The sequence below is a fragment of the Castanea sativa genome, chromosome 2 (assembly GCF_040712315.1).
Source record: "Castanea sativa cultivar Marrone di Chiusa Pesio chromosome 2, ASM4071231v1".
Taxonomy (NCBI): domain Eukaryota; kingdom Viridiplantae; phylum Streptophyta; class Magnoliopsida; order Fagales; family Fagaceae; genus Castanea; species Castanea sativa.
In genome coordinates, this window is record NC_134014.1 from 14922916 (window position 1) to 14991958 (window position 69043).

A 69043-nucleotide genomic window follows, 5' to 3' on the forward strand; every position below is an offset into this window, starting at 1 on the left:
TCTGCTGCTGGGTCGGCGCAGGCTGTTTCATCTTCTTTTGCTTTTCACCTCTAGCCCCCTCAGCCTCTGCTTTCCTTTTTCTTCTTGGGATCCTCGGCTGGAGGCTTCGGGTCAGTTGGAGGAGGAGGAGGTGGTGGTAAAGCCGGGGGAGCCTGGGACCCCCTTGCTCCCTTCTTTGCCACTCGGGCGCCTCTATCGGTCATCAGGTCCTTTAGCTTGTCCATCTCTTCTTCAACAGAACTGTCGTCTAGATGCGCTATCACTAGACCCGCGATCCCAGAGGCCTCGGCTTCTTCTTCTTCCTCGTCGGAAAGGATGACAAACGGGTTTCCGCGAGGTCGTGGGGAGTCCTCGAGCCGAAACTGGTCTATCTCCTCGTCCAAAGTGTTTGAAGAAGACACTTGCTCCTCTGGGACAACAGTTGCCTGGGAGTGTGTAGCTAGAGGGACTGCAGCAATCGGTTGTAAATACAGTATGGTGTTAGGGCTGTCAGGGAGGTCATGATCGTCCAGGAAGTGAGGTCTGGCTACGTTGATCTTCCTACGCCACCGGTCACCTGCAATAATGGCGTTCTCTATTGCCTGGAAGTCCGAGGATACGGGATCGTACCCTAGAATCAAGTGAGCAGCCCTGAGTTGTAGGTCCTCGCTGACAAACACCTCGGAGCGCAGTACTCGGTTTAGATCTGCAACGTTGCAGTGGCTCAAGTGTGGGCGCACATGTTGCTTATCTGCAAAGAATGACATCAAAGCAAACGAACATGGTCAGATTCACACAACATATAATAAACTTAAATAAACATGAATACATGTGAATACGCATTTTTGTGAGTGTTAGAGGAAGTTGTGCAGTGGGGAGGTTAATCCTAAGGTGTCGCACCTGGATCTCCCCACTCAACTGGGCAGTGGAGGCCGTCGTGCCAGTTCCTAGAGACGATCAGGTAGTCATCCTTCATGCCTTTGTTGGATTTGGGCAGACAGAAGATTAGCCTAACGACGCTAGAGCGGGATTTAATGTAGTAACCTACATTGGTGAGTTTATGGCACTCATACAGAAAGACGACATCGTGCCAGGTGAGGTTTAGACCCATTTGCTCGTTTAGAGCATCGACGCTACCCAAAACTCTAAAAAAGTTTGAGGTGCACTGATCGGGACACAACCGGTGGTTGCGGAGGTACTCCCTAGTTACAGGCTTCATTGGGAGGGTCATCTCACCCTCTACAAAGGCTACCATTGGGATGATAACCTCTCCCTCCTTTCTAGAGCCGGCCACGGCTTCCGCCGGGCAATATTTTAAACCTACATCGCTGGGAATGTGATACTTGGCTCTGAAGCCTTCCATTCCAGCAGCGGTATCAACTAGACACTTGAACTTTCCCATCAAATATGAACGAATGGTTAAATTCTAAAAGGGGGAATGATTATAAGGAGAGCCGAGGACAGGGTCCCAGGAGAAAGGGTTAAGAGAAAAAAGGAATAAGAACTTACAGACTTGAAGTTGTGCGAGTTTCCACGGATTTGTGTAGACAAAAGGTGATTGCTGATGTTTTGATGGGATTAGTCTCTGGAGAAATAAATGAAGGCGCAGGTTCCCGAAGCGTCACGACGTGCGGGAAGCGGCCTCGAAATTGTATTTGTCCCGTCCAAATTTTCATGGAATAACAAGGACCGTTGGATGCTCATCTCACCGTTGAACGTGGGGGACAAGGTATAACTTACAGTAATAAATACGCGCGTTTTTGAAAATAAAACCGCCAAGTGTCAACCTCCGGAACGCGAAACGGTTTTCACACGTGTGGTTATTTACAGAAAGTATGGAGGAAGTGTTCGTTGGATCAAAACCCTATTTTTCTCCTCGGATGATGAAAAATAGAGTTTTGAGGGGCTATTGTGGGGAGTAAAAGAACCCAAGTGGGCATATGGGCCTTTGGGCTGTAACATGGAGGGCCGACCTGCTCCAGGATTAAACTCTATGAGTTGGCCCATACGCTGAGGGTCCGAGGATACAGCCGAGGGAGAGTTTCACCTCGGACAGATCCAAGAGAACTCAAGATTTTATTATAAAGGTCAAGGCACAACTCTGGAAAGACTAGTGGTTAAAAGGGGACATCCTGAGTCTTCTAGATGCACCAGTATTAAAGAAAATATCAAGAGTAAAGGTTGCCACCTCCGCATTAAAGGCTCTGCACCTACCTCCCTGACCGCATTAATGGGGAGGTGACCCCTGAACAGTGAGGTGGAAACTTCTAGTCACTGTTCAAAAAGTATCAGGGAAGGAAGTATAAAAGGGGGGTAAAGGCCAAAGAAAGGGGGGAGGAAAAACGAAGAAAGAAATTAAGAAATTGTAATCCTGAAAGAAGAAAGAGAAATAATAAGGAAATAGTCCTTGGCTCGAGTCCGAGGAGATTCATTTGTCATTATCGTTCGTTATTTACTTGTGTTTGTTTATAAAAGCCTGTTATCAAGCTCTCAGTACTTCTAACCTAGGTTTCAAGCCCACACTCTACAAATTTTATTGTTTAAGGCTCATTGGGCCTGAGCCCGTGATTGTCTTTGGGTCCAGGTGCAATTGTGCACTTACAAATATATATTAATTTTTACAAATTAATAAATAAATCATATTAATATTTGAGGTCACATGCACCTTAAATATGATTTATATTTTTTTATATAAATCATATCTTTATTACATTTTTATGACAAATTTAATAAAGATATGATTTATATCTAAGACTCTATAATTCGGGTTAGAAATTATATATCTTATATAATTTCTAAACAATCAAACTAACATTATAAAAAAAAATCAATTGATAATCCATAACAATTCTCTAAATTGGATTAAATTTAAGAAAATCAACTTAACCAAATACACAAAATATATTCAATTTAATGGGAAAAAAGAGAGTAGAGTAAACAAATACGTACTTGTAAGGTTGTAAGTAGAAGAGGAGAATAATAAATATTGAAGGCAAAAGAAGAGAAGAATAGCGCAAAAGAACCGTATGATGAGTATTAATTATGAATTATTTGATATATATATATACACACACACACGCACACTATACGTATAAAAAAAAAGGATTATATGGATTTGATGAAGAATTTGGATTATAACACACTACACTAAAAAATAAGGATTAGATGGATTAGATGAAGAATTTGGATTGTAATTAAATTAAGATTTTTATCAACTTAGAAATTATAGGAGAAAAAAAATTATACATATTTTTTAAATCTAAAAATCTAAGTGATTTATATCAAAAATTTCACATACGATTGCACGTGAAATATTAGATTTATCAACTTATAAATCATATTAATTTACTAAAAATCACGTCCGATAATTATATATTAATATACTTATTAATATAATTAATATACAATAAATAAATAATAATATACTAGTCTCATCACACACGCTTCGCGCGTGCGATGATGCTTTTTTTTAAGAGATGCTACGTCCACAATATTTTCATAACAAATCATAAATGGTTAGTTGTTATTAGTTCAAATTTGAACCTAACACTAAGATTACTTTTTTACCCCAACAATAACAACCAGTAACAACTTGCCACTATAGATTTGTTATAAAAATGTTGCGAAAATGTTGTGGACATATCATTTTTTTTAGTAGTCCTATTTTGTAAAAAAAAATTGTATTTAATTATTTTATATATATAATTTTTATTTTAAAAATCTAATTTATAAGTGAATAAATCAATTTAAAAATTAATACGAGAGTGTTCCTATTTTTTAGGCAATATTTTAGTAGGAGTTAGAGTTGTATTTTTACCGAATTGTTCTTTAATTTTGTCTCTACTTAAACACACATAGGACTGTAGTTACATTTTTTAACTAAAAAATGAGGAATCTAAACAGGAAAAACCCCTTAAATGGTAGTATAGATTAAATATTAGTATAAATACTTATTAATATAAAAATTAACATTAGTAAAAAATAGTTTTTTTTTTTTACACAAGATTGAATTTTTACTCTAGCCTAATTTAAGTGTATATGTGTGTGAAACTCTCTTCTGGAGACTTGAACCCCGACTCTTACCCCCCACATCCAACAAGCATTTATACTTGTAGAGTGACCACCGCATCAAGAGTACGTGGTGGTAAAAAATAGTTCATTATTCATTGTAATTTTTATTAATATATGTTAATTTTTACAAATTAATAAATAAATCATATTAATATTTGAGGTCATATGCACATGAAATATGATTTATATTTTTTGATAAAGCTAATATTAATTGAATAGAATTTTATAAACAAAAATTTTAAACACTACGTTGCAACCTTAGACAAAATAAACTAAAGAAAAGAACAAATTAAACAATACGTTGTTGTATTTTTATCCTCTAAGAAATACAACAAGTGTAATTTAACTTAAATCAAATTAAGATTTTTATCTACTTAGAAATTATAGTTAAAAAAAACTTATATATATTCTCACTTAAAATATAAAAATTTAAGAAAACTTTTGCAATTTGATACCGCCACTTAACACAATCATCACGTCTAAGCCCAATTTTTATTTTATATATATATAAGATATGATTTATACACGAGAAAAATGTTTGAGACCTTGCAGATTAATTTTTAAACAAAGTTAAGTGGGTGGGTGGGTTGGTTAGTCCAAGACCAAGAGCAAGCCGAGTAGTGGGTGGCTTGACATATCCGAGTCAAAGACTCGCACAGCCGACGACAGGCTGGGGTAGGTGGCCCTATTAACCTTTACAGGCAATTCCCAATTAAACGCGTCATCCTCCTTGTTCCTCAATCCTCACTAAAATCCTAAAAAAAATGCCAAACTCACCGACACGCGGCTGAGATCAAATTAGTAATGTAATCTCAGCCGTGGATGTAGACTCCGCGTAACAGTGAATGAATCTAACCCAAAATTCGCTTCTTGTTGACACTCCACATTATCTATAAATTAGCACCTAAAACCGCAACTCTGGACTCGTACCGCTTGGCAAGGAAAACCCCTTTGGTCCACATTTTCACTCAGCCAAGCACAAGCTATTCCATCTCTCTCTCTCTCTCTCTCTCTCTCTCGAGGTAGGCTTAGTTCTTATCTTTCTTGTTAAGATTTGGTTTGCTCTATTTGTAATCTTATAATAGCAATGTGCATTAAGGTTTCAGATCTGGTGGCATTTCTTAATTGCGTTTTGAGCGTGTGTAAACATGGGATTATGATAAGTTGGGTATTGGGTGTTCGAGGAAACCCATGATGAATCAACCATTTCTGATTTTTTTTTTTTTTTGGGTGTTTGTGTTTGCGTAAAGGGTATTTTCTGTTGGACTGAGAAATGGATTCAGGATTTTAATTCATTTATGTTATTTAAATCAGTTTGCACTTGTGGGTACTTTTAAGGTTGCTGTTGCTGGATTCTTGTACTGTATGCATTTTAATAGATCCATTATGCATATGTCTGTTGTACTAAGTTATTTTCAATTACTTCCTAGCAATTGTACTAAACAGATCTGTGGGGGAAAAAACCCATCTGATCAGTTTTATATATAATTACATATACACAATATCACCAACCAACCCCGGGTCTCAAAATTTTGGGGTTGGTTAGGAATGGGTCGGTCACATGTATTCCCTTGTAGAAATGTCCCAATGTTTATATGGATCTATTCATAATAGAGTGAATAAATTTGTTTAGTCTGTATAATTGTGGTATTGGTCGTAATTTTGTTTTATTTTGGTGTACTTTGCAGCTTGAAAGAAATGGAGACCTTCCTATTTACCTCTGAATCAGTGAACGAGGGGCACCCAGACAAGCTCTGTGACCAGATCTCTGATGCAGTGCTTGATGCTTGTCTAGCACAGGACCCTGAGAGTAAGGTGGCCTGTGAGACTTGCACCAAGACCAACATGGTCATGGTATTCGGAGAGATCACAACCAAGGCCAATGTGGACTATGAGAAAATTGTGCGTGACACATGCCGAGACATTGGTTTTGTTTCAGACGATGTGGGTCTTGATGCAGACAATTGCAAGGTCCTTGTTAACATTGAGCAGCAGAGTCCTGATATTGCTCAGGGTGTGCACGGTCATCTCACTAAGCGGCCAGAGGAGATTGGTGCTGGTGATCAAGGCCACATGTTTGGCTATGCTACTGATGAGACCCCAGAATTGATGCCATTGAGCCATGTTCTTGCAACCAAACTTGGCGCTCGCCTCACGGAGGTCCGCAAGAATGGTACATGCCCATGGCTTAGGCCAGATGGGAAAACCCAAGTCACTGTTGAGTATTACAATGAAAAAGGTGCCATGGTTCCAATTCGTGTTCACACCGTGCTCATCTCTACTCAGCATGATGAGACTGTGACAAATGATGAGATTGCAGCTGATCTAAAGGAGCATGTGATCAAGCCTGTGATTCCTGAGAAGTACCTTGATGAGAAGACCATTTTCCACCTTAACCCGTCTGGCCGTTTTGTCATTGGTGGACCTCATGGTGATGCTGGTCTCACCGGCCGTAAGATCATTATTGACACTTATGGTGGATGGGGTGCTCATGGTGGTGGTGCATTTTCTGGGAAGGACCCAACTAAGGTGGACAGGAGTGGAGCTTACATTGTTAGGCAAGCTGCAAAGAGCATTGTGGCTAATGGACTTGCCAGAAGGTGCATTGTGCAAGTTTCTTATGCCATTGGTGTTCCCGAGCCTTTGTCTGTGTTTGTTGACACTTATGGTACTGGAAAGATTCCTGACAAAGAGATCCTCAAGATTGTGAAGGAGAGTTTTGATTTCAGGCCTGGTATGATTTCCATTAATCTTGATCTCAAGAGGGGTGGCAATGGCAGGTTCTTGAAGACTGCTGCTTATGGACATTTTGGTAGGGATGACGCTGACTTCACATGGGAGGTGGTGAAGCCCCTTAAGTGGGACAAGGTCGAAGCTTGATTAAGGTCTCGGCTTCAATTACCAAGATAAAATTAACCCGTTTTACTTGCTTCTGCTTGAAAGCAGGATTTTGCCTGTTGGCTCTTACTATTGTGCACTGTTCTTTTTTTTTTTTTGAGGAAAAAATTATTATTATATTTCATGTCTTCTTTCGGGAAGATAATGTTAGGTTTTTATTTTTATTTTTTTATGAGGATAATGGATATCATAAACAAATTGAAAGATAGTCTCGGAGTTGTATTTTAATGCTGCTAAAAAAGAAATAATAATATATGAAAGAGAATTCTTGGTCTGCTGAAACAATGTGAAATGGTATTGGCTTTTTGACACAACGCATGTGAGATATGCTTCCTTTGTAATTGCAATAACTGATTCAAACATTGGTATATGGCGTTTGTTCTCTTTCCGTGTCGGTCCCTGATGTCAGTGAAAGTAGATGAACGTTGGGATGGAGTTTTGCAGCTGAATTCCATTGTTTCCCTTTTTATTTACAGCACAGTGAGACGAGGGCATTGTGCTCTAGTAACATTTTGTATCCGCCATACTCAAATCTCCTCTTTTTAGTAATTACTCTAGGAAAAATGCTCACACACCCCTGGGAAAAATGCTCACACACTCCCTAGTGATCATTGCACCTTTAAACTTTTATTTTGGCTAATTTATTTCTTGAATTTCACTCATGTACCAAATTAACACCTTAGTATGTTGTTAATTTACTAACAAAAAATTTAAGTGAGACGCAGTGAAGCTTAAAATATCAAAATTCCAATGAATAGAACAAAGAAACGCCTGAGAGAGAGAGAGAGAGAGAGAGAGAGAGAGAGTTGAACCAAAACCACCACGGCATCCCTTCTTCCTCCAGTGCCGTAGTTACTTGTTCTGCATCGCTCAACAGCGTATCTGAATCTGCCGTTTGACATCCACCATTATTTAGTTGTTTCAATTCCAATAGCCAACATAGAAAACTAACCAAAACCCACCAATCCAATTTCAAATCCTAACAACACAAACAATCAAATTCAGCAAAATCCAGTCTTAGTTAGTTTTTTTTTTTTTTTGGGGTAAAAATATACTGTAAACAAATAAATATAAAGTTTGCTAATTAATTTGTCCTAAAAGAAGAAAGAGAAAATTGGTTCCATGTTCATGGCTAGCAGTGGGGTTGAGTAAATTTTACAATGACTTTCCTAAGCCCGAATTAGTGGTTTTGTGCTTCACCTTCTTTGGCTTGATGATGCGGTGTTTTGGTCAAATCGTTTCTCTCTCTTCTTTCCATCAGGTTCAAACTTCAGACAATTGATTTCGGAACTTTTAAGCTTCATGTACATCTCTCATGCGTTTTCCGTTAATAAACTAACAATAGACTAATTGAGATATTAATTTGGCACATGTGTAAAGTTTAAATAGTAAATTAGCCAAATAAAAGTTGAGGAGGGGTGTAAGGGCTACCACCCTAAAGTTCAGGGGTGTGTGAGCATTTTTACCAATTATTTTGACCAATGGTCCGTTTAGATGTAGCTGAAACTGAAAACTGAAAAATATTGTAGCAAAATAATTTTTTAATATGTAAAAAATACTGTTCATGCTTAAAATTACTGTTCATTGGCCTAAAATCACTGTTCATGGCCAATGAACAGTACGCAATGCGCGTCCCATTGAAGAAAAAAAAGAAAAAGAAAAAAGGGAAGGTGCTGAAACACAGACACTGGGCGTTTCAGCCCCTCCTAAACACACTCTAACTTGATGATCCATCTCTCCTTTCATAGTAATGGGATGAAGGGTGAGGTTATGGGTTCAAGACCACTAGGTACGTGTGTTACTTACCATTAAAAAAAAAAGAGAGGGTGAAGTTGCGAGTTTAAGACCTATTGAATGATATTGTAATTTGCCAATAAAAAAAATGTTTAGACAATTGAAGAGTTGTTGATTTATTTTACAAGCTTTTGAAAGAGGATAGAGTAAATCACATCAAAGCTAGGATGATTATTTTTATTATTTATTTATTTATTTATTTATTTATTTTTTTGCATTTAGCATCATTTTGTAACATTTTAATTAGTTTTCAAGTTTGCAAAATTATTTAGCAAACTAGCATCTCTAGTATCTAAAACTCGAGTTCCAAGATAGAACTCGAGTTTCAAAGACTTGAGTTGCAAGTGATGGCAATTTGAAATGGAAAAAAATCCATGTGGAACTCAAGTTTTTAAGACTCGAGTTCCACCATTTTCTTTCTAGGGCATCTTTTCTTCTTCTTCTTTTCCTCCTTTTCTCTAAATCGTGCTCTCTTCTTCTTCTTCTTCTTCTTCTTCTTCCTCTATTCTCCATCTTCTCTCGCCAGATCGTCTTCCTCTTCCTCTACTCTGAATTGTCTTCCTCTCCCTCTGTTCTTCTTTGCTCTGCGTTTTTCAAATCATCTTTATTCTTCCTTTGTCTTCTTTGTATCTAGTTCTTCTTCTGGTTTCTTCAAATCTACTTCTATATATTCAAGTTCCATGTGGATAAATTATTCCAACTAGGGGTGTCCACGGGTCGGTCCGGGTTGGGTTTGTGCCCAACCCGAGACCGACCCGATAGAATCGGGTTGAACAAATACTGACCCGCCGCCGACCGGCGAGGGAGTCGGATCGGTGCGGTTGGTTTTGCACCGGAAGCATGGTTGGTTCGGTCGGAACCTTCCATGGTGAAAAATCCTGCCATAATCGTTGATTTCAGGCGAAAAAATGTTAAATCCGACGGAGATCTCACCGGATCTGGTGAGATCTCGCTAGATCTGATGAGATCTCACTAGATTTGGAAAAAATATCACTCGATCTACTTGATAAGTCACCGAAATATGAAAATCTGTTGCCAAAATCTGAAAATTTGAAGTCGGAATCTGGAAATTTGAGGCCGAAATCTGGAAAATATCGCCGGATTTTGGAGAAAGTCACCGGAATCTGGAAACAACTGCCGGATTTTGGAATTTTTTTTTTCTGGAAATACTTAGTACATTGGTCGGATTGGGTTTTTTTGGGTTTTGGAGAGGAAAACCGAGACTGATCTGCCGTCGTCGGTTTTTGGAACAAAAGACCCGCCGCCGACCGGTGACTTGATCGAGTCGAATGGTTTTCAAGTCGGATCCGGTTGAATCCTTCGGGTGGGTCGGATCTCCGGATTGGATGGACAGCCCTAATTCCAACTCAGCAGTCAAAACTCGAGTCTTTAAGGCTCGATATGTCACTCTCCTAAATTGTTTCTAAAGCTTACTAACTAACAAAATAAAAGTGAACAATCATGCTAATGGGCAAATATCCCCCCAAAGCTTGGTGAAAACTTACACGTGTATAGTGGGCCATGGGTTTTATTTTATTAATAAGACTTATTTAGTTTTTAGATCTTTATGAATTAGTGTTTATTTACTAGTCATATTAGTAGTCCTAGTAGGAATCTTTTTACTACTAGTACAAGTAGGAGTCTTTATATATATATTATTGTGTAGCTCCATACATATGAACGGGTACAATTAAAAATAATTATAATTATACAATTCAAATTATACATTTTTTTATGAGATGTTTAAATTATACATGGTATTAACTTATATTTTTTAAACCATACATTTCTAAAATATGTAATGGTTTCTCATTATATATATGATTTAAAATATAATTGGTTTCATATTCTTCAGTTTTTGTATTTAATAATTCACTTGCCACAAAAATTAAAACTTGGATGGACACATGGAAAAAAATTGGACTCCAATTGAAATTTAATGTAGAATCTAATTGGATTTGGACTTTTTGATTTTTACACTCAATAATTTACTTTGCACAAAATTAAAAATTAAATGAGACACGTGGCACAAAATTAAAAATCTAATTAAAGTTTAATTAGATTTTTTCTAAGCTTTGGATATATATATTGTGGCAATTGTCATGTTATTCTTTTATTTATTTTCTTGTTCTCTTAATTAAGTTATTGTTCACCGGTATTATTCACACAACTCCTAAACAACTCTAATTTCTCACTAATTCTTCTATTTTCCTAACCCTAAACCCACCATAAATATACATAAACAAAATCTTAATTTTTCCTACATCAATATTGTGGGGGCTTGAGGGCCGAGGATCAGGTTTGAGAACTGGGGCGTATGAGGACCCAAGGACTGAGTTTGAAGCTCAAGAGTCCTAGTGTAGGATGACAAGGCCAGGGGCCACAGACTCGAGGAGAAGAGTTGCTCGAAAAGGTGTTGAGAGGAGTCTAGGAGCGTATGGTAGAGAGGGGAAGATTCTGGTTTGGAGTAGCTTATGAGCTCCATATTGCTTTCCTTGCATCTAGCTTCCTGACCGCATTAAATGGTGCGTAACAGCTTTATCAGCCGTATTGATGAGGAAATGACCTGAACAGTGTAGATTACAGTTAGGCAGGTTCTTTCCACTACCTTCTACAAACTGTGAGAAGGGACAAGTGTCAAAGCAGGAAATTGGTTAGGTGGGGAATGGACGGTTAGGATGCAATGAAGGAAGTAGTATATATAGGAAAAGGGAGACTACATCAAGGGTGAGAGAGAAAGAGAGAGAAAAGTAGGAAGAACATTGTGAAAGTAATGTAATGAACATTGCTATTTGATTGTAACTTAGTCTCCTCGGGACTTCTTTAAAGAAGGTGATTGATTCACTTAATCTTAGATTTTGCTTATTTTCTTCCCAATCCGACCCTCAGAACATGCCAATTCTCTGTTGTGTAGGTCCCTCTCTATAAATTCTTTGTTTTAGGCCTGGATTGACTTGATACAGCCACTATTCCGAGTGGGCCGTGGGGTACAGGAAATTCTTGCCCTCACAAATATATATATAATGAAAGGTAACAAATCAACTATTACATTCTTACATCTAGTAAAAATATATTATTAAGTATTTTGTTTATAAGCACATATTTGACTTTGGCTGTCAGATGTGATATAATTGCTTAATTCCAGAAAATCTTCGATAGCTTTTGTGGATGAGGATCTCACCTAACACAAAGTTTAAGGAGACCAATACATTACTCTTATAATTTTTTTGATTAGTTTCTTCCAATATCCCAACAATGATTGTTGTTGAATACTTCTTTGTAAAGCTATCAATTTGATATTTGTATGTTTTTAAAAATTGCTGTCTCAATTGAATTGATTTCTTTGTATTAATAGCATGATGATCATGTCAAAATCATGAAATATGTTAAATATCTTTCATGCAAAATATGACCACATTACAATGAGAATTTTTCATATGCATAGATTATTTTAAATATAAATTAAAAAAAATACTTGTAAATCTAAATAATATTAGGGATGGCAGTTTTGCCCCGCCCCGCTTAACCCGCTCCTCCCTGCTTCACATCGCACAGGTTTTCCCTACCCTGCAAAGGTGGTGGAGCGAGGATGGGGCAAGATTTTAGTCCTGCACTATGGGGCTGGGCTGGGCGGGGCAGGGCGGGATGGGTTTAGACTTTTCAGACCCACCCTGTCCCGCACCGCATTACTAAGGATTATAACTGTAAATTTTTCATATCCTAAAACCTTTCTATTTAAATAAAAATTTCAATATTAGCTTATTTTATTCTACCCAATGTGGTTCTCTACCTTTATTTTATGATATATTGTACTATGAAATTTTTTTTTTTGGTGATTGTCTTGTTAAATGCTTGGATAGATTATTCAATTTTTTCTAAAAATTGAATTGATTTGATGGGATAAATTTAGTTGTAATTTCAAATATATTTTTATTAATGAAATAGGTTTCATTAAAAAAATTGTACTAGTTGTAGGGAAAATAAGCAAAAAGTAGAGTTTTACGGGGTAGGACGGGGATGGGGTGAGAAAGTTTTCCCCGTAATGCGGGGCAGGGTGGGGACAAAGACCCCATCTTTCGGCTCTGCCCGCCCCATTACCATCCCTAAATGATATCGTTACTTTCAAATACCTCAATTCAACTCACAAATTCATAGTCTACAATAATAGGCTCAATCTAGGAAAATTGTAAAATTAGCCGATTAAAAGACAAATTTGAAAGGTTGCTTGTATTGGGGCAAACACTTAAAACGATTGTCATTGTTGGACAAAATTATATAGTATTCCAATTCCAATTAAAAAAAAAAAAAAATCAAGAAGCACTCAAGGTCCAATCTTTTACATGCCTAGTCTAGGACCAACTCAACACATTTTGGAGTCAACATTCACATTAAACTAGTCCAAGTAGCCTGATAATGAAATTTACCTAAATACTTGCAAAAAACCTCATGCATCAAACTTAACAAACTAACCCAAACTACTAGTGGTGAGACACTATTAATCGCCAAAGCATATATATATACACACACGCACGCACGCACTAGCCTCATCACATGCATTCCGCATATGCAATGAGGCTTTATTTATTTATTTTGAATTTAATATAATTTTTCAATTTGAATTTATCTATTGTTAGTAAGATTATACAGGGAAATGATTTTTATAAAACTAAAATTTAGGATTTGAAATTAATTAAACTGTTGAGTTTAGTGTGTTAGTTTTTAGGAAAAAAAAAATGTATCAAATGTGTATGTTAGGTAGAAAGTGTGCTAATTTTTAGGAAAAAAAATTTATCTGGTAGTTTTCTTTTATAATTTTGTTAAATTACAATTTTAACCCTACTTTTTATATTTTAAGAATAAAGATTATCTAATTAGATTAGGGGTATATATACATAAAATTCTGGGTTAGGATTGTTGGTGGTCTGGAGTGGGTCTACGTTTTTTGTTGGGAAATCTCGGTTTGTGTTATTCTTCTCTTTTGGGAAGGAAATTGGGTTTGTGTTGCATGTGTATTTGTTCTAGGTTTCCGTTGGATTATGGCTTGATCTGAGATCGATCTGGGTATGGTGTGTTTGATGGAAGTTCTAAGACAAAACAGTGGTTGTGGACATAATGCCTAAAGGGAAAGTGGAGACTGTGGAGTTGCTGTGTATTATTGCTGAAAGAGGCATATTGGTATTGTTTTGTGAAGGATAATGTGGAGCGGTTGGTGGGAAAGAAATAAAATGAAATAAAATAATTTATTCTTAGAGAGAGAAAAAATATTATTTAAATAAAATTGAGAAACAAATATTGAGATTGATGTAAGTGTTTGTTCGCTAAAATAACAAAAGTGAATTTTTTGGGTTAGTTTAGCTAAAATTGTGTTGAGGTTGATATGAATGCTCTAAGGTGAAATTTTTTTGTGAGAAATTATTTTATTTTAAATATTCATTGAATAATATTAATGCTTTGATATTTTTTTCATTTAAAAATATATTTTTCTTGCTTTTGAGATGCAAGGTTACTATTAATTATGTTTTTTTTGTTCAACTTCCGCTAAGATTTTATTTTCAGTTGGTATTATCTCTAATTTACTTAATTTTTCTTCTGAAAAAAAATACTAAATTTTTCTTGGGACATATTATATCTTATATAAAATTTTATCAATTTTAATTTTGGATAACTTCTTTTTGCATACACAAATGTAGGGTCACAATTTAAGCCCAAACCCAATAGTGAGAAGGGAATAGGCCCAAAAATTTCAATACAATAAAATTTATAGAGAGTGGATTTGTAATCTAGGTTCTAAGGATATTGGATAACAAAAATGATGAGCTCGACTCAAACACTACACACAAGGAAAAGTTTATATGATAGAATTCATCCTTGGACATAAGCCGGGGATGAATTTGGTTATTTCCCTCTATCTCTTCCAAAGATAAGTTACAATTATCGATTTTGATGTATATTTTCTTTTTCTCTCCCCTCCTCCTGAAGGTCTATTCTTCCTTTTATATCATTCCCCTTCTTCTTCTCATCCTCCAAGTAAGGATCCAATTGCTTTTTTAGATACTTGTCTCATCCACCTTCCCTGAAGTTTTTGGAGGCAGATATTAGGTTAAACTCTGATGCTCAGGTATTACTTCTCCATTAATGCGACTAGAGAAGCAATTGCAGAACATTCAATGCGGGGGCGGTAGTAACAGCTTTATCTTAGATATTTCACTGTCCTTCTTCTTATCTTCCACATTTACCATGATTATCCTTACCTATAGGGTCTTCTAGAATATTGCCTGTAGATGTTAACCAGTCCTTCTCCTATCTCAACTTTACATAGCCGAGGATATAATAATCCTCGGACTATCCTTTGGATATACTTGTTCAGGTATCACATTTTTACCTATTAGTATTGCTTTGTGAGTTGACATTTTTACATCTTCAGACCATTCTATGTCCTCGGATTGGGCTTTTAGTCCTAAAAATACTCTTGGGCCAACCCCACACATCTTCCGGGGCCCATTGACCCTGCAACAAATATAAGATGTATTGTTAATTAATATTTTAAAGCAATATATGCATTAGAAAAGTAGTCTAGCCTTTTTACATAACTCAATATGTTAATTGAACTATCTTCATCTATTTTTATAACATATTTTAAAAATTTTAATTGTAAAAATAAATCTAAATAATGAGTATCATAATAAATATCATGTCTGAAATGATCATTGTCTCTTTTGGCACTATTGGACTTCAGATATTGAAAATTGGAATGAATTTTTTTCGAAAAACTATTAATTCTAATTTTAATTTTGATAGAGAAGGAAGAGTAAAATTTTTGAGAGATTGAAAATTTTTACTCCCTTAAACTACTGGAAATATAGTAAAATGTATTAATAAAATGCACAAAATTAAAAAATAATACAATATTTTTAAAAATAATTTTTATTCATTATATTTTTGGGCCTTAGTAATTTTTTTAACATTATAAGACAAATAAGTAAGACATTCTATTGGCCAATAGAAGAATTCTTTTTTTTTTTTGGTTAGGTGAGAGGCCTCACATATTTTTTTTTATACTGAAACTTCTGAAATTTTCATAATTTTTCACGTCAGCATAATATTTAAATAAAATTATCATTTTATTTAAATAAAATCATTTTTGTTTAGTCCAAACTTAACATGGAGTGAAACTTTATCTCTCTAACAAATCCAACTTAAACTCAAACTTAAACTCAACCTCAAACTCATTATTATTATTTTTTTAAAACAAAATTATTATTTTTTAATTAAAACTTAACAAAGAGTGAAACTCTATCTCTCTAATAAGTCCAACTCAAACTCAAATGTTAATAATCTATATAAAAACAAAAATTCTGATAGGACTGAAAAAAAAAAAACAAAGAAAGAGGCTCGTGTTGAAAATAAGACTCCAAAAAAAAAAAAAAAAAAAAAAAAAAAGAGTCACGTTGAGTATGCCGTTAATAACTGAAGCCAAACTGGTCTTTGCATCATCAGACGTACAGGTTCTTTTTTTCAATTTTTTTCCTCCCCTTTACCTGTTGACCTTAGGATAATGCACAGTTTAAGAGGCACTTAGCTCATAAAAGTTCATATAAAGTGGGAAACAGAATGCCAATTTACCAAGCAAAGTCTCATGTAGAGATGTTTTATGTCTAACCTAGATTTGTAATTGAATTTTATTTTTATTTTTAGGTTAGTAGAGTTGCAATTCTTGTAACTTGGAAAAATAAACAAATTTGTGGTGTACTATAAAAGAAAAGAGAGAGAGAGAGAGAGAGAGAGAGAGAGAGAGAGAGAGAGAGAGAGAGAGAGAGAGAGAGAGAGAGTCCATCCTCTCCTTAAAGTCCTAATAATTACCACCTCAAAACCCTAAACTTAACTTCACTTTATATCGAATTTATTTATATTGTTATTATTAATAAAGTTTCAATTCAACATATGTGGATATTTGTTTATGTTGTTTTTAATGAATTTTATCTTTAATGTCGAATTTTTTATTTGCTTTCATATGTGCTTGAGATTTTTTTTCTATCTTATTCTTTGTTATGTTTAGAATTGATTTTCTTTTGAGTATTTGGGTTAATCTTCATATTTATATTGACATTGTTTTCGTAAGTTTGGTTTATGGGTTGAAATTTCTACTAATTATTTTTTTATATTGTTTTTCTTAGGGTGATTTTTTTATATTGTTCATGACAGATGAAACATTTCTATTTTTTTGGAGAAAAATTAAAGCTGCAACCTATGTCTTTTAGCTTAGGAAATGATAATTTTTTATTTGGTATGTTATATATAAATTTGTTGAATTTGGTTTGGTCTTGAAGTAGAATTTAAGGATTCTTTAAATTTTGAAGTTTTAAGTCTTGGGGTTTTGATATTTGCGTCTTAGTAAGTTGATTTTATTTTTTCACCTTAAATGCTTTTTATTTAGTTTCATGTGATTTTTTTGTTTTCTTATTAAAAGTATTGGTTTTTGGTTTATTAATTATTTGTTTGGATTAATTTTGGAGAACCTACTTCAATTTGGGGGCTAAATAGCCTTTTTTTTTTTTTGTTGTTGAGAAATTGCTAGATAGCCTAATGGTTGAGCCACTCTTGTGCACACAAGAGGAGAGGCCCAATTTCATATTCCCGTTCTCAACAGCGAATTAGTACCGATCACTGAACGCTTATCAAATAAATGATGAATAAGCCTTGAAAACAGGGACGGAGCTAGGATTTCGAGTGAGGGGGGCGAGATACACTCAAACCCAAATGCTTAAAAAATTTGTTATAGCCTAAACCTTCATATCATAGCTCTAGATTAACCCAAAGACAACCGTGTTTTTTTTATTATTTATTTTAAATTTTATCCAAGCTACTTATAAAAGAATATATACATACATATGTGTGTGTGTTTATTCAAAGCTTCTTTGGGAACTTCATCAACCACTTAAGCTGTAATTATCCCATGCTAATGCTTTAAGATAAATTTTATAAATCATTTAGAACACAGATAGAAACTCACAAAAAGAATAAAAATTTAATGAAATTTTTAAAAAACAAAGTGTTTTTTTTTTTTTTTTTTTTTTTTTGTGTGAAAGCAGGGAAGTATTGAACAAAAATGGAGCATGAAAATTCAAAACCATGCTTTATATATTTTATATTTTTCTTTTTTTCACTTGGCCAAGGGGGGGCCATTGCCCCCCTTGGTCCAAGCATAGCTACGTCCCTGCTTGAAAATACAAGCTTGCTCACCTGGTATGATTAATTGATGAAGGTTATGTATTTAGACAAAGACATGGGAAGTAGTGATAGCTAGGGGAGGACGATATCTCTTACGAAATGTGGAGATTTTTCTAAGGAAGCCATTTGATGGTTTTGTAGCAACCAGAAAACTCGTAATTAGTCATTTGCCTTCTGCATGCAGTGATATCTTTATATTTTCATTTTACTTAGAAACTTTTAGATTATCTTTGAGAAGAATGTTTTCTTCTTTGGCAGGTTAGGGTAGCTTAGAGCGTGTGCCATCAATATCCCTTCCTCCTCCAATAAAGGTGCTATAGATTAGAGCTACGACTGTGACCATCGTGCCTGAACATGAGTCACGTGCAACTGATTTTTTAATCTTTTAAGTAGTAAAGTTTTATTGGTTTGCATTTATACTCACCACTTATATCTTTTTTTACTTATCAATAACCCCTCAACATATTAGTAATTTGTAAAAAAAGTTAATAACTCTAGCATTTTCCTCCTTTTAAAGGCTATAAAAAAATTTAAAAGTTTAAAATCTAAAACCAAATATACAAATCCAAAATAAAATTATCTCAATAGCAAAAATTATTAATAGTAAAACTAAAAACAATTAAGCTCAATCAAACAATTTTATCTAAAATAAACAACCTGACCCTTCAAAATTTTTTAAATAAAATAATATTGTTCTTATTTAGCTGCAATGACCATATCAAAAGCATACCAACAAAAAAAAAAAAAACCCTTAGCGGTTAAGTAGCTGAGTCGGAGGCCGAAGTCGCTGCATGCATTTAGCAGCAAAACCACTCTCCTAATTTCAAGTCCTGGCTCCGTCCCAAACAAGCTCATATATGTGGATTTATTTATGAGTAATTCTTAGGTACTCCTGAAGTATGAAGAATGGTGCTCCCTCTTCTTACATTCATGGTGGGGTCCGCTCATTAAATTCAAGGTAAGGTCCACCATCAATATGAGAAGAGAAAGCACCATTTTACTATACTCCGAGAGTACCTAAAAATTTTCTTTTATTTATAATGTTGTATTTATGACTAATAAATACTATTCAAGGTATTCCTCGGTCTATTTTCTATGTTGCATGAACACAAAAATTTTAGCCAAGTACTTGTGTCTGACACTAGTATTGGTAAGACATGACTAAAATCTGTACCCAGCGAGTACCCTTTTTTTTAATCTAGGCACATCCCAAACATGATTGCGACATAGTCGTGACACGCTAATACGTCCCAGACATAGCAAAACTTTGGAAAAAAATAAAAGAAAAAGAAAAAGAAAGAAAGAAAGAACATGATTTTTGACCAATGCCTCTCTTTTCCTCTTAGTTTTCTGATTTGATTTATGCGGTGTGCCTTCTCGGAGTAGATTGGCGACAATTGAACGGCCTCCTCCAACCCCAAAGCTCCCTCTCTCTCCCTTTGCTTTTCTCTCTCTTTAGGTTTTGGATTTTATCTCTCTTTTGACACTTTCTTGCTCTGTTTCTTTTTCCCTTTTTTTTTTTTTTGTCGATTTGGCTTAACTTATCCTTACGCATGTTATTTTCTTATTTTATATGTATGACATTTTTTTTTTTTGGTTTTGTGTTTATCACCCTTATGCTAGTTATGGGTTTAGTATTATTATTATTTTGGTTTTATCTGTCTTATGGGTTTAGTAATGAAACATAAATTGTACTTAAAACAACATTTTATGGGTATTATTGTACTTATTTTTTGTTTTTACTTAATTTAAATCCTAAAATAAACATATATTGTCTAAAATTATTTCAAAATATAGCTAAATATATTAATTAATTAATTGATGTACTCTCGACATGTAGTATTCTTGTTTTTCAAGAATTGCAGTACATTTGTACCAATTACCCGTGTCGGTGTCCATGCAATCTAGTCTATTTTCTGTTCCGTGATTGAGTGCCCTTGTGCTCCTTTTTTGGCAATGTACAATACACGTTTACAACTAACACCCTTTTTTTTTTCAAAATTTTTTAATGCAAACTAATCATTATTTGACATTAGGGTTAGTTGAGGGCTTGATTTGTTATCTAGTCCCATTGTGAATAATTTTTTAAAATAAAAAAGTCACAAACTGAAAGTAATTAAAACCATCGCCCAATTATGTATATGCCTAACAGTCTTTATACTCAAAGAAATAGTTTGTTTTAGGTTTCATATAAGGTCTCGAGAAAAAGAAGTGCTGAGTCAATAGAGTTGAAAAGAAGATTCAAGTTTTGGGAAAAGAAAATAATAAAGAACTTTTAAATGGAAATGAAAAGCAGCAGGGTAAGGGCAAGAAGAATTATTTGGGTTGTGGAGACTTTTTGGATGGGTTGGCATTGGGCCAAGCCTAAGCCCGAATCCATCTTTTTATTTTAAAAAGAGAAATTATATAAAAAGCCCATAATATATAATGCGTTTTGGATTAGGTCATATATTTTTCATTTTATTTTCAATTAAAGTCCTAAATTTTAAAAATAATTTTAATTTGAAGCCTCTATCCATCTCTCTCATTCATTTCTATTATTTTAGGCAACAATGAAACATAGCAAAATAGAAAATTATTGATAAAACTATACTTTTTTTAAGGATTTGTTTGTTATCAATTTGGCAACCGCATAGATGGTAAAGAGAAAAGGCTTCATTTGGAAAAAGAAAGATTTGTTTAGGATGAGAAAGTGATTAATAGAAAATTAAACTTGATTATTCAGATTAAAGTAGGGGTGAAATTGGTTGGTTACAAGCCGATTTTTCCATCGAACCGAAAGTTTCAATTTTGCCATATTTGGAACCAACACCAAACTGTAAGGGAGGAACACCACACCGAATTGACTAGATTTCAATCAGTTCAGTTTGGTCGGCTTTTTGCTACTCCTATTTTCTTTGAAACCAAACAGATTAAAGAAAAGAAAAACCCATTTCCTTTTATTTTCCCTATCATACAAACAACTCACAATTAAGCAAGAAAGAGAAAAAAGAGATTTAGAGAACATACCCAAAATGAGACCAAAATAAGAGAGAGGTGATGAGGAGGGATGTGGAGAAAGGTAGGAACAATGGAGAAGGTGGTGAGGAGAGAGAGAGAGAGAGAGAACCGCTAAAGCCCGAAGTAAAGAGAGAAGAGAGAACCTAGGATAAAAGTGTGAAACACTTGTGTCCTTACTCCTTGCCATTAAGCTACACAAACAATCTTGATATAATTTGTATATATTAACATTTAATATATATTGGTCGGTTTTGGTTTGGTTTAATATTTTCTGAATTCGAGACTAAAACAATCAATTCCAGTTTTCCAAAAATACAAACCAAAACCAAACTTAATTGAGAAAAAAATTGAAAAATTGAATTCGGTTTAGGCGGATTTGATTGGTCCATTTGGTTTACCATTTTTTTTTCCAGCCTAAGGTAAAACAAAAGGTTTTATAATTAATTCTTTTTTATTTTTTTTCACCCTCAAAAAAGAAAAAAGAAAAAGAGATAGGTAAAGTTTTCTAATTGAAATGCTTTCTTAAGTTTGAGATTTTAAACTTCTCAAAAAAAAAGTTTGAGATTTTAATGTGGGTTTCAATTAGCTCAACTGGTAAAGTTTCTAACAGTGAAATAAGAAATCTAAGATTTGCCAACACCAAAAATTGATTGGTGTCTTGACCTGATGATAAAGAGCAATCAAAGCTATCATTAAGAGCGGATGTCATAGGTTAAAAACATCTCAAAAAAAGGTTTGAGATTTTAATTGAAAAAATTAAAACCTATGACCTACTCTATGAATTACAAGTTACTTACTAGTTGTAATTGTAAATGGTGAAATATGAAATCTAGGGTTTGTCAACACCAAAAATTAATTAATGTCTTAACCTGATGATAGGAAGTTATCAGAAATATTATTAAAAGTGGACATCATAAGTTGAAAACAACTCAAAAAAAAAGTTTGAGATTTTAATCGAAAAAATTAAAACCTGACCTACTCTATGAATTACAAGTTACTTACTGGTTGTAATTGTACTTATGAAAGTTGCCAAGAGCACAAAGACCAGGAGATAGGGAAAATATGCATTTTATCCTATGGAAAAATTATTATAAGGTCAAATGCATATCCTTAGTCCTGAGGAGAAGCTAAGGTAGAGAATGATTTCACTCCATCTCCTTCAAGCAACCCCACACTCCTTAAGCTCTCCGTCTAGGTCGTACCCATCACCACTGAATGGCCTTGAAACATGCTCAACCATGGCTGAGCTCAAGCAATATCACTCCCAACTCATTCGACTCGGTCTTTCAGCCGATAACGATGCCATGGGCCGAGTCATTAAGTTCTGTGCTGTATCAAAAAATGGTGATTTGGGTTATGCCCTCCAGGTGTTTGATACAATTCCTCACCCAGATGCTTTCATCTACAATACCATAATGAGAGGATACTTGCAGTACCAACTCCCCAGAAATTGCATTCACTTGTACTCACAAATGTTGCAAGACTCTGTTGAACCCAATAGATTTACGTTCCCTTCTGTAATTAGAGCCTGTTGCAACGATAACGCTATTGAAGAAGGGCAACAAGTCCATGCTCATGTTGTGAAATTTGGGTTTGAAGCAGATGGTTTTTCTCAAAACAATTTGATTTATATGTATGTGAATTTTCAGTCTTTGGTGAAAGCAAGAAGGGTTTTTGATAAGATGCACGTGCGGGATGTTGTGTCATGGACTAGTTTGATTACAGGGTATTCACAATGGGGATTTTTAGATGAGGCTTTTGAAGTTTTTGAGCTGATGCCTGAGAGGAATTCTGTCTCTTGGAATGCCATGATTGCCGGTTATGTCCAGAGTAATCGGTTTCATGAGGCATTCACTTTATTTGATAGGATGCGAGCTGAAAAGGTAGTGTTGGATAAATTTGTCGCGGCTAGTATGCTTTCGGCTTGTACAGGATTAGGAGCTCTAGATCAAGGGAAGTGGATACATGGGCATATTAAAAGGAGTGGAATTGAATTGGACTCAAAGCTTGCAACAACTATAATTGATATGTACTGCAAATGTGGTAGCTTGGATAAGGCTTCCGAAGTTTTCAATGAGTTGCCGCATAAAGGGATTTCATCATGGAATTGCATGATTGGGGGGTTAGCAATGCATGGTAAGGGAGAGGCTGCTATTCAGTTATTTAAGGAGATGGAGAAGGAGAAGGTAGCTCCTGATAACATCACTTTTGTGAATGTCCTCAGTGCATGTGCTCATTCAGGGTTAGTTGAAGAGGGCAGGTATTACTTTAATTATATGGTTGAAGTTCATGGTATTGAGCCCACAACAGAGCATTTTGGATGCATGGTTGATCTGCTTGGAAGAGCTGGAATGCTAGAGGAAGCAAGTGAGCTCATTAGCAAGATGCCCATGAGCCCTGATGTAGGTGTATTGGGTGCTCTCCTTGGAGCCTGCAAAATCCACAAGAACTTTGAGTTGGGAGAACAAATAGGAAAGAGGGTAATTGAACTAGAGCCTAACAATAGCGGGCGCTATGTGTTGTTAGCTAATTTATATGCCAATGCTGGTAGATGGGAAGATGTTGCTGGTGTAAGAAAATTGATGAATGACAGAGGAGTGAAAAAGGTTGCTGGTTTTTCCATGATTGAATTGGAGGGAGTGGTCAATGAGTTTATTGCAGGGGGAAAGGGACACCCTCAAGCCCAAGACATTTACATCAAAGTTGATGAGATGTTACAACGTATAAGATGTGTTGGCTATGTGCCTGACACTGATGGAGCATTATTGCATGACCTTGTTGAGGAGGAAAAGGAAAACCCCTTGTACTACCACAGTGAGAAACTAGCAATTGGGTTTGGCCTGTTGAAGACTAGACCTGGAGAAACTCTTCGTATCTCGAAGAATTTGCGTGTGTGTAAAGATTGTCACGTTGCAACGAAGCTCATCTCAAAGGTTTATGATCGTGAAATAATAGTAAGAGATAGAAATCGCTTTCACCATTTTAAAAATGGACAATGTTCTTGTAAAGATTATTGGTAACCTTGTGTTATAATTAATCAATATAATTTATAGGGATCTTCAAGTGTGTTTGTAAGTAGGTTCAACAGTTAGATATATATGTACACCAAAACTTCTAGTTAGCTCAAGTCGTAAAATATCTACACCAATTTGTTTATGGACATATTTTGAAAGCCCCAAAAGTACTATACTTTTAAAACCAACTTTCAGCAAATAAGCAAATCAGCAAAGTGCTTGTCGAAAAGCATAATATCTTTCTTTCTTAAGCCATCTTCTGTAATTAGGATTTGCCAGTTATATATGCTAGTTGTGAGCTTTGTTAGTTATCTGCAAAGGCTCTTTGATACCTGATAATTAAAGCTTTAACTATAAGTGAGGTTTCAATAGTGCTAGGACTCTTTTAAGTTTTACCCTCATGTACAACCTGGTGTCTATGAAACCATATTGTCCAGAGGGTTGTGAAAGAGACTTGAAGAACATCATTCAGAACCTCGGGGTTTGTCTCTAATCTATTGCAATTAATCTAGTGAGATAGCCATCCTTTCAAGGAACTCTACCCATCCTCAGCGTTCTTAAGCATCAAGTCTGAGCCTAGCAATATGGTTCATCATTCGCAAAAAATTAGTGTGTAAAATCTGCAAATGATGAACCTACTGAGTAAATGGGCCTCTTTATATAAGTTTGAGAGTATAGTCACCTCGGCCTCAAAGAGTTGGGTTGGCCAACTATTTGGATAAGCATGATACAAGGGCTTCGTTACTTGGTGAAAAATGAAAAAGACTTTTTCTTTTTTTGGGTGAGATAGTAACACAAAATAGTCTATGATAGCAAAATCTCGTGTATCATCAGCTAATAATTAGCATACAACATTAATACATTATAGCTATGCTCTTTCTTTGTCAAAAATCAAAATGTTCAGAGAGTGGCCCCTTTATGATTATGATGATGATGTTGATGAGCCATACTCAAGTTGGAAGCTTCTGCGTGGTATACAAAACAATAGGATGAGATGACAGTCAAAAACTACATTTTTTTTATTTTTTGATTTGGCAAAAAATACCTATCATCTCATCTCATCTCACACGCTACCTGGTCCTTTCCTTTTCCTTCTTTTTTTTTTGGGGCTAGAATTGTGGGTTCATTGGACCTTTTTTTTTTTTTTGACTCAGCATTGAACCACGCTGAATGGATTAGGTGATTTCTATCTATATTCTATTGTATGCTTTTTTATTTTTCTTCACAGTGTGAAAGGTTTTACTCCTTTAATAACATGGTCTGTCCCACATCATTCATGATTAGTGGCATTAGAATGGACCGAATAATGGGTCAACCAGCCCTATCAATGTGTAGTTAGTAGGGAATTGAGTGTGTGGGTAAATGACATGTTCCACTAATGGACGTGTCGCATCAAATGGTACAATGATTTTTTATTATTTAAACAATAGTACAATGACTTCTAAAGTATGCCTTTATAGGCCCAACTTTTATATGTTCCTAGTTTTCACACTACTTTCCATTAATTTAAAAAAAAAACAAAAAACAAAAGATTCACAATACTTTTTTTTTTTTCTTTTTTCTTATAGGAAAATTCACAATACTTTATAGCTAGGGATCGTCCTATGCGGATCTGGATGCGGGTCCAGTGTTATGCAATTACCTCTCAATATGAAATATAAACGTTGATTGAGTAAATTTTTTTTTAATCTTTTTTTTTTACATCATCAACTTCTACATCTCACATTAGAGTGATAATTGCATGTTCCATAGTACCATGCGAGATCCTTATGTTTTTATGTTTTTATTTTTTATATATTTTTGAGAAAATGATTCACTTATATGGTTTCTACTTTCCGCAACCATACTTAAAAATTAAAATACGTCCAATAATTTTTTTCAACAACACAGGTTCCTTGTAAAAGGAAAAAACAAAAGAAAAGAAGATATAAGCCTTAATAGGCCCAACTTTTATATGTTCCTAGTTTTCACTTTTCACACTACTTTCCATTAATTAAAAAAAAACATAAAAACAAAAGATTCACAATACTTTTTTCTTTTTCTTTTCTTTTTTTTGATAGGAAAATTCACAATACTTTATAGCTAGGGATCGTCCTATGCGGATCTGGATGCGGGTCCAGTGTCATGCAATTACCTCTCAATGTGAAATATAAACGTTGATTGAGTAAATTGTTTTTTTAATCTTTTTTTTTTTTTTTTTTTACATCATCAACTTCTACATCTCACATTAGAGTTGTAATTGCATGTTCCATAGTACCATGCGAGATCCTTATGTTTGCTTTTTTTTTTTTTTTTTGTTGAGAAAATGATTCACTTAAATGGTTTCTACTTTCCCCAGCCATACTTAAAATACATCCAATAATTTTTTTCAACAACAAAGGTTCCTTGGAAAAGGAAAAAACAAAAGAAAAGAAGATATATAAGCCTTTATAATTTTGGACTTGGTTTAGGTCTAGCGCATTCAGTGCACTGAACCTAGTAAGACAGTGATATGTGTACAAAAGTAAATACGTTTTACTATCTCAACGAGTTTGGTACTACTGGACATTGGATTTTAGTTTGACCCTACAATTTTTAGTCTCTTGCCTAAATATAGACAATGACGTCCTTTTAAATCTTATAATTCTTTCACACACATATATATATATATATATATATATATATATATATATATCATCTTTAGTTGTTTAATTGAAAAAGAAAAGAAAAAGAAAGAAGAAATGATCACATCTTTTTGCATTCCGACCAGAGAATGCAAAAGTCCTACAAAGGAAAAATAAAATACATTATTCACAAAAGTGAACAAAGCGCTAGAGATGAAAATTTAAACCTGTCTCTATGGATAACCACCTCACCCGCCTTTAATGGACGAGTTTTACTTGCCCCATGTAGTAATGGGACATCAATGAAGGTTAAAATTTTCCCTAATACCAACCTTGTTTATATTTAATCTATTTAAAAAAAAATTTATAGGTTATTTTTTATAAGGTATTATATGTGCTTTTAGCCTTCACACTTTAAATTTATAATGTTTTTATATATTGTATTATTAATTTTTTATGTTTTAAGGTTTGAATGGTTTATTTGTTGTCTTATTGTGTTTGAACTGTTTTTTTTTTAATACTTGAATTGTTGTATTGTTAATTTGTTATGTTTTGAGAATGTTTTGTAATGTTGCTATTTTTTAATAATGTTTTATGAATTTTAATTTAATGAACTCAAAACAAACTTATAATAAATTATATATATAAGAAATTTGAGTATGATGAGGTGGGTACCCGCAAGTATATGCTAGGATGGAGAGGGGAAAAACCTTGCGAAGAATAGGAAACTAGCCCGTTGCCATTCTTACAAAACACCCCTACATTCGGTTAGCCAAATGCTAAAAAGACAATGAAAATGTGCTTTCAAATGACCTCACCTAATCATAACAACTAAAAACGTGCAACACGCAGATATATTGAGGACAAGTAGCCACCAAGTAGGGGTGTGCATGGGTCGGGTTAAGGGGTTTTTTTGACCCAACCCACCATGGTGGGTCAAAAAAAATTCAACCCAACCCAATCCATCACATAAGTCCAACTCAACCCAACCCAACCCACATGGGTCGGGTTGAACCCATGTGTTGGAAATTTTATTATTATTATTATTAAATTAAGTAGAAAAAAAAATATAAATATAAATATATTTAAAAAACCTAAAGATTAATATCAATGTAACTCCTTAAAGGCAAGCAACACTAAAGACTAAACAACAATAGTAATTTACTAGGGTTTGTGTGAACTAACTAGCTTTTATATAGGATAGGAAGAGCTAGTTATTTTAAAAAAATTTATTAATTATATAATATATTTAAAAAAAAAAAAAAAATATATATATATATATATATATATATATATATATAATATATATATATATATATATATTAAATATATGGGTGGGTCGGGTCGGTTTGGAATTTTATGACCCAAACCCAACCCGACCCACTATCAAAAAAAAAAAAAAAATTTGTAACCCAACCCAACCCACCATGCCCTAAAAACCGACCCAACCTGGCGAGTTGGGTTGGGTCGGGTCGAGTCGGTTTTGGTGGGTTGGCGGGTTGGCTGCACACCCCTACCACCAAGTGCTTAACCCAACTGCCCAAGCACCCACTGAGTCAAGGGATCGACTTTGAACTAGAGACTAGAGAATAGACAAAAAAAAAAAAAAACTTTAGTGGGCATTGCGCATCCGACCCAAGTTAATACAATAATTAATTGCACAAAGGAAAATTGAAAGTTAATACAATATTTAGTGGGCATTGCACAAAGAAAGTTAAGTAAGAAGCACAAATGTAGTATTTTCCAATAAGCCATCAACGAAACAATGGAAAATTGAAACTTGCTACCCAATCACATAACTTTGTCGTCATTTTGTAATTTGGGCAAAACTTAAATACAGTATTTAGGTGTTATTAATTTGTTTCACTTTTTAAAATTCAGCCATACGACTTTTTTCCCCATAAGATAAAAGTGTATTTTTAGTTAAATACAACCATATGACTGAATTTTAAGAGGAAAACCTAAAAATAAGATCAAAATACTGTACTTAAGTTTTATACTTGTAATTTTCTGTTGTGGTTAAAACTTTCTCAAAATCTGGGAGTATTTTTACTAATTAACACAGGAATATCAACAATATAATAAAGTTCGGCAATAACAATTATGACTGTGCTACGTGGTTATTTTCTCTTCGCAAAAAGTGATTGTAATCTTCTTGCACTAACCTGCTACGTTAGTGCAATAGCAGGTTAGTGCAAGAAGATTACAATCACTTTATTAATTTAAAACCATGATTATTATTCTTATTTTTGTTATTATTATTATTATTATAAATCGTTGGGGGCATACAGGTCATGTTTACAATGTAGGGGATCAACTTAAGAATTAAACATTGTGCTTTAATCACTTGAGGGGGAATAAGTCCTTAAAATTTCTATCATCTTTCACTATAGGTAAAAGTAAAACTCCCTTACCAAAGTTTCAAATAATTTATAATACTACTTCAATCGAAGAAAAAAAAAAACTTATAAGAAATTTAATAGGAGTTTCATTCTTTATTTTCATATAGTAACAGATTATAATTAACTTCTGATTTTAATAAAAAAATTGGCCTTCTACGATGTACTTTTGGCAAAGTAACTAGAATTTAAGGGGAGGTTTCAATTAGACCCTAAAGTCTAAAAAGTTTCAATTAAAACCACAAATTTTTTTCAAATTGTTAGGTCATACACGTTAGGCTTACTCTGTATGGTTCAATGTTAGTATTGCACATTGTAACCTGCGTTTTCATTACTTGAAGCACTACAAGTTCTAACACATTTTGCCCTTAGTAAAACTCTATTACCAAAGTTTCAAAAAATTTAGAATAAAACTCCATTTAAACAAAATACCAAAATTTTAAAGAAATTTCATTTTTTAATAATAATAATAATAATAATAATAATAATAATAATAATAATTGCAGGGTGATAGGTCCAGGAGTATATAATAATAATAATATATCGTAACTTTTGGTTTTAGTAAAAAAAAAATTGGTCTTATTCAATGTGATTTTGGTCATGTAACTTGAAGTACTTTTTGCACTTTTATCTTTATTATCTAATTTCTTTCAACTTCAATTATATTATTAAAATTTAGAAATGGCTACGAGTGGAGCAGAGTTAGATCATAGGTGTCTTCATTCTTGCCCCTTTCCCTTTTCAAGAGGAAAAAATGGTGCAATATGGGTGTGGGGCAGCTTAAGGCAAAAACAGTTGCCATCTATAACGAGATAGCGTTGATGATGATAGGAGTAAGAGAGATGAGAGAGAAAAAGGGAGTGGTGATGATAAGAGTATTCAGAGAGAAATAATAAGTGTTCCAAGACAAGAAAAACTTATACGGGACTATATGGAGTTGGTCAAGTTGGGGTGGAGCAGAGAGCTAATTTTACCAACCCTATATTTTCTTAGTTTACTTGAGATTTTTTTTCACTAATTTGGGCATTGTACTAGCATAAGACTAACATTTAATACATTTCAGTCATATATTTGTTTTATGAAAATAAGAACAAGACATGAAATAATCTAAGAATTTTTTCAATATGATTCAAAATAAGATGTATAGCAAAACATCACTGCCATGCTAACATTAATCTTTTGCGTATGACAGAGAATTTTCTTGTTCCTCTCTAATATAGAATATGGGTTAATATAAATAATTATCCTTTATCAACTTTTTTTTTCTTTGAAGGAAATCCAACTTTAATAAAGCTCAAATAAAGATCCAGTTGTGTCTCCTTTTTTTAAACCCTTTCTCCCCCGTCTATTGCAAGAAATAGATTTTTAGTTAACTTGGAACTGAATATGCTATGGGTTAAAAGATTTTGAATGCCTCATTGGTTAATGAAAAAGATTATGATCAGTTGAAACGTGAAGCAATGTTAAAGTGATTGGGAGCTAAAGAGGGACTTGAAGGAAGAATTCAATGTGTTTGGGGCTCTAGCCTTGGATACAGTTTGGATGTTAAGGAACCGAGCCATTGACGAAGGATTCATTCCAACACAGTAGGATCTATCGAAATCTTTACGCAAGTTGGCTCATAAGTGGCTCAAACTGAATGCAAACTGCTATGAAGTAAATTGTGAGAGATCACACTTAAGGAGACTCCAAAATTGAATATATATGTTTATCTATTTATTGGTTTATTTATATATTGCTAATCACTCTTTCTTGTTATTGTTATTTATTGTGAAATTTCACTCATACTGTATGGTCCAACATCTAATATAGGATGCATGAACCCTTCATTTAAAGTACTATACTTATATAATATTTGTAATTTTATGTTATAATTTTTTAAAAATTACTTATATTGCTGTGTTGTACCTGTACTTGTATTTGTGTCCATGTCGGGCTCTTCTTAGCATCCAACGGTTGCTTTTATCTGGGTTTCTACTCTCTAGTGAAGTTTCTCGCGTGCTGGCGCGATGGCTTTTGAGTCAGCCCCTTGATTTTTTATGATGTAATGTGTACTGAGTCAGCTGGGCACCCCCACCCGCCCTGTTTTGAGATGGTGATATCCCGTGGATGCTGGTTTGTAATTTTCCTTTCGGTTTTATTAATAAAGTGATATCATAGTTCATAGAATAAAAGTGGGAAATGGAAACAAAGTGGGAAATGGAAACTGTCATGTAGTACAACTTCTGCTGTATAGGACAGACAAGGTTAACATCAACAAACAAAATGTGAAAAAGATAAGGTTTCTTTCTTTTCTTCTTTCTTTCTTTTTTTTTTTTTTTAATTTTTATTATTATTATCTTTTTTTTTTCTTTTTTTTTTGGCCGTAAGTATAGAGGTAAAGGTTGAGTTGATAGATAAAATAGACAAACAGTTGCTTGAGTATGAGAAAAATATCAATAAAGTTGGATGATTTTAAAAAAGGAAGAATCCCTTAACTCCCATACTCAAATTTAATTTAATAAATAATTAAAAATGAACACTAAGTCACATCCTTAAGTTATGTCAATGTTTATTTGATATATTAAACTTACGAAAATGAACTATCACAGTCCGGCTAAATCCAAATCGTTTTCTCTTTAAAAAATAAAAAAAATCTAAAGTTAAAAGGGATTTGGTCTTGTCTCATTGGAACTCCTTGCTTAATTATAAAGGTTCTCAAGAGACAGGTACACCATGTTTTGTCTGCTAGGTCATAGGTAGGACAAGAAATAGATTAAAGTAAGTGGTTTATTGAACAATACAGTCGCATAATTGATTGAAGTCACGTAATTGAATTTATTAGTTAAGGAATCTAATGGTTTGTTTGGGTTGAAGGGGAGAGAAGAAAAGTAGAGTAGAGTAGATTTTGCCCAAAATTAGCCTATTTTTAACCAACTCTACTCTTCTTCACTCTTCATCTTTCCCCCCTCAATCCAAACAGGCCCTAAGGTACAAGTCTTGTTTTTCGCGAGTCACAAAAGAAGTCTTTTTTTTTTTAAATGACTCAAATTTGTATAATTAGTGAATTGTTTCGAGGCTTAGGTATAGTTAGGAACAATGGCAGAGTTAGGATTTGAGTTGAGGAGGAGTGGGGGGAATTTATATATGATATACACACTTACACAAATTTATGTGAATATATAATTTTTGAGACCAATTTGAAAAATTAAAAGCTATTCATTTAAATACTAAGTGATATTTAATGTAATTATACAAAAAAAACTCTACAAAAAAAGCTTATTCATAATATTGTATTTATCTATTGAGATATTTTTAACATGAGGAATCTATTTGTAAAGTTTTTTTAAAGTCAAAACTCAAGTTATGAATGAAACTATTAGTAGTTAGATAGATATTGAGTGCAATATATGTGAATTTCTATTATTTTGGTTAATGTATTCCCATAAAATGTTCAAATTATAATATGGTAGGGGCTTAAAAACATTTCAGTGTAAGGCATCTAGTGGAGGATTTAAGGTTCCTCAATAATTCATTTAGAAGTTATGCTTTTTTTTCAAGACCAAAGAAATAAAGTGGCATTTAATAAACCCAAAAACAAAAAGTACGCAGGGTTATTTAGTAACTAAAGATTTTTTTTCACCCTTAAAAAAAAAAAATACCTAAAGGTATTTTTTGGGTGGGCTAGGGAGGGTGACTGCCCCCCCTTGACCCCTGACTCTGCCCCTGGTTAGGAACCTTACTCAATGAGTATTACTTGTGTCTTCATTTTGAATTAGAATTTTAAATAAGAGGGTGTAAGAAGATTATAAGAACTGGTTAAGAAAATATAATACTAAAGAAGAGGGTGTAAGAAGATTATGGGAACTGGTTAAGAAAATATAATACTAAAGAAATATAGATTCAAGAGAATAGAACAGAGAACTAGATACAACAAACTGATATTGTTAGATTCAAGAGACTTTTTACATAGGTCATAAGGACTTTAGAGGGAGGCTATTTCTTGCCATTACAAAGATACGAAGAGGTTATTTATAGACAACAAAACTCAAACCAAATTCAAATACAATTTACAATCTGTTTCACACAAGATGGTAGGGGCCAGCTGGCTAGCTACTTCTGGATAAGTTTTTGTATGGGCAATCAGTGTTCCCGACATGCATGGATAAGGTTGCACTGCCTTAGGACGTTTCTAGGACTTTTTATTTATTTATTTAAGTAATGGAGCTGTTTAGTCCCATTCATCTCGTCCTTGGAACCATTTTTTGTCGACATCAGCATTAACATCTAGGTCATGGTTATCATAATAGGGGTCATCATATCCAATAAAAAGGTTGGGCATTTGCCAAATGTCTTCATGTGGCCGCTGTTGTCTAAAATCCTCTGGGGTGCTTGATCCTGTTTTGGATAAGATTCTCTTATTAAGAGATTCTGCTTTTGTAAGAGCATGGTGACAAGATACCCATGAGGTATCCATGTGTAAATGGAGAGTGTATTTGGTTCAAAATCATGTCTTTGAAATGGCAATTCCAGAATAAATAACCTCTTTGTATCTTTGTAATGGCAAGAAATAGCATCCCTCTGAAGTCCTTATGACCTATGAAAAGAGTTTGTTGAATCTAATAATATCAGTTAGTTTGTTGTATCTAGTTCTTTATTCTATTCCATGCTTTCAAGTAATTTTCCATATTTCTTTAGTATTATATTTTCTTAACCAGTTCCCATAATCTTCTTACACCCTCTTTTTCTCTATAGCAACGTAAATCACAGAGCATACTAATAAGGACAATAATCAAAGTATACAAATCAAAGGAGATGGAGACTATACGGTGGATAATGGCTCCAATACCAATATAGAGAAGAAGAGGGTGTAAGAAGATTATGAAATTTTTGTTGTTGTTGAAAGTACCGTAAATAAAATTAAAAGGTAACTAAAATAATACAGTAACATGCATGAATAGTACTAAAAAGTGCAATGGGGCCCATAAATATAAAAAACTAATTAGTAAAAAAAAAACTTCATTTTTTAAGTTTTTCCCAAATGCAACCTTAGTGGCTAATGAATTTCATTGCCTAAAAAAAAAATGAATATGTGTGTGTGTGTGTGTGTGTGTGTTGAAGAGTAGTATTTATTATTGCTACGCTTTTATTAAGCCACATCGGTGATCACATCATCTACATATTTCCAATACTTTCTCTTTATTAATTTATCACCTTATAATTACACTTTCTCTAATTTTTACATTTTTATTTCTCCATTATTATATACATACAATTTCTTCATTCTTCCATCTTCCTTTAATTTTGACTATTCTTTTCCCATTTTTATTTATTATAAAAATTTATTATTCTCTCTTCCATTCAATCTATATATATTTTGCCCACACAAAAAGGTGAACTCTCTCTCTCTCTCTCTCTCTCTCTCTCTCTCTCTCTATATGTATGTAATATATATATATATATATTCATTTATCATTTATTTATTTTGGTGGATTTTTAATTCTTTATTGCATCTTTACTTTAGGTTGATGAATTTTGTGTTGAACTCTACTTTGATTTGATGTGATTTGGTTGTATTTTAATTTTTTATCTTATACTTTTCTTTTCTTTGATTGATAGATGTTATCCTATGATGTTATATAATATATAATGATATAATGTTATTTTAGATGTAGTATGAGTGTATGACTTGGATAATTTAGTGTTTACAACTATATATTTTCTTTTGAGTATTATTCTATTCATTTTATTTTATATAAATTTGCTATTTCTCTCATATTCTCTCCCAAAAGAGTGACTATTCTCTCTCTCTCTCTCAATTTTTTATTCTTTCTTGCAATTTAAATTTAGATTGATGAACTTTTGTTATTTGTATAATATCAATTGTAAATTTGTTATTAGTTTAATTATCACGATAATCTACTTAAGAGAATGATAAATTTAAATCATTAATTTGAAACTTAAAATAGTATTGTTGTACCAAAAAAAGAAAATAAAGAAAAGGAAAACACAACAAACTATAACAAAAGTTTGAAAAATATGAACCATTTCAAAAAAGAATAATCTCAATCAAACACACTCAAGTTTAAAAAATAAAATAAAATAAAAAACACTCAAAATAATATATTTATAATATTATACATATACTATATTATGAAATAATTATATATATTTTTACAATTATATATATTTTTACACATTGCGTAAGCACGCAACTAGCAAAGAATAAAAACATAGTAGCAATAAGCCAGATATAAATTTCTCTATTTTCTTTCATTTAAAAAAAAAAAACAGATATTGTCTGTCGAAATTCAATTACTATTATATATATTTTTTAAATGAAAAAAGAATTTCCATTAAAAGTTGTAGTTCAGATTTGACAAGATTATATTGTCAAACCGTTGATTAGAAATAAGGCGTGTGGAGTGGAGAACAATATCTTCCAATGATGATGATTGATATAGCATATCGTTTGAATAAAATGGTGGGGGGACAAACCTTAATTTCCGGGTCAGCTAGGGAAATGAACTATTGTTTCCACACCATTAAGAATGATATCATAAGATAATCATTACCACGTCATCAAGAATGATGTCACAAGACACCATTATAGCCCAATGCACAAACCGTTGGGTTGTAAATTGACGGTAGTTTAATTAACCAGTTACCTAAATTGATCTAAATAAAAGCACAACCACATCGTAATACGGCGATATGATCATGCTGGGGAAAATTTTCACAGAAAAATTTTCAATGGTTGATATTTTGGTCATCACTGTCAAATAATGTACTGATAAAAATTGATGTTACATGTACAACAATCTTACCCAATCCCAAATACCTACCTAAAGTAGAACTTATTGATTTTAATTCAGCTCTAATTCGGTCGGACTTTGATTGACAACAAACTTCTTCAATTTGCATGGATCTCCTATTAATGGAACAAACCTTTAGGCACACGGATCTCCTATAAACATGATTAACAACTTTACCAGCTAGCTCAACTAATAAAGTTTTTTATGGTTGAATAAGATATCTGGAGTTCAATCCATGCCTACACCAAAAACTAATTAGTGTCTTAGTCTGATGATAAAAAATTATCATCAAGAACGGACACCACATGTTGAAACTCTATTTTAAAAAAAAAAAAAAAAAAAATTGCATGGATCTCCTATCAACTTAGCAACCATACCACAACAACATATTGATTGCAGTAGCTTCACATAAAACACCTATAAGATCTTCAATAATTTAAAGACTTAAGAGACTTTGCTAGGTAGAAAACCCTTGTTGCACAAAAATCACAAAAATATATTATTCTTCTCTTTTCTGAACTCATATGTTCAATAGGTGGAGGCTGAGTTTTCACTCTGAAAGCCTTTCAGTCTCTGCAATACGTCGTGCATAGCGGGTCCTTAAATAAACTCTCTATCAGGGTTACAAAAGACCACAATTAAAGCTGACTTAAATTAAAACGTTTCAGCCAATCCCAAAGCTAGATCGATTACCTAGTGTCAAGCTGGTGTCAAGATTTATTAAGTCTCAATTGATCGGTTGGTGTCGAGCCTACAGTCGAGGCAATAGATTCGTTACTTCTTCAGTAGTCTTTGGGATTGTTCAGATTTTGACTTCAATAGATCTCACTTGAACATTTTCTAGACACACTAGGCTAAGACTTGAAATACAATTAATTAAACAAAGTTTTGGATATGGATTGCCAACACTTAATAATTTTGGAACTAACGCGACCAGCAAGAATACAAAACTAGACACAACAAGAAAACATTAATTATCAAGACTTTAAAGTCATGGTTTATCTAGACTTTAGAGTCATGGTTTAGTGGATTTAAATATTTACATATCAGCACCATGTTAGGATAACTTACCACTTGATCTCAAAAGCTTAAATTATGTAGTAATGGTAAATTTAATTATTTAATTGTTATTCTAACATCCTTCTTCACGTGTTGGTTCATGCTCCTCTTAATAAGTAAGGTCTTAGGTTTCTTTTTTCTTTTTTCTTTTTTTCAAATAAAATTTAATTTTTAAATCAGAGGAAGAGTAGAGACAAAGTTCAAACTCAAAATACTAGCTCTATGCCTTAATAAATTACTACTTGATCCCAAAGTTTGAACTACTAAAAACTTTAAGTATTTAACCATTATTCTAATGTGTCAAATTTATGGAGACTTTGAGGTTGCTTTCAAACAAAATGAAAAATAAAAAAAATCTGGAGACTGGTCTCCGTCAATAGGCAGCTGAGTATGCCATAAAGCAGATAAGAAAGATCGAAAATTCTCCAAGTAGTTAGTTGTCACTTTTTGCAACTATGCAATCCTAGCATTTAGGCCAAATTTGCAAAATGTCACAATTTTAGCAAATTTTTTGAAGTAATGCATTTTGACAAAGTTATTTAGTTATACAACACATTTTTGTAACTCGAGTTTGACAAACTCGAACTCCAACTCAAAATTGAGTTTCATGTAACTTGCATGACACGCCAAGTAGTGAAGACCATACTTCTTTGAACTCGAGTTTGACAAACTCAAATTCCAAAAATATGTTGTGACTAAATAATTTTGTGAGATACATTTTTCCTAAAAATTTTGCTAAAATTGTGCTATTTGGAAAATTTGGCCCGACATCTAATAGTTTACATTATACTCCCAACCACCCTGGGATCAATAAATATCTGGGAAATTGCTAGTTAAATTAAAAGCGGTATCTTTTCTGTTCTTGGGTTAACAGAAATACAAGAAGTAGTCTACAATACTCACTATAGACAACCTACTCATTATAGACAACCTCACTGAAGACCAAGAAATAAACAAATATATCAGTTCAAAAAATGGAGCTAACAACAATTGGAAAAACCCAATCATCATTTCAACACCATGCTTCAACTCTTGATGCTGGTGGAGATTCTATAATAGAGGAAGATGAGGAACTTGAGCTGCAATGGGCAGCAATTGAGAGACTACCAACATTCAAACGGCTCAGAACCTCAGTATTTGATATTGATCATGACAATGGAAGTGGAAAAGAATTTAAAGGTAAGAGAGTGACTGATGTTACCAAGCTTGGAGCAGTTGAAAGACATCTGTTTATTGAGAAGCTCATAAAGCACATTGAGAATGATAATCTCCGGTTGCTGCAGAAACTAAGAGACAGGATAGACAGGTATCTCAAATTTTAGTTCATATATAGTGAAATGCTTATCTCGTTCCAAATGCTTCGTTTACATATATTTCGTTACCAGTCAGAATAGCACTCCAAAGGCCTCTAAATTACAGATGACTGAAGCTATGTTTTTATTTCTATTATGACCTCTAACTTCAGCCTGTCACTGCACAGAATTTTCTGCAACTTATAAGTGATCAGAGTAACAATACATGTAGTTGAACTTGACTAGTTTGTTGAGAATCCATGGTTGAGCCTAAAAGTTTGGGAGCAAGGCTTAGTTGTTGTTATTATAAGTGATCAGAGCAGTAAAGCTTTTTTGGATCTTATATTAGTTAACTACTCAAAGTAAACTGGTTTTATAAAAAAAATTCCTTTGATGATACATCCAATCCACAAAATCAAACTACCATACATATCCTTGGTTGTCCTGCCCTTAGGCTTTGACAGAATTGAAAAAAGAAAGCCTTTTAATTAGTTGTAGGAATTGTTAGGTGGACATAATCTGTACTCAAGGGTTAGATATTTTCTTAATTTATTTATAACTTTCTTTGATCTGTCATTAATTTTATTGTGGTGCAGGTAGAAAATGCTGGATCCTTTTTTTATTTTTATTTTTTTATTCCTGCTTGTAACTATCTTTATCTTTCTTGTCATATGAGTTTTATGCATGTGTATATCAATGTATATGGAACTCTTCCTGACTGACACTAGTCAGATATGTATCATTTTGATGAATTAATAAGTGAATTTTCCTGTTAGAGTGAACGTAAAGTTACCTACTGTGGAGGTGAGATATAAGAATCTCCTTGTGGATGCAAAGTGCGAGGTAGTTCAAGGAAAGCCTCTTCCAACACTATGGAATTCCATCACGAGTCCCTTATCAGTAAGTGGGCATTTCTACCTTCTAATTGTAGAAATATCCAGGCCAACTTCCTGCTCTACCTCTAAATCCTGAGTCGAAGAAATAATACATAAAAAAAAAAAAAATTCCACTGTCATCATCAGCAAAAAGAGCTACAACTTTTGATTGACAATTCCACTGAATTTATCTCTTGGACAGGTTTTTACAAAGGTAATCCAGTGCAATTCTCAAGAAGCCAAGATAAACATTTTAAAAGATGTCAGTGGCATCATCAAACCATCAAGGTAAGCCAAATATATGTTCGTTGCATAGCAACAAAGCATAAAATTTATATGGTTAGAAATTTACATTAAATCAATGCTAACAGAACCAACTCACCAAGTCAGCCAAACTATGTAAGTAGAACAGTATTCTAAGATTTGGGAAGGGGGCCAAAATTGTTCACTTATGGAATTTCTCTATGAATGCAGGCTTACACTTCTTCTTGGTCCGCCAGGCTGTGGGAAAACGACCTTTTTATTGGCTCTTGCAGGAAAGCTTGATCAATCTCTCGATGTTAGTATTTCAAAAAACTGTAGTAGACAAGCTTAAAAGCAATACAATGCTAGGAAATAAATTTTCATTCTTAAAACAATTCAAGATTCTATATACTTTATTTTAAAAACATAAAGAAATTACACCCAAACATGGGTAGTTTCAAAAAACATGATCAGCCATCACATTTATGCCTTTTCATGCACATGAGGATTCCAATTACTATGAACTTATTGGAAACTAATTTTATCTATAGTTCATATACATGTTGCAAACTAATCATATCTATATGTCACAATCTGTACAATAATCTTCAGCTTTTCCTTACTACAGGTGGCAGGGGAAATCTCTTATAATGGCTACAGGCTAGGTGAGTTTATTCCACAGAAAACATCAGCTTACATAAGCCAACATGACCTGCACCTAGCTGAGATGACTGTGAGGGAAACAATCGACTTTGCAGCACGCTGCCAGGGTGTTGGAAGCAGAGCAGGTAAGGTTCCTTGTTTCCTCCATTTAGTTATTAGCAGGGTAGTTGTGCACTCATATCAGTTTATTTAATTTGAAGTTATTTCTTGTTGAAGATTTCTGTTTATGAAATTTTAGTGAAAAAAAAGAGATAATCAACTTAAAGATCTACATGATTCAGCAGTGTGCCTATATCCACAGGAGTGAGTGGCTAATCATTCCTCTATATGAAAAACTAGGGTTACATGTTTATACAGCCAGTCTGCCCCTATTAAAAACCCCTAACCCAGTACATTGAATTTCCTAACATACCTTATTGTACCTTGAGACATTTAAACTAGATACCTGTGTTACTTTCTCATTCAGAATATGAGCCACTATCTATAACCTTTTTTTTTTTTTTCACTCTGCAGATATCATGATGGAAGTAAGCAGAAGAGAGAAGGAAGAAGGGATTGTCCCTGACCCTGACATTGACACCTATATGAAGGTATTCATGCAAATTTTTTTAAAAATAATTACTAAAAGTATTTTGAGAGTATATTAGGCGGTAACAAAATACCTGCAGGCAATATCAGTAGAAGGACAAAAAAGAAATCTCCAAACAGACTATGTTTTAAAGGTAGCTTTTCTTTAAGCAGAGCTTGATTAAAGTAGGCAATGGAGTATTTCAAACAAAAAGTTTTTATCCAATTTGATGTGTAAAGTACAATATTTTGGTCTTTTAGATCCTTGGACTCGATATCTGCAGTGACACAATGGTTGGAGATGCATTGAAAAGAGGCATTTCTGGTGGCCAGAAGAAAAGGTTAACTACAGGTTGTTAAAAATGATAAACATGCTGTTAATTTCGTTTTGCTAATGATTCTGCCACTACTAGCACATCTCTATTTATAAATTCTATAAGAGGTTCCATTGAACAAGAACAAAAATCTATACAAGCTTAATATCTTTCTAAAAGCTTTTGTTGGGCAATCTTTTTTCTACTTCCTCCCACTTGCTTCTGTGGGGCAATTAAAAAGGTTAGAATAATAGTTAAATGATAAAGTTCATAATTTCTTAACAGCTAATTTATCATGGTACTAGAACATGTGGTCCTGAATTTGAACCTTGTATCCACTCTAACTGCCATTTAAAAAATTAAAAATCTCTCATGAAGTGGTAGTTTATAAAAAATGGTCTTACATTTGTAAAACCTTTTCCCTAGTGTTGTGAGAAAAGGAAAGAAAATATTTACCATGCAGGAATATTCTTCTCAACCCAGGATTTTCATGGCTACTTTGACTGGCAGGGGAGATGATTGTTGGTCCCACAAAAGCTCTTTTTATGGATGAAATATCGACTGGACTAGACAGTTCCACAACCTTTCAGATAGTTACCTGTCTTCAGCAATTGGTGCACATCACAGATACAACTGCATTAGTTTCACTTCTTCAGCCAGCTCCTGAAACATTTGATCTATTTGATGAAGTGATATTAATGGCAGAAGGGAAAATAGTATACCATGGTCCTCGAACTCATGTACTTCAATTTTTTGAGGATTGTGGTTTCAAGTGCCCAGAAAGAAAAGGTGCTGCAGACTTCCTTCAGGAGGTGAGAGAACATGATTCCTGTTTACAGTTGACATTAATCCTAATTGTCTCATATTCTCAAATTTCAAACATTTGCAGGTTATCTCCAGAAAGGATCAAGAACAATACTGGTACCATGCTGACCTTCCATACAATTATATTTCAGTGGATCAGTTCTCTCAAAGGTTCAAAGCTAGTTCTTTAGGACAGAAGTTAAATGATGAGCTCTCAAAACCATATGATAAATCTAAGAGCCACAATGGTGCCTTGTCATTTGATATTTACTCTTTGAGCAAATGGGAGATGTTCAAAGCTTGCATGGCCAGAGAGCTACTTCTCATGAAACGGAATTCATTTGTCTATATTTTCAAAACGATGCAGGTGATAATTTACTCATACGACTACTTAGTCTGGTGCATCTACAATTTCATTCTCAATAACATCAAACTAACACATTTCCCACTTCCTTTATCCTGCAGCTCATCATCACTGCATTTATTACAATGACAGTATTTATGCGTACTCAGACAACTGTGGACTTGATCGGTGCCAATTATTTTTTGGGCTGTCTATTTTATACAATTGTAAGACTCATGACTAATGGAGTTGCAGAGTTGTCCTTGACAATCACTAGACTTCCAGTGGTTTACAAGCAAAGATCATTCTATCTGTATCCGGCATGGGCATATTCTATTCCAGCATCTCTTCTAAAGATTCCACTTTCTTTGGTTGATTCAATACTTTGGACAGTCATGACTTACTATGTTATTGGGTATAGCCCTGAGGTAGAAAGGTAAGTACTTTTCAAAATCCAATGGAACAAAAATACTAGAAGGATAATCTCTCTCTCTCTCTCTCTTTAAGCTTTAATATACATTTTCTACATATGGCTTAGGTTCTTCTTCCAGTTCCTTTTGCTGTTTGCTCTACATCTAGAATCAACGTCCATGTGTCGTTTCATTGCCTCAGTTTTCCGGACTATGGTTACTGCATCAACTTGTGGTGCTTTGATCTTAGTATTAATCTTCTTGTTTGGAGGCTTCATTATTCCTCGACGTGAGTATAAATTATTTTCTTTGATTCTCAGGGATAACATCTAGACTACTTACAGAGTTTCTTCTTTGTAGCCTCTTTACCACCTTGGTTGAGATGGGGTTTCTGGCTTTCTCCCATGAGTTATGCGGAAATAGGTATAGCACTGAATGAATTTCTTGCTCCACGATGGCAAAAGGTACTTTGAAGAAGACCTAATATTTTTTTGCCATGCTTATTTACAAGAGCAACTGAATAGCTTTAGTTCATTCTCATTTTGTAGGTTTCGAAAGGAAACATGACCATAGGAATGGAGATTCTAACTACTCGTGGTTTGAACTTTGATGGCTATTTCTATTGGATATCATTGGGGGCTTTGTTTGGGTTCACAATACTTTTCGATATTGGATTTATCTTAGCCTTAACTTACATAAAGCGTAAGTTCATTTCAATTAATAAACAAGCATAAAGATTGAATTTTTAAATTCCATCCATTCACCTGTAAGCCTATCATGAATGCAGCTCCAAAGATTTCTCGAGCTATTATTTCGAAAAAAAATTTCTCTCAGCTACGAGAAGCAGATGATTGTAATGGTAGCGCAGAGCTGGATAACCAATCAACTCTAGCTACTTCTCCGCAAACTACTGCAGAAACAAGAAATTTTGGTAAGATAAAACTGTTAGCCAATAAGTTACTTAACAAAAAAATTAATTCTCAATACAGTAAATAAAATTTTGGAAATTCTAAGATGATACAAGAGAATGTGGTTGGTTGTACAGGGAGATTGGTCCTGCCATTTGAGCCCTTGACAATATCATTTAAAGATGTGCAATACTTTGTTGACACCCCTCCGGTAATCAAGTGCAAATGATGATTCACATATGATTATTTTGAATTTGATTACAAGGTAGAACTTACTTGTTACTACATCCCTTCTGCCCAGGAAATGAGAGAGATGGGTTTCAGTCAGAAAAAGCTTCAGTTGCTTCGTGATATTACAGGAGCATTTAGGCCAGGAATTCTTACAGCACTTATGGGCGTAAGTGGAGCTGGAAAAACAACTCTCATGGACGTCCTCTCTGGGAGGAAAACTGGAGGTACAGTTGAAGGAGATATAAGAATAGGAGGTTATCCCAAGGTCCAGAAGACATTTGCAAGAATATCAGGTTACTGTGAGCAGAATGATATACATTCTCCACGGATTACTGTAAAAGAATCAGTGACATACTCGGCTTGGTTGCGATTGCCACCTGAGATTGATTCAGACACAAAAGCTGTATGATATCTTCCAGTTCCTCTCCATAATTATCAATAGTACTATCGTATAGAATTTCAAACAATTTCTGAAGGGACTCAAAATTGAAAGATTGTCTGCTTTACTAAACTAAGCCTTATACCAACTATATGGACTGGCTACAAGAGTCTTAAGCAATCTAAGTCAAATTCAATAATTATTGTAATTGAAGATACGCAAATAGAGAAGGCATTGGTAGCTCTAATGGAATGAATCTTCAAGTTTTTGATTTGTCATGGGGATTGTGACTGTTGACTTTTGATTAAGATCAATACTTGACATTGTCCCAAAAAAATATTAGCATGACAGAAACTTAATAACTTGAGACTTGTGTCCACTACTGTGTAACATTTTTAACACTTAAAAAACCACTGTAATTTGCTTAAAATGTGTGGGAAAAACAAGAGAATGATAAGGAAATTTCAAATCATGTTTAGATAAATGCATAAAACCCTGAATATTGGTGCAAATGGCACGAACAAACAGTAACTGATATTAGTATGTAAAATTTCTCTTGGAGTAAAGTATGCTGCTATAGATACACTATGAATTACATGGTCTAAAACATTATAATGCATTCATAACAGTCTCTACAATATGTCATGCAGAGATTTGTAGAAGAAGTCATTGAAACAATTGAACTTGATGGTATCAAAGATTCGTTTGTTGGAATTCCAGGCCAAAGTGGCCTATCTACCGAACAACGTAAAAGGCTAACAATTGCAGTGGAGCTTGTTTCAAATCCATCAATAATATTTATGGATGAACCTACATCGGGTTTAGATGCGAGAGCAGCTGCAATTGTCATGCGTGCAGTGAAGAATGTAGTATCCACAGGAAGGACAACGGTTTGCACCATCCACCAACCAAGCATTGACATATTCGAGGCTTTCGATGAGGTAGAAGAAATAGTGCCTTATTTTAGAAAATTACGACAAACTCCAGCTTTTAGCATTGGGATTATAAGATTTATCTACTAACAAATTTTGGTTAAATTATCCCGGCCATAAAATTAGAAGTCATCTCATTCTTTTTGGGCTAATTATACTACAGGGTTCTTTATAGGGAGCATGTTGTTGGTATCTTGTCATCCAAGGAACATTGACCTGTCAAATGATTACAGTAGATGTGCTTATCCTGTGCTAAAATCTATCTAAAAATCATATTTCTATCTTCTGGGTAGCTATTTATAGGCTTTTAGTCTATGGATACAACTCAATTCAACTTAAAGGTCCTTAATCTGAACTAAATGTGGGTCGTAATATGGATTGTTATGTTACCCTATCCACAGCCATATAATTAATTACCTGAAAAGTTTATGATATTATTCTACCTGAATCTGCATCATTTTTGGTATTGCTTTTGCTTTCTTATCTAGAACAGTTAGAATTTGAGCCTAGTATTACAAATAACTCAAGGATGTACAAAAATACTAAGTTTTTGATGAGAAAGTAGATTTGAGCCTATTGCTTGTTCCAAGAGAGTGCTCTTGAAGAGTTGAACCCATTCTTGTGCTTCAAAGCAACTTAGCCTTAATTTCATTTCAAATCCTACCTGCTTATTGTTTTGTATGCACCAGTCATTCTAAAGCAACATGCTCTGCAATTTTTCCTTCCTCATAGTTGTGGATGAGCAAACTATACTAACATTATCCATCACTCTTTAGTATCTTTCTAACTATGATTTTGAGATTCTGTTATCACAGTGCATAGTACAAAATTAAAATATATCACAATTTTGAGCATTTCATCAAAGTTTTATCTTTACTTAGATTTATATGGTATCTCAAACCATGAGGACAAATTGCTAAATTGATTAAGATAGCATGAGGCACATATGGTTGACTGTAAAAGATTTTCTGTAATCTTATTAGTATTGCTATTAAATGATATTTTGTACAACTCAGTAATCTTTTTGGTGCAGTTGATTCTAATGAAAACTGGAGGACAGATCATTTATTCTGGAATTCTAGGTCATCATTCAAGTAAACTTATTGAATATTTTGAGGTATGCCAGACTGCCAGCAATATATGTTGTAACAAGCAAGCAAATTTCTAGTCATAACATTGAACATTCTTTTATAGCGTGTTGTTTCCTTGCGTGGTTAGATGACTGACGGATACTAAAACCATCCGTATATGTAATAAGTAGACGCATGAGAAGGATAAATTTTTGAGGTTGAAGGGATGCAAATTATTTACTTATTTTGATAAGGAGACACTTTTAATTGATGACCACTTATATTAAATAAATAAATAAATAAAAATTCCATCTTAATATATGCAGATACTATCATGAAAGTTAGTACTAGCATATTATCAAGATGATAATACTCCAAAAATTATAATAAGATATAAAAGTAATTAAAATAAGGTTAAGGAGTGATTTGTACATGAAAATGTGAGTTTTTCTTTGTTTCTTTCTCTCTTCTTCTTTGGCTGAATAACATACATAACTTTACTTGCGTTCAAGAGAGAATCTCTAGTGCATGTATAAGTTGAGTTCCACCAAAAGCTTAACCAAAAATTGGGTCTTGAATCCAAAGAGAATTCTAGTTAAAGTTTCCAAAGTGTTCTGAAATCATTACATAGGTTTCTAAATGTGCTATTATCTTCTGCATATTGATTAATCCAAGAATGTGCATATCAATTTCCAGAGTGCTTGAGCTATATCTACATACGCCAGTAACCTCCTCCACCTGTCGAGTACCTACAGGAAGTGTTAAAGTCTTACCTTATTTTGGTGGAATTAGTGATTATTATTTGCCCATAAAACATTACAATCATTAAATGGAATTTATAATAATCTTAACAAAAACCTTGAAAAGTTAAAAACGCTCACCATTGACTATCTTTCACTTCTTTAAATTTGGCATTATTAAATAAATCCAAGCATGTAAGTTGCTATAAATCACTGATTTCACTATATTTTTCTATTCAACAGGGTATTGCTGATGTGCCAAAGATCAAAAATAATTATAATCCAGCAACATGGATGTTAGAAGTTACTTCTGCTTCAGTAGAAGCAGATCTTGATATAGATTTTTCCAGAATTTATAAGGATTCACCTCTGCATCGGTTAGTATATATTTACTAACATTGATAGGAAAGTATTATTTTGTTGCAAATCGTGTCAAATTAATTTCCTAAAAAGGCATGCGTCACTCTATCTAGCAAGTTTAAACTTTTCCTAATCGTTTACACATGGTTATGATAATTCTATTTGGTTTCTGATTAATTATAATCTTTTTATTGTTCTTGTATTCTAGTGACACCATCGAGTTGGTAAGACAGTTGAGTGAGCCACAGCCAGGTTCAAGAGACTTGCACTTTCCCACTCCTTACGCACAAAGTGGTTGGGTGCAGTTTATGGCATGCCTATGGAAACAACACTTATCTTATTGGAGAAGTCCTGAATACAACTTGGCACGTTTCCTATTTATAATTGCTGCAGCACTGTTGTTTGGGGCAGTCTTTTGGCAGAAAGGAAAGGAGATGTAAGCATCTAGATATACATGCATACATTTAGATAACAATTTTTTTTAGAAAATTTTAAAATACATGCATCTAGACATACATATGCATTGAGATAACAAGATCTCTAAAAAAAAAACTTTGGGATATACTTTTCTATTTCATTGTTCTTTTAATTCTTATTTTAAAATTGTTCTTTTAACTCTGAAGGGGGGAGGGGGGGTTGTATCCAGTGCACAATGCTTCCACTTATTCGGGGTTTGGAAAAGGTCATGGTAGGCAGTCTTACCCCCAATTTATTGAAAAGACTGATTTCCGAACTCAAATCCGCTACTTGTTGCTTTTGGTGGAAGACATTTGCCATCACACGTAGGCTCAACCTCTTAGTTTGGAGGAAAATAGAATAGAAATTTCTCGTGTTTATTCTTAGTTATAAATTTCTTTCAAAAGACAAAACATTGAAAACCACTATGATACAGTCTTTTTCATTTCCTTCTTTACTTTATTAAAAAAAAAAAATGTCAAACACTCTGTCATTACCATCCTTATAAATCCATGGTAATAAACAAAAATTACAAGCTTGATTGAACTTTTGTTTATTACTTGTGGATATTATAAAGCTTCCTGCAGCTAATATTTGTAGTAGACTGGCATGTGAAGCTTTTGAATTCCTTCTTTTTCTTCTTTCTTTCCAAAGAAACACTGAGCAGGATTTGTTCAACATCCTTGGATCAATGTATATGGCTGTAATATTCTTGGGCTTAAACAACTGTTCAACAGTTCTTCCATATGTGGCCACTGAACGCACTGTTCTGTACCGGGAAAAATTCGCTGGAATGTACTCCCAAAATGCTTACTCATTTGCACAGGTTTGATAGTGTTTCTATCAAAGAACAACAATTTTTTTTTTTTTTTTACCAAATCAATTGTTTTGCCTTGATATTTGATGGATAACAAGTGTAATAACTTTTTTTTAATGTTGAAGGTGACCATGGAAATACCTTATGTAATTTTGCAAACAATTTTGTATGTGGCCATTACATATCCAGCAATAGGATTCTACTGGTCAGCTTACAAGGTCTTTTGGTACTTCTATGCCACATTCTGTACTCTTCTCTACTATGTATATTTAGGGATGCTGCTAGTTTCAATGAGCAAAAGTATCGATGTAGCTTCCATACTGGCAGCTGCAATCTACACCATATTGAACATTTTCTCAGGCTTCCTTATGCCAGGACCGGTAAACCCTTTCAACTCTTCTATAAGTAGTCACATAGAATGCTGTTTTAATCTTATAAACAGGAAAAATATGTTAAATGGATAGAAGCATTTATAAACACACAAGGGATATCTTCCTTTGTACCAAGAACATTCTCATTCTTAGAATATTCATTACCTTGTCTATCTGATGTTTAAACTGATGAAAATGAGAAAGCAAAAATAATGTAGTGAGTTACCACTTCTTACCGAAGTTTCCTAGAAAGGTGGAAGAGCATTAGAGAAAAAAATTTCTGCATGTGCCCCCAAACTTTTTTGTTATTTTCATAGAGTGATGTTATATATGGCTACTACATAAGCCTTACAAACTGCATGTCAAATTTTAAAGACAAAAAAAAAAAAAAGTAATTCAGAAATTTATTTATTATGTTGTTGATGTAGCATCAATCACATTGATTGTCACCTTAGTTTTTGGTAGTATCTTTAGCATTTTCCATTCATAGAAGATGGCAACACCACTTCCAGTTTCTTTCCTTACACATGTCTGCATGGGTACTAGGGATTTGCAAATAGTCTCTAAAAAGTGATCATACCTGAATGGATCATAAGAAAGTTGTTCCATGGTGTAGTACTTCTTATACCATTAAGCATTCGGTACAATCAAGCTAAACATAATAACTGTGTTACTTGATATGCAGAAAATTCCTAAATGGTGGGTCTGGTGCTATTGGATCTGCCCTACAGCGTGGTCCCTAAATGGCCTGCTGACTTCACAGTATGGAGATATAAAGAAGGAGATACTAATCTTTGGGGAGCTCAAGACAGTTGGTTCCTTTCTTGAAGATTATTATGGCTTTCAACATGATCAATTGGGCCTTGTGGCCTTTGTGCTCATTGCTTATCCAATTATTTACGCTTCCCTGTTTGCCTATTGCATAGGGAAACTAAGTTTCCAACGGAGGTAGAAATGAGCTAAAAATTGCTTGAAATACACTCCACGCAAGTGTTTGGCATAAATATATGTATAGCAGTTCTAGTGCATGATAAGAAAAACAGTTTTTGGCCGTATATAAATTCTGTGACATGCCATATAGAACCAGAGATTTTAGAATCAATATCTTCCCCTCCATCAGAAAGACAATGTGAAGATGGGTGGTATTTGACAACTCAATTGTATGCGAAGAAAATATAGTTCTTGTAGCATGGATTCTTATGGTTTGCTTGTAAATCACAGAAGCCCCAAGTGGTGTGACAGAAAACGCTAAAGCTATAAACAATTTTACTACAAAATGCTTACAAACTAATATGCCAATAATTGCGTGACACATAACCCGCTATATAAGGGCTTTGTAAAATCTCATCCTTCTTTAGTATACCAATCCAAAAATGAAAATCTCCTTCATTCACATGCTCCCTTGACTCTTTCCTTATTTTTATAACACTAACACAAGCTATATTGTTACATAATATAGGTGAATCTGTTGATTGATAATATCTGATGTGTTAAAACAACCTAAATTCAGCCCAAAATTGGCATAAGGAAACTGAGTGCAAGTGAAGGCTACCCTTTAAGAGATGATGTCGGTTGAAGTGATAGTTGGTTTCAAAATGCTTAGTGTGCTTATGAAAGACATAATTGTGGGCAATGCCAATAGTACTCGTGTAGGGAGCACTTATATTTTCTAAGAGCCATTGGAACAATAAAAGCTTAGATATAACATCAATAAGGGCTTGGTACTGGAAGGGACTACAAAAAACAGTTTCTTAGTGTAGTGGAATGATGATCAGTAGGATTAACTATTGGAAAAACACATGTTTGTATCGCATACAAAACATACGCAGCGGAAATTTAATGGATCTATTTCATTCACAATTGTTAACATGTACTATGTAAATTTCAGAATTCAAGAACATAAGAGTATACCTTGGTGCGGTGAAATTCAAAACCAAAGAGTAGAAATACTTAGGAACACTTTTAATCTTCACTTTAATTCTACTTCTGCCCAAGAAGTGTGATCTCTCAATTAGTTTACACGTATGTGTTCAAGGGAGAATAATAGAGTGGCTTCCACTCACATACACACCATTTCATTTCATATTCAACACATATGAAATTCACACCATCTCATTTCACATTCAACACATATGAAATCCTGTATTTTTCTGTCCTCATATCTAATTGATTATCTAATTGGGCTAGCCTTTTGGGCCATTCCAATTGGGTTTTAGTATGTGGCTTGGAGTGGAACCAAAAGGGAACAAATAAGACTCTAAATCCAATGGGCTTTGAATTTTTTTGTCAACTCTTGACAAGTCCAAAATTACCATTAATTATATTTAATATAACTATATATTTATATAGTTATATTAAATATAATTGCACTTTAGGCCTTATTAATAAATTATATCCCAAGACTTTATTATACATGCAACCCTTTCATAAAATATTCATAGTAATACAAAGTCATGAATGTTGACTGCCACTTTGAAGATTACTACATCTTAATCCTTGAGTACCCGGTTTAATCCTTTAAATTATTCATCGTATATTTATGAAATCCAATTTCATAAATATATACTTTAGTAACTCCTTACTAAAGTGGTTAGGTCTAACACTCTGAATAACCAAACCCATTAAACTTATTTCAAGGGAATATTTTATATCTCTGTTAAGAGATCATGAATTCTATCTTGAAAATATATGTTCCATCAACACTAAATGTGGTTGCCTAACATACTGAGGTTTTGATCGTGATTTTAGATCTCACTCTTGATATATCAAAGTAACCTATATTTCATGATCAGGTTCATTATTCTCTCAGGATTAAGAGTTGATGTAAATAGAAGTCGCGAGATTTATTATTCATTTGACAGTCGTTAGGAAAATAATAAATCTCACAGCGGTCCAGTTTAATATATCTTAACTCTTAAAACATATCAACATATCAACTAGAAGTCTCCACTTCCATGATCAAGACAAATCATCTTAGTTAATATGTTATAGTCTTCGCAGATGAAATGCTCAATTTCATCACCGACTACGAATTAAAATTCTAAGTTTACAAAGAACTTGTGACTTATATTTTCTGTGACTAAATCACATACTATGCATCTCATGGACTGTATGATAATGTCCAAATATCCATGTTACCATTATTTTAGATAATAATAACATTACTTTATTAATAACAACATTAAGTCATACATAGCATCATACAATAGGATTTAAAGACACTAATCCTAACATTACCAACTCAATTTACATTGAAGTAAGCTTGCAGATTAAGGGATTGCCAACAGATTTTCTCTCTCAAACGGACATAAATCTCATTCAAGCAGCCTTTAATGTTTTGCTTGAGAGAAAATCAAGGTTCGCTCAAGCGAGCTTCTACAAAAAGCACGTCTTCAAGTAGGTTCAAAACTTCACAATTGAACAAGGGTCCACACCATATTTTAGATTACATTATCAAAGGATATTTTCCAATTCAAATCCTAATAATTGGGTTCTTTAGAGTCTAGAGTAATACTGACTAGGCAATGGAAATAAAATTTCGGCCAAAATGCAATTAGACTTTCTAAGTTTAACCGAAATTCATCTGAATCTTCTAACTTTATTTTCGTTCAATTGAGTTTTCTAAGTTTCAAATTCATTAACTTTGGGCTTTTTGTTCAATTTTGTTAAAAAAATTGTCGTTAAGTATGCAATTAACTAATGAAAAAAAATTTTGAGAAAAAATTCTCACATAAAAAATATATAAAGTATTTTATTAAATTTATAGATATTTTTCATGCGAGAAAAACATTTTTTAAATGGAAATTTTTAAAGAAATTTGACAGAATGCCTAAATTGAATAAATTTAAAATTTAAAAGACTCAATTGTACTAAAGTAAAGTTAAATGGCAAATTTCTTTTTTCTATTCTATTCATTACTGAACACTTGAAATTCAATAGATGCCCTTTTCCATGGTTATTAAACTTTGGATTTTAGCCATTGGTGATGTCTCAGTACAATTTTAAATTTTTACCTTTTTTTTTTCCATTTTGCAATGTGCCAAACACCGGAAAATATTTTATACAATATTTTCATACACATTGCCAAACACTGTAAAATGAAAATATTTTCCTATAAATATTTTACTTTTGCAAATATTTTACATCGAAACAAACAAAGTGTTAGTCAAACTTATAGGATATAATTTACATTTTAGCCTAAAAGTTTTTAGGGTCATGTGTGGGCTAACATTAAGTGTGGTTGAAAACAAAAATATATTGTGCAACCACAATCACTACCATCTTATCAAGATTAGAAGGGGACGTGGATCAGGTGTGATAGGTGTGAACCAAATTTGTGAAATCAATTTGATGAATTGGGTTAACAACTTAACACAATCCCTTTTTCAATCATTGTTTAAACTTTAATCTAAAATGTAGGGCAAACAAATAATTTTCCAACATAAGGATATAAATATCATTTTGATCATTTGTAGAAACCTTATTTTGCAACCTATATTTAACCTAATCCAAAGGGAAAAGGGTATCTTGGCTTGGGGGTAGAATTGTAATTTCAACTTTTGGATTTCCAATCACTTCACATAAAATGGCGTGTCATAGGTAGGGGTGTTTGTGGTGCGATATTGGGCCATTTTTAGCATTACACTTTGCAGTGCGGTTTAGCCAAAACTATAACCGCACTGCACCTCATTTTTGTGGTTACATGTGTGGTGTGGTGTATAAGATGCAATTTGAACGGTGTGAAGCTGGTATATTTTTCAAATTTTAGAGTTTTCCTACTCAGCCAAAAATTAATTTTCCCTTTGTTTTGGGCCAAGTTTTAAATTATTGAGCTTGTGTTTCTTTATTTTAGGCTTGCTTTCCTAATCAACATTTACTAGGGTTATTAAACTTTTTTTAAAAAAAAAATAGAGTTAATAAACTATTAATAATATATTTTATATTAAAAAATAAATATATTATTATATAGAAAGGGTGCAATATGGTGTGGTTTGTGCGGTTTTCTTATAAAATTGCAAACTGCATTGCACCATGCGGTGTGGTGCGGTTATTCCATTTTTTGGGCGATTTGGTGTAGTTTGGTGAGCAACCCTAGTCACAGGCTTCAATTGGACTACTGAATTAAAAGATATTATGAAATGAAGTTTTGCTACTAAAATGCATCCACATTTTTTAGTTCGATCATGTTTGATTACAAACAATTGATTTTGATTGGTTCCATTTGGATTTAATTTAAAATCAATGACATGTCTTCATCCTATTAATTTTGACTAAAAATAATGGTAATGATGCACACTCTTGATTTATCCGGTTGTCAAACATTAATGATCACTTAATTTGTGGTGAAATTGCCCTTTTAAAATGGTTGATTTAATAATAATTGGAGCATATTAATGCTAACTAGTAAGTTGCCCGTGCGATGCACAGATAATGTTATAATGTTTTATGTAATTTTTTTTTTGAAGAATGTTATACATATATTATAGCATATTTGTAACGAAACTTTGTTAGTAATGAGTTCAAGTAATGAGGAAAAAAAAAACTTTGGAGTAATATTGATCTTTATTATGTGATGTAATGAAGAGTTTCATTATGAAATCTTGTTTTCTAATTTTCAATGCTTTGTAATTGTGGTATGGCGACACTTGTAAAGCTTGTTAAGGGGTATATTATCATCATTTGTTTTTTCATTTTCAATGTTTGAAGTTTGGTCCATCCCTATTTGTTCAATTTTTGAATTTTCATCATTTTTTCCTTTTATTACACTATTTTTGTTAATTACTAATGAATTGGCATTGAATTGGAAGACTCTTGATGGGATCTTACAAAGTTTGGACTTGCGGATTTGTTGTTGCTAAGATTTTTCATGGGTATTTACATTCATATTAAATTTTAGTGATATGGAATTTTTTTTGTAAATGTTTATATATATATTTTCTGTTAATTTAGGAATAGTGTAGTAAAAGAGTTAATATAGCTATTGGATTGTGTATATATTTTTTTCTTCTGTACCTTTTTGCCATTTGAAGGTGTTGTTGTATATATAAGTATATATAAGCATAGGTTGTAATAATGATGTTTGAGTTTGGAGAATATGGTTTCATAAAGTGAAAACTCAAGTTTTGGAATTTTCTAAGTGAAAATTCGAAAATCTGAATTTTTTGAAATTTTCTGCAGAATTTTCTGGTGACTGTTCAGAAAGGTTGAAGAGGTTTCAATCTTTGTTAACCATTTTATGAAAAAAATAACTAACTCTCCATACGCGTCTTTTCATGAAATATAACCTTATGGGTATTAATAGAGGCTTATGTTCACTTGAAAAAATAACTGTGGTCATTCTCCACAAAATAGTAAGTTTGAGAGAAATACAAGAAATCCTATGGTCATTCTCCAAAACTGCTATCTGTAGAACCCAACATTTTGGTTGTATCCTGAGGACAAATTTGCGATAACCCTTTAGCAATAAAAGTGCGGGAGGGAAATATTGTCTAAGAAAAACGATATAGTGCCTCCAAGTTATCTATTTTCTGTTTGTCTTTTGTGTTAACCTTGTTCTTCCATTATTACTTTGTGTAATATCCCCAACAATTTTAGACAATATTTCCTACGATGGAAGGAACAAGTGATGTTTCAGCTTGAAAGATGTTGAATCATGAGTTGGTAAAATTGGATCGCTTTGATGGAACCAATTTCTCTCGATGGGAAGACAAGATAAAATTCCTACTTACTGCACTGAAACTTTTCTATGTCTTGGACTCGAATTTGATGCTTTTTCCTATTGAAAGTGATGATTCTTTCACATTGTGAATGCATGAAAAGCCATGTTCATAGTTTGAACATTGAAGGTACAAATTTCTTGTTCATGGGTTCATGGGCAATTTGACTTTCAAATTGATTGATGAGTTTCTTTGTTAGAATATTTGCATGTGTTGCGAATTTATTTGAATTGAGATATAAGAATGAAAATTTAACATGTTTAAATGTTATAAAGTGAAGTAGAAAATTCAAAGGATGAGAATTTAAACTCTTAAAGTGATAGAGTATATGAATATTTTCCTAAGTGATTTTCTAAACTATGTGAAGATATTAAGGGACATGTCAAAAGATCTCACTTTATGTGTGCGTTTGGATATCCCTTATTTTGTTGAAAACTAATAACTCTGTAGCAAAATAAATTTTAAATGTGTAAATAGTGCACATGACCCACTGGAACTCAGTAATGCATAGGGGTGGCAATTCGTGTTCGCGTGTCGGGTTCATGTCGTGTCAAGTCATGAGTATTCGACTACATAGGTCAACACTAACCCGACATGTTTATTAAACGGGTCAAGATTCCTCAACCCTAACACGACCCATTTATTAAACGGGTCAGTCGTGTCGACCTGTTTATCAGATTTTATCAAAATGAAAAATAAAAATTAATGAAAAAACAAACAAATAAATATTTTTAATATAAAATTCAAAACTAACGAGTAACTGCATCACAAATAATCATTCAAAATTAAAGCATATCCCAATATCACAAATAATCAATCACAATATGTCAAAGAAAATAAATCACAACAACTAATAAGTTTATATACCTAGAGTTTGAAGGGTATATTGGTAAAATAGAATTTAATTAAACGGGTCAAACGGGTCAAACGGGTTCTATGTGTTCAACACTAACCCAACCCATTTATTAAACGGGTTAGTCGTGTCAACCCGAATATGACACGAACCCGTTAAACCTCAACCCATAACCTGCTAATTTTGTGTCGTGTCGTGTTGGGTTCGCGGGTCGTGTCAAATTTTGCCACCCCTAGTAATGCAGCGCTGAAACATGCTTCTCAAAAAAAAAATGAAAACACAAACGCCAAAACACAGCTTATCAACTGTATCCAAATGCAGCTTAGATCAATTCAGACAACGTCATTGAATTGAAGAGGAAAGTCTGGTTAGAGATGTATCTAACACTGATTCTAAAGTGAATGTGAACAATGTTAAAATTGGAAGTTCTAGTAAGAACAATAAACACTTGAATGTGAATAAAAGTGTGAATGGTTTTAGAAGAACAACTCTAAGGCTGCGTTGGGTTGGGTGTAAAATATTTTCCCGGTGTAAAATAATTTCAGGTGAAAATATTTTTGGGAAAGGAAAATATTTTTAGGTGTTTGGTGGCATTTTAAAAAATACTTTGGAAAATATTTTCAGGTGTTTGGTTATAATCTTGAAAATATTATAGAAAATACATTTTCTACTTGTTGCTCACATTTTCTCACATTTTCTCAGCTCCCAAACAAATATATAACATCATTTCTCAATAGAGAAACACAAAAGAAACAAAACCCAAAAAAAAAAATCATAAAATCCGGGAGAGAAGAAGGAAGAGAGAGAGGTGAGATCGCGATCGCGAAGGTGGCACGATCGTGAAGGAAGAGAGAGAGGCGAGATCGCGATCGCGCGATCGTGAAGGCGGCGTTATCGCAAAAACCCAGCACCGACGCGATCGTGAAAATCCAACACCAGCGTGATCGCAAAAACCCAGCACCGGTGCGATTGCGAAGGCGACGCGACCGTGATCGCGAGATCGCGAAGGTGGTGCGATCGCGATTGCAAGATCGCAAAGGCGGCGTGATCTAGATTGCACGATCGCGAAAGCGGCACTGGTGCTGGGGTGCGATCTCGCCAACGCGTCTAGGGTTGGGGTGCGATCTCGCCGGTGCTGGGGTGCGATCTCTACTCTCTCTCTCTCTCTCTCTCTCTCTCTCTCTCTCTCTCTCTCTCTCTTTGCACGTCTGTGAGCCCGGAAATGCTTTGAAGTGAAAATAACAACTGAAATGGTTTTACGGGCCAAAAGGGGTATTTTACGGTCAACGCGGAAATTGAAATCCATTTGACCCAATTTTCAGTACTTACCAAACACATAGAGAGTGTAAAATGATTTCCTGAAACCCTTTTCAGCCAAAACAAACATAACCTAAGGATCCCAACAATGACAAGTAAAATATCATGTTTCCTTTGTGGAAAGAAAGATCATTATATTTGAGGATGTAAGTCCTTAAAGGATAAGAAGGATGAAGATGGAAATGCCAATGAAGCAATTGTCATTAAGGACATTACTACTATGGTGAGTGATGTGTGTAATAAAGATTACTATATTTTATATGGCTGTAATTACAAATTCTTCCGATTGGTGTTTTGATTCAGGTGCAATGTTGCATGCATGCAACTACAAGGCACAATTCAAGACTTATAAGGAGTCTTTCATAGAACTAGAGGTGTTTGTGGACATCTACAGTAAGACAAAAGTTCATGGAAAATGTATTATTGAAGTGAAATTGAGTTTTGGAAAGAAGTTCTCTTGACCAATGCTATATTTTTCATGTACCTAATATCATGAAAAACCAATTTGTTATTTAAGAATGGTCTTGTCCAAGAATGGGATATTAGTAGGCAATGGATATGCTATGGTCTGATTTTTATTTATCAATATGTTTTGGTTGTGCTTATATTGTTAATTCTTTATTTGTGGCATGCTAGATTGAGACTTTTAAATTTCAAATTTTTGAAATTTATGTCAAAGCATGATATAATTTATATAAGCATGATGATTTCAATTGAATGGTGTATTAACTAGAAATGGTGAATATTTCTAAATGTATATTATTCTTTGTGAGGAACGTGTCATAATACACCAAAGTGCAGTCCCTTATACACCCTAATAAAATGGTTTGGTCAAAACAGAGAACTCTATTTGATATGGTGAATACCATAAACTTGAGTGCAATCAGCTAAGTTCCTATCTGATCAATGGGAAGAAACTTTGCTCAGTATATGCTATGTGCATAATAGAGTTCCATCTCAAAGGTATTTCATACGTGTTATGAAATGAGAATGTGACCAAATGCTTATCATTTTAAACTATGGGGGTGTTTAACCTTTTGTAAATGATAGACCAAAAGTGACTAATTAGTCAAAGAGCTATATAAAGTGTATATGTAGGTTTTGAGTAAATTCGAGGATATATATTTTATTAGACTTAATGTCTAATATAAGATTGAAATCAAAGGATATTAAATTTATTGAGTTCAAATTCAAAGATGATTTCAAGGATACCTCAATACCTACTTAAACACCAGTAATTGACTCTAATGTTAAATATCACATTAAGTGATACAAAAGATTTAAATGTAGTTTACTAAGTGAACAAAGGTGGAGTCAAAGTGTGAGAAATAGAAAGGATTTTTAATCCAAATTTTTATTTCATGTCTTGTTACCTTGTTAAAGGAAATAAAAGTGTATTCCTAATTAAGTACCCATAGTATTCTTTGAGGAAAGTGATCCTAAAGTTTGAGAAAGTTTTGTGCTTCTAAAAGATGTAGTTTTCTATTGTAAAAGCTATTAATAATGAGATAGACTTGATATTGTTTAATAATAATTGGGTCTTAATGGATCTACCTCTAGTTTCTAAACCAATGGGTTGTGAGTGGATATTAGAATAAAATATAAAATCTTTTGGTCTAAGGTTAATAGTAAAAGGCTTGAAACAAAGGGAAAAGATAGATTTTGATATCTATACACTAGTAACTATTTGTGTTATTAGTTTGATATCTTTAAAACCATTCATATAATTTTAAATAAATTCACTATATTCTATTATTACATTTTTGTTTATATGTAATTACAGTGTGTGCATATATGTGAATTTCGGAATGGTTGAAAACCCAAACTATGGGGTTTAGAAACTCAAATTGTGAAATTATGATATCCAAAAAGTGTGGGGGTATAACCCTTAAACAAGTCATGGACTCAGAAGAATGCTAATGTGCATCAGAGAGAAACACAAGAAATCTTGTGGTCATTCTTTAGAATAGCTCTCTGTAGAACCCAATATCTTAGTTGTATCTTGGGGACAAATTTGCGATAACCCTTTAGCAACAAAAGTGTGGGGGGACAAATATTGTTTAAGAAAAAGGATATAGTGCCTCTAAGTTATCTATTTTCTGTTTGTCTTTTGTGTTAACCTTGTTCTTTCATTATTACTTTGTGTAATATCCCCAACAGGTGCATCAAAAATCTTAGCAACTGTGTAATTTTTGAAACCATCATTCAGATTGAATTCATTCAAATGAATTAGGAAAATGCATTTTTTCCTAAATTTTTTTTCATATCATGTGGGATTCCTTCTCCAATATCAATCTGCATATGAGGAATTTAATATATATTATGATCAATCGTTTTACAATAATTTAATAATTTAAATAAGTTGTACCTTAGTTTGTTTTTTAGCATGTATTTAGGATTTTTTTAGTATTTTGATCAAATATCACAAAATTTGTTTTGTCAGTTGCATCAAAAACTTTAATTTGAATTATGTATCTGAAGTAGTTTGCAATTGTGTATATAGTAGTTATAGTGAGATAAATATATTATAAATATTTGGAAAGTATGTAGTTAATGTGAGTGCCTCTGACCTTGGGATAGGGGATTTGTTTTTGTTTCACATTTTGCATACCAAAATAATCTTGATAGTGGTTTGACATTCTTTCCATAAAGCACGCACGAAATGTAATACCAACCCATCATTGTATCAATGTTGCGCTCTGGGCAAATCGACGAAACGGTTGGACATGCGCTCTGGGAGTGTCCCATGGCCAGAAACGTGTGGGCGGTGGCTCAAGGAAGATTGCAAAAGTGCCGGGCAGTGGCACAGAGTTTCTACCTCTTGGTTTGACAGTTGGAGGAGAAGCTCACAGGGAAGGAGATGGAAACTTGGGCGATGGTGGCCTGGTCCATTTGGAATGCTAGGAACAAGTTTTGCTTTGAAAAAAAAAAAAGTCCCAACCAAATGACATTCTCTAGGGCGCTACAACTCTTCTACAGGATTACCAGAGATTGAACAGGCACTTGGCCGAACCATGATAAGCACCTGAGGGTGTTGCTGAGGTGACACTACACAATCAGCCCTAGTTGTAATAGTTTTCTTTTTACTCTTGTATGTCTACTCCATATGCCAAAGGGGTGTTTCTATGACCTCGGCTTTTTTATACTCTTTGGGGGGTGTTTTCAAACCCAATATCAATAAAATTCTATCTTCGCAGTAAAAAAAAAAATGTTGTGTATTGTTTCAATACCCTAGCAGTTCACATCCCGCAATGAACTATGAAAATAATATGCAATAGTTTTTTTAATGTAAATAATATGCTGTATTATTATTTTTTCATGTAAATGATGAGTATAATTTGAAATGATTAACAAACCTGTTTTGTAGGATCCCATTCAATGTATTTTATCTCTATTATTGTCTTCACATTCTTTAAAGATAAATTCTCCTATGAAAATTGTTTTACATGTATTTTTGGTACTTCTTGTATAGGATTATGTTTTTTATGATTCTTATCATTGAATTTTTTTTAAATAAAATAGAATGTAAATGGAATTTTGTAAGATAGTATATGTTATTTATCAAACTTTTTTTTTGTTATTATTAATTTTAGAAATATGCACTTGTCAGTTATTTCACCAACCTCGAAAATCTTGAGATTTATATATATATATATATATATATCTTTGTTGCACTAGTCAATGACAAAGAATTTGCCAACATAAATTGCATAGAACATTATTAATAAACAAAAGCGTATTGAATTAAAATTGAGAGAAAAATGAAGACATGATTTCATAAGAATGAAATTTTCTAAAAGTATCATCTATACGTGGGAGAGGAGGAAGAGAGTTTGTAAGTGGGTAAGAGTTATGGCTTTAATTTACATGTGAGAAGAGTCAAACTTGGGTCATAATATGTAAGGTAATAACTGGGCATGACATTTCATAAGGTTTGGTCTATTTTTAAAAGTAGTTCATTTTGTAGAGAATAACATTTGATCTAATTGTCAAGAGCAGCCCATATTTTATATAATAGTAAAAATAAGTTACTATGATCTATTGGGTAATAGTGAAGTTTGTTATCATGCAATTACATTTTTGTTACATGCATGCAAGTTATTTGATAAAATAGTTGAGTGTTTTGTTGTAGGCAACAATTAATGTAGAAGTAGCGAATTTTTTTTCATGCGCTCACATTGTAAATTGCAGCAACACATAGTAAGTATGCTTTGTGCTAGAGGTAACATTGTAAATTGCTTCAAATTGACATTGTTTTGGTTTTGATTTCTTTGTTGTAATGTGTATGGTTTTCTTAACTTGAGAATTTTGTCACTAGACCAAGAACAAAAAAAGAAAACATAGTAAAAAACAAGACAAAAGATATTAGTAGAAAGTTATGTTAAATGATGCCCATTCAGAACATTTTTATTGTGCATGTGGGAGTGATATTATTAGAATTCAAAAGATTTAACAGTAAATTGGTTGGTTTGTAGACTACAAAAAGGAAAGGGGAGATCAATCATGGAATAAAGGGTCATGAGTCAATTTCTGATCCTATGATCTGCTTGCCTTTGATGGCCTTGATTGTTGCTGACCTTCCTGTAGGTCTCAATAGGGAAAGTTAGAGGTTCCACTTCAATCTTTGGATTAATATTTGAATTTATTCTCAACACATTTGCTCTTTCCTTTCATTTTCTAATTTTAATTTTAATTTATGATTATATGTAGCTTAGACAAGTGGATAGCGCTGGGAAGTGGGTAACGTATGGTTGTTGCTTAGAAATGTCTTACAATAGACTAAAACAACACCTTACATATGAAATTATTGGTCTTCATAGATTATACAAATATTGTCAAAATATTGTTGCAAACCACACAAATTGGTTTGCATTTAGCCAAATACAATTTTTGGTTTGAATTTAAAAAATGATCAACTCATATAAATTCAATTTTAGGAGTGTCAACTTTCCTAGAAGTTGATGCCCCCTTATGTTAATAGGCTATAATTTACTATTTAGACTTGAGGAAAATTAATCTTTAATTTCATTAATTTAGTTTCTGTTGTAAGTAGCATGCGCTCGATGAGGTTCTTAAAGGAATCCACAAATTTTACAAGATTCTACTCAAAGGCATTATTTCAACTTAGCTCTTTGAACAATATTACATATGATTTGCATTTCCTATTGCATACTAAAGTTAAGGACACTATGCTTTGTTGATGAAATTGACCACCTCATATGTTCAGAAAATAAAAACACAAGAACATGATTTGATTGTTATAGTTTCTTTTATTAGTTTAAATTTTAAAGAGGATTCTCCTTGCTATTACTTTTTGGCTTTTATTATACTTTTATAGAAGTTATTATATTCAGATCTGGTGACCATGCTTGCTAAATCTAGTACAAATATTTCAAATATGTGATAGAAATTATCATATACAAGGTGCTTTCTCCTTTTCTTTTCCTGTCATTTTTCTTTTTTACTTTTTAAAATTCAGTGCACATGTCAAGTGTTAATGATATTGATAATTGCTATATATTATCTCAGTTCATACTCTGTTAAGAGCATACCCAACTGCTTATGCAATAATAATAATAATAATAATAATAATAATTGTAGGGTCAATGGGCCTTCGAGTATGTATTGGGCCAAATGCCCAATCCGAGGACACTAAATGGTCCGAGGATGTGGGAATATTAACTCAAAGAAGCAGTATTGACGGGTAGAGAAGCAGAATTGATCATAGTCATCCCGAAAGTTGGTCCGAGGAGGGTTCCCTCGTCGGCTAGATACAGTCGAGGTAGGACTGACGTCCAAAAGTGATGTTCTAGGAGATCCTACATGTAAGGACATGCGTGGTGGGTGTACAGAATAAGAAGAAGGGTTGCGAAATATCCAAGATAAAGCTGCTTCCATCACATTAAATGCTCTGTAGCTAAACACCTGGCCGCATTAATGGAGAGGTGATGCCTGAGCATCAGGTTTCAGCCTTACAGCTACCTCCAAAGACTTCAGAGATGGGTTGATGGGACAAGTATCCAAACCAGTAATTTGATCTATACGTGGAAGATGGAGAAAGGGAGGGAGATGATATAAAAGGAAGAGAAGGCTTTCAGGAAAGGGGACCGGAAGAAAAGAAGGAGAACAAATAATGTAAACATTAAAAATCAATATCTGTAACCTGTCTTTAAGAAGGAGCAATACAGGATCCAACCTCCTCGGCCTGAGTCCGAGGACAATTTTTGTTACAAAGACTATCCCATTTATATGATGTTGCGATCTAGCCCATCATCTTTGTTATTTAACGTCACTAGAACCTAGGTTTCAAGCTCACTTTCTACAAATTTATTGTATTAGGCTTTTTGGGCCTATCCCATTCTTATTTTTGGGGTTTGGGTGCAAATTGTGTCCTTACAATAATAATAATAATAATAATAATAATAATAATGCATTGTCTCACCAAAAGACCATTTGATTTATCTAACTTTACTACTCTTACAATAGACCTTACATCATATTCTTTATTTTACAATACATCATATTAAAATAATATTTTTTTTACACCTAACATAGGTCATGCGTGTTTGAGTGATAGAAAAAGAATAAAAAAGGGTTATGCGTGTTTGAGAGAGAGATTGAGTAAGTAGTGGCGGCTTCAAGAATTTTTTTTTGGGGGTTATTAAAAAATTTTAATAAAAAAAGCTTGAATATATTGAGTTGTCGGCAAAAAAAATAAAAATAAAATAATACATGAAGTTTTACAATTTTCTTTTACACGTTTTCAAATTTTGATTTGTTATATGATAGTTCATTATGAGTATCTATTACCAGTGTGAGCCTATGACCATTTTATTTGTTAAGTTTATCTAATATTTTTATTTTTATGCAATTGTTATTATCTATTTGCTATTGTTTTTATAAAGAACAATATTTTAAATTAAATGACTAATCTAAACTCATTGGCTTTGTATTAATTATTAACGCACACAACCACACTCATTCATACATAAAATTATACACCACGTGTCTAGTCTACTTAACGAATCAAATACTTGGACAATCACTAACTTTACAAATTTTTTCTTGAATTTTACTAACTTTATAACAAAAAGTTATTATAACATGATAACAATACACACACATGTAACAAACCATTTCTATTTCCTAATTATTAAATTATATAAATTTATATTATATTTATATTGTACACACAAACATCCACACACATCATAATTCACACAAATAATATTTTAACAAAAAGCAATGCACACAATCAATATTAGACACACTCACACACATAATATAAATTTATAAAAAATAGTGACACTTATAATTCATAAATACTTACTCTTTACTCTTAGAGTTGGAAATACTTGTAATAAGGGTGTGCAAAATTTTAGTCAAGATGTGCAAAAATATAATTAAGAATAAATTAAAGTATTAAACTAACAAAAAAATATTATATATATATAGATATTTTTTTTTTTTGAAGTCAGGGGTTGATTTGAACCCCTGAATATAGTGTAGCATCGCCACTGTGAGTAAGAGAGAAAGAATAAAAAAAAAGGAAAAGAAAGAATGCATAGGCTATATAGTATCATCTAAAAATACATGATACGATAAGAGTGTTTAATTTTTGCTATAGGAATGTCTAAGGATGGAGCCAGAACTTTGAGTTAGGGAAGGCAGCTTTACTGTTGGTTGTGTGCGGCGTTTTCAACCTCAAACTTTGCTACTTAGCTGCTGAGATTTTTTTTCCTGTGTAGGTAAGGACAAAATTATTTTTGTCTAGAATTTTTTAAAGGCCATGGTTATTTATTTTGGATAAAATTAGTTAATTGAGCTTAATTTCTTTTTTAGTTTTACTAGTAATTTTTGTTGTTGAGTTTTTTTTTTTTTTTTTGGGCTTGTATATTTTATTTTAGATTTTAGATCTAAAATTTTTTTACAGTCACTAAAGTGAGGAAAATGCTAGAACTACAAGTTTTTTTATTATAAATTACTGATGTGATAAGTGGTTACTGGTAAGTAAAAAAATGATATAAGTGGTAGGCCCATATGTGAACCAATAAGAATTTGTTGCCAAAAAAGTTTGTAAAAATGTTATAAAAAAGTTTGTGAGTATAATATTACTCTTAAAAAAATCAATGATATTGTTAAAGGGAAACAAAATGTAATTTTATAGAACAAAATTGCTAAAATTAGTACACACACATATATAATATTTTTTTAAAAAAATATTAGGACTAGAAGAGACCGGTTTTAAAATTAGTACACACATATATAACAAAATTCACATGATGGTTCCGTCCATGCGAATGTGAGACCGGCTATGTAAGGCTCCTTTTTTCTATTTTTTTTTTCTTTAGTGAAAATCGTTATGTACTTTGCATTTCATCTAGTTTTAAAGGACTAGAAGAGAATGCTCTAATATTCTCTTTACTAAAGTATTATTATATACTGGTAAGTGTGAAATTGTTGTGTCTTGAAGATTCCAATTTAAAATTACAATCATCTATCATTCTATACCAAATGCATAAACCAATTTGGTTCAAATCAGATAGATGAAAATCAGGATGATTATCTAGGAAAAAATAATTATTGATATGTTGCAATGTCATGTCCTTATGGACATTTCTGAGCATGCATTATTGGCATAAAATATTGCATTTATATCTTTTTATTCTTACAAATTTGTCAATATTTTTTTTTTAAGGTTGAAGCATTTCTTGAAAAGCCAAATGAAGAGTATAGTGCTTGGATTCTTGACTCATAGAAGTGGGGATGTTTGAGAGACTTTTGGTTCTTGATCAGGTAAGGCTTCATTGTCCATAAGATGTAATTGAAAGCATATGGGTTTAAAAAGAAATAGTGATTGTAGAATGTGTGTAGAGGTTTATGCTTTTCTATGGACAAAGTGGTGTCTGGTTTTGCTACAGGGCTTGAAGGCCTTATAAGGAATTCTTGGTCTAACTATATTTTCTTGCAAGATATTCACACAATATAAATTTAATTGTTCATGCCTATTTCAATTAAGTTTTCTTTCTCCTTTGATTTTAACTTAGCTCTTTATCATTGTTGATTCTTTGTCGTGTTTTTAGGGATATGCCTTCAATTCCCCTCCTCCTCCCCCCCAACCAAAAAAAGAAAAATATTTTTTTTTTCATTCTTGATCAATTTTGAATGTTATTTGGATGTAGTTAAGTATTAGGAGAGTAGACCTCATTTTAGTTCAAGTGGTTCTTAATGAACTTAGTGTAAGACAATGAGTTAAAACGTCTAAGTTTACATGTGCTAAAGAAGAAATTTATGCAATCTTCCTTAGAAGATGGAGCATTCAAACAATGATGCTATAATACTTTAAAGATTGAAAATTCCATTCCTATTTTATAGCTAGAAGAAACTTTGCTTTTTAATTAATAATAACGTATAGTTTTAAGGCATGTACATGCTTATATTTGGCAAGTTGCTATGTTAAAGTACAAAATGTTCTATGTATGACGAAAATTTGAAAGTTTTATTGGGGCATCCATATATATGTGCTTTGGAATCACTTTTCAACCATTGTGGATTCACTTTGTTAAATGACTGCATATTGCAAAATGCCATATTCATATTAAATTTGGGAGACTTACACAAAATATCATAGTGTTGCCAAATTTGAATTTGGCACTAATTGTAGTCATAGAAAAATTTAATAATTTTGAGCTTTAATAGGATTTGATCAAACATTAAATGTGGAGGACAGTGGTACTTTTTTAACTGCTGATTTCTTTAATTTCTTAGAGATTGTAAATATATGTTTCATTACCCTTCTACAATTCATGATAAAACAATGCACAACAAATGATACCCAACTTTGGAATAAAAAACATGGCTAGAGACTAATGTTAAGTTTGAATTTAGTTTTACTAGCAAGCTTAGTAGATTAACTATTATGTTAAGGTCAGACGTTGTGGACTTGTGGGTTTGTAAAGATTGTGATTAATTGTGAGTGTTTAGGATGTGTATTTTTGTTTTAGAATTAAGAAGAAAGAGAAAGACACATTTGTTGAGTTAAGATAGCTTGACTCCGGATAATTAATTCAATTACCCAAGTTGATTAATTAAGTTAAATTGCATGCAAATCGTGGAGGCACAACAAATCACCAAAAATATTAAATGCAGCAGAAAATAAATTTGACAATTGACACTGTGATTTGTTAGCAAATGTGGAGAACCTCTCGCAAAGCAAAAACCCCACCAGGTGATTTTAAGGTCACTACTCCCAAGAATCCACTAATCAACAATCAAGCGGTTACAAATATAAGGAATCTTACCACTACCCTGGCCTATCCTGAAATATCAACCTACAGTTGAACTTTTGCTCCAATACCCAATTAGACTTGATCTTGTAATATCCTTCTTTCCTTTGTCTCACAAATCTCCAATCTGTGACTAATTCTTTTGCATGGATCTCGATACTTAACTAACTCCAGCAACTTGAATGGTTGTTGTTGGCTACAAAATTCTTTACTTCAACAACAATGAAGATTAGGAAGCAAGGTTACAAAATCCTATGGCGCATAAACCAGTAGTTTCTCACAAAGAAAAAATAAACTCTTGGTCTCTATATCCATGTGATGGCTTTTAAAATAAGCCTTATATATGTCTAAGGTTGTGAGAAAAAAAAAACCCTAAACAAATCCATCAACATGGGCTGAAATTCAGATTTGAAAATTCTGAATTCGTAAATCTCGATAGATTGAGCTTGTGTCGAGATGCCCATTAAATCTCAATAGCAACTTTCTGTTGAGCTATCTGTCAAACTTCAGTAAAATAGCTTTTTTCACTTGTTTCTTGGATCAATTTTCATATCTTTAATGCAACTACTTGATATGCATCAAACCCAACTTAGATATCCATCAAGTAAAGTGTGTTTTGTCAAAGGATTAGCCAATTACATAGAAAATATGACCCTAACAACATTCTATATCAACTTTTATTTTATAATATTCCTTCAAAGTTGTTTTCTTATTTCTCATTAATTATTATGGATATGTGTATATAATTTATAATTGTTGCTTCTTATGATGAACTCATTACTAATAAAATTCTATAATAATTATGCTATATAATATATGTACAACATTCTCCAAAACTATTTTACATAAAAAAATTTCAACATTATCCGTGCATCGCACGAGCAACTTACTAGTATATATAAGTAGAGACCTCATACGGGAGTGCATGAGGTTTTGCCATGTGGCGCTCTATATAAGTTTTTTGCAATCCTTTTTATTATGAAGCATAAATCAATTCTCTTATTGCAACCTCAAAAATTAAAACAATGCCGATTTTATGTTTAGCACTTATTGCTTCAACAAAAATCAATTCACTTCATTCTCTCTCCTAACTCTTCACTTCTTCTGGACAAAACAGAAAACTCTTTCACTTTTCCTTTCAAATTTAAATGCACACTACGGATAAGCACCTGGCAAAGAGAGACCAAGCTTTGACTGTTGCACCTTTACAATAATATTATACTTTCCAAGTAATTTCTGTTTAGATCAAACCCATCT

General features: G+C 33.2%; 3 protein-coding genes across 3 annotated transcripts; all 3 read left to right on the forward strand.

Annotated features, from left to right (window-relative positions):
- Nucleotides 1–4793: 4793 nt before the first annotated feature.
- LOC142626232 (S-adenosylmethionine synthase 2) lies at nucleotides 4794–7230 on the forward strand. Its single transcript, XM_075800029.1, has 2 exons — nucleotides 4794–5072; nucleotides 5739–7230. Exon 2 carries the CDS (start codon nucleotides 5749–5751, stop codon nucleotides 6928–6930), a length of 1182 nt encoding a protein of 393 aa, XP_075656144.1. The 5' UTR covers nucleotides 4794–5072; nucleotides 5739–5748; the 3' UTR covers nucleotides 6931–7230.
- Nucleotides 7231–22023: 14793 nt separating this feature from the next.
- On the forward strand, nucleotides 22024–24069 carry LOC142624050 (pentatricopeptide repeat-containing protein At5g66520-like). The gene has a single exon (XM_075797548.1). The coding sequence runs from the start codon at nucleotides 22110–22112 to the stop codon at nucleotides 23988–23990; it is 1881 nt and encodes a 626-aa protein (XP_075653663.1). The 5' UTR covers nucleotides 22024–22109; the 3' UTR covers nucleotides 23991–24069.
- A 13627-nt stretch (nucleotides 24070–37696) lies between these two features.
- LOC142626461 (pleiotropic drug resistance protein 3-like) lies at nucleotides 37697–49716 on the forward strand. Its single transcript, XM_075800286.1, has 24 exons — nucleotides 37697–38145; nucleotides 38908–39031; nucleotides 39209–39294; nucleotides 39481–39565; nucleotides 39878–40037; nucleotides 40426–40502; nucleotides 40581–40634; nucleotides 40741–40831; nucleotides 41304–41605; nucleotides 41683–41964; nucleotides 42063–42376; nucleotides 42479–42639; nucleotides 42711–42814; nucleotides 42899–43052; nucleotides 43138–43281; nucleotides 43396–43469; nucleotides 43560–43892; nucleotides 44519–44809; nucleotides 45834–45917; nucleotides 46854–46987; nucleotides 47179–47406; nucleotides 48081–48252; nucleotides 48369–48623; nucleotides 49300–49716. Exons 1-24 carry the CDS (start codon nucleotides 37814–37816, stop codon nucleotides 49564–49566), a joined length of 4308 nt encoding a protein of 1435 aa, XP_075656401.1. The 5' UTR covers nucleotides 37697–37813; the 3' UTR covers nucleotides 49567–49716.
- Nucleotides 49717–69043: the final 19327 nt, after the last annotated feature.

What these genes read in the sequence shown, in the direction of transcription:
- LOC142626232 (XM_075800029.1), top strand. Translation starts at nt 5,749, where the DNA reads ATGGAGACCTTCCTATTTACCTCTGAATCAGTGAACGAGGGGCACCCA.
- LOC142626461 (XM_075800286.1), top strand. Translation starts at nt 37,814, where the DNA reads ATGGAGCTAACAACAATTGGAAAAACCCAATCATCATTTCAACACCAT. An exon ending in AGGCTTCATTATTCCTCGAC is followed by an intron (nt 42,640 to 42,710) that starts GTGAGTATAAAT and finishes TCTTCTTTGTAG; the next exon opens with CCTCTTTACCACCTTGGTTG. An exon ending in TGGCAGAAAGGAAAGGAGAT is followed by an intron (nt 47,407 to 48,080) that starts GTAAGCATCTAG and finishes TTCTTTCCAAAG; the next exon opens with AAACACTGAGCAGGATTTGT.
- LOC142624050 (XM_075797548.1), top strand. Translation starts at nt 22,110, where the DNA reads ATGATTTCACTCCATCTCCTTCAAGCAACCCCACACTCCTTAAGCTCT.